Source organism: Lacerta agilis, chromosome 3 (assembly GCF_009819535.1).
Source record: "Lacerta agilis isolate rLacAgi1 chromosome 3, rLacAgi1.pri, whole genome shotgun sequence".
Classification (NCBI taxonomy): domain Eukaryota; kingdom Metazoa; phylum Chordata; class Lepidosauria; order Squamata; family Lacertidae; genus Lacerta; species Lacerta agilis.
Genome location: NC_046314.1, coordinates 9,310,625 through 9,371,572, shown reverse-complemented (window position 1 = coordinate 9,371,572; position 60,948 = coordinate 9,310,625). Strand labels below are relative to the sequence as shown.

Below are 60,948 nucleotides of genomic sequence, written 5' to 3'. Positions count from 1 at the left end.
GAGGAAAGATGCTGCAGAACAATGGAGGGCACAGGTAAGATAAGATCCAAACCACAACTTTTGTACTATCCTGTACTTTGTGGCTTGGGTTTCCCTCATCTACTTGTGCCACCTAGTGGTTTTGTGAAGTTTGCGCTTGCACATCGTTTAGGGCAGGGTGGCTTCCGACTTTGCAAAGTCGTAGAGTCAAAGAATTGGAAGAGACCCTGAGGATCATCTAGTCCAATGCCCTTGCAATGCAGGAATATACAGCTGTGCGGAGACCCAATCCTGCAACTTCGGCATTATCAGCACCATGCTCTAACGAACTGAGCTATCCAGGGACTTGATTCCAACTGGCCTTGGGTCTTCCTCTGCTTCCTCTGCCAGTAAACAGCTATTCATAGCTCAAGGAGGGCTCTTCCATATCAGGAGTAGCTACTTTGTGGCTCGTCGGCATCCCAACACGCACGGCCAATGGCAAGGAACAGTGGGAGTTGGCTAGCAGTATCTGAAGATCAGCCATCCCTGTTCTATATTGAGACTTCTTTGCTGGGTTCTTGACAGAGTTCATTCCATTTTAGGCCAAGACACAGAAGATCCTGAGGGACTTGGGACTACTTATATTAGGGGTCAGCAAACTTTCTCAGCAGGGGGCCAGTTCACTGTCCCTCAGACATTGTGGGGGGCCAGGCTGTATTTTTTTGGGGGGGGGAATGAACAAATTCCAATGCCCCACAAATAACCCAGAGATGCATTGTAAATAAAAGCACACATTCTACTCATGTAAAAACACCAGGCAAGTCCCACAAATAACGCAGAGATGCATTTTAAATAAAGGACACATTCTGCTCATGTAAAAACACGCTGATTCCTGGACTGTCCGTGGACTGGATTTAAAAGGCGATTGGGCTGGATCCAGTCCCCTGGCCTTAGTTTGCCTACCCATGACTTATATGATCACGGTCAGGGTCCCCTAGCAATTACTGCTTGTCAAGTGTGTCTGGTAGGGACCTTACAGCCACAGAAAAATGTCAAGCCGGATTGTGTTTGTGTCTCAAGCTAAATTATGTCTTTTAATTCTCATGCTGCTGGACGAATACTGCGGCAATTCTGTACCAAACTGCTATCAAGCAGGGCATCCGAGAGGAATGTGTCAACATGACCTAGAAAACAGAACAGTACTGAGTAAAAGAGCTAGTGCAAAGCATTGCAGTGACAGCTACAGACAAATGCCAAAAGGAGTTGTTGTGTGCCAGCCAGTTGCTGCATAATCTTGGAAGTTGCTTATGGCACCTTTAAGGCTAACAAATGTATAGCTTTTCTGAGTCAGAGACCATTTTGGCAACAACGTATTCTGGGGCAGTAGTTTGGTTTGGAAGACTAACCAGCCAATATATGTTCAAAATCCAGCTTTTAGTGGTGCAACAATATACTGGTGTGTTAAAACAGTGTTTCGCAAACTTTGGCCTACAGCTGTTTTTCGACTACAACTCCCCATCACCCCTAGCTAGCAGGACCAGTGGTCAGGGATGATGGGAACTGTTGTCCAAAAAACAGCTTGAGACCCAAGTTTGAGAAACACTGTGCTAAAGGCACTACTGACCTATTACCAGATACACTGGTGCAATTGTTTAGTATCAGGCACTAGCCAACTGTTAGAAAATCTCACTGTTTGGTTCATAGTAACTCAATATTGCAATCCTTCCCCGAGTCAAATAAAATCAGGAATCCAGGGTATATTCTTAAATATGGTTTAATACTCTTCTCCATTTCTGTACATCACAACACCAAGATATCACTGCTTGGGAGCTCTCTGAAGAGGCTATGTAGTATGCAAAAGGCTAGGATTCTCACCCTTTTAATGTGTTTGTGTAAGTGTAATACATATCGGTATATATTGATATACACATCAATATATAATGCAATATATATCACCAGATATAACACATTGATTAAAGAGATACAAAAATTTGGCATCATTTCCAAACTTAAATAGTAAAAATAAAACTACAAAAAAGGAGCTGCATACCCTAAATGTGAAACAAGCAGTATATTCAAAATTGTAAATTTACACCCAATTTTTCTGCTCTTGTCATGTCACAGCAGACCCATTTACAATGGCAAAATCAAAGTGTACTGCTTCTGGAAGAGACTTCACCCTACGTGAACACTTCTTGTGGACAATCACACACACTGCCTGCTTGCGGAGTTATAAAAAGATACAAATTTCTATTGCTCACATTGACAGAAAGTCATTTTGGACCTCTTTTTAAGAATACACTGTGAGGAGGTTTGCGTTAAGACAAACCCTCCCTCCAGTTCAAGTGAGACAGGATTATTGGAACGATATGCAAAGTTTGCCAGCAGGGGAGTTTTACCAATACATGAATGACAAGAGGAAAATGTGAACACAGCTAGGCACTAAAATATCAGAGTATCCTTTAGAAAACCAGACAGTCCCAGGGGGATTCAGGAAAGTGAGCTAACTGCCTTGCGTGAGCGATCCCACAGTGTTTAAAGTGAACCTTTGGCGCCAAGCTTCTAAAAAAAAGAGAACTTGCTAATTTCTACAGATGCTTCACAGCCCCCAGTGCCAAGGTTGACATCAGTCACATTTTGCTAGCTACTTGCATTTAAAGCAGTTTGTGAAATTTTGATGTTAACTCACACCAAGGCAGCTTATGCAGTCCCAAAGCAGAACTAAAAAAACACACCTCCCAAACCCTAGTAAAGAATAGAACCAAGCATAAGAAGCGTTAGCTTGCTTGTGGAAACTGTTTATTGACCGACAAGAGGGAAGAGTGAAGGCCACACGAACTCATAATCCCAATCAAGCCTGCTGAGACCCTGGCATTTCGATTGCCACAAATGAAACATACTTCTTGATTGATACAAGCAGTGCTTTTGCAGTCTAAGATTAAAATGGGTGGAGCTCCCAGGTGGAGTCTGAATTTACACATCACACCTTTAAAAGCTGGCATGCCATAAGGGTTCAATTTCTTTTACTTCCACCACTGTAGACCAAGAGCAATGGGTGCACCTCCTAAGGGTCTTCTTCCGCAGTCTAAGCCAAGAACGCCATGTAAATGGGTCGTCTCACTGCAAAACGCAGCGACTTAATTGCCTCCAATCAATTTAAGAAACAAACCAGTATAATCTATTAATTTTTCAAATGAAGGTTTTACAGCAGTTAATGTAGCATGAAGGTTAAAAAAATCATTTTCATAAAATACAAGAGCAACCAATTTCACCATTAAGTAAAAGTAAAAACTGGGATTTTTTTTTAAATTAGTCCAAAATGGCATTATAGAAACTTAGTAGATTGCTGCTGTACTGACACTATGACAAATCAGTAGGGTTTGCTTCTTTCTTCTTCTTTTAAACCCGGTGTTCTGGATAAAGTTCTGGAAAAACTCCAATTCTAAGGCAGGGATCTGTTTTGTATTCCATCGCAAGCTTTCTCCTTGGGTTGGATGCTGGAGGGGTGAGGCACGTTTTGCCAGACCCAGGTCGACTACCTAGTAGTCATCAAGGTCAAAAAATTCGTCGTCTCCTCCTTGGTATTCCATTCCCTGGAAGTCCACTCGGTACCGCAAGATACCTTTGGAAATAAACGTCAGAAGGAAGATGTTACAAACACTTTGTACCCCGGAGTTGGAAGAAGACTGTACACGTTTCCTTCCCACCTCTATTGATTCCATTTCTGAGAAAGACCTGTGTAAAGCTGCAAGGTGGGGAGAGACCTGTGCATAAGCTGGCAGGTGAATTCTTCAAGTGAGGCATTTAACTGACAAGACTAATCTAAAGTCAGAGGGGGTGGTAAAGAATTATTCCAGCCTGAACAAGCAAGCACTCACAGTCTGACCCAACTGAAGTTGAAATTTGGGGTTCAATTCTGAGAAGTAAAAGGCCTGTTATCTGTAGTGAGAGAAGCCAACATTGAACAAGCCTATACTGTATGTGAAAATGAAGCAGCCCCCCTTTTCTTTTTTGTAACCTTTATTAATCTTTTTTCTTTTTTCCCACGTTTAAGTTTTGATTCGTATGTATCTGCAATATAACTAAAAAACAAACAGACTAAAAAAAAAAAAAACGCCTTTAAATTCCTGTCACCTTGACCAGCGGCCAACAAGAGTGCTGGGAAATTATCACATTAAGTTATTCTCCATCACTTATAAAATATTGAGAGAGATGTGTCCGTGTATGCACTATTGGGGTCTCTCTCTCTGTAAGATGAGTTACTTGTAAACCGATTCCCTCTGTGCTCGGTAGAATGTACGGTTCTGCTCTGGATGGAGCATACAGGACATACTGCCCCAAGGAAAACCATACCCCTTTCCTGGTTACAGGGATTTTCACGTAAATGGAAGCAAAAGGTCATGTGTGCACCCCCCCCCCCAATGCTGCAATTCCCCAAGATTATCCTGAAAAGCTTGTTAACAGACTTGGGAATGAAAGATAGGACCATGGGAAGCATCCACAAGAGAAGGTAGACATAAAGATACAGCAGATCTGTATTGAATCTGAATTTGTTTTTATACATATGCAATCTCATTATTCTATTATCATTTTGAGATATCACAAAGCAGCAGCATGAACCACAACTGCCTCAAACATAGATTGATACTCATAGGACCCTCGTACCTACGGGACTGCTTCTCCTGATATGCCCCGCAAAGACCTTAAGGTCCATAAATAACAACACTTTGGAGGTCCCGAGCCTCAAGGAGGTTAGATTGGTCTCAACTAGGGCCAGGGCCTTTTCAGCTCTGGCCCCTGACTTGGTGGAACGCTCTGTCACAAGAGACCAGGGCCCTGCGGGATTTGACATCTTCCCACAGGGCCCGCAAGACAGAGCTGTTCCACCTGGCCTTCGGCTTAGACTCACTCTGACCCCTTATATGGGATTTGGTATATAAATTTTCCCTTGGTTTTTTTTTTGCTGGCCCATGTAGGACCAGCATTGATAGCTGGCTCGGGTGAATATCTGATGTTTCTTCCCTTTGTAGTCTTGATTTATGGGCTACTACTAAAATGAGGCTGCATTTTAAAGCTGTATTTTAATTAACTGTCCCCCCCCCATTACGTTTTATTGTAATTTATATTTGGTGTTAGCTGCCATGAGCCCAGCCCTGGCCGGGGGTATAAAATCATCATCATCATCATCATCATCATTATTATTATTATTAGTTGTTGTAAGAATTCACACCACTCTGCCATCTGCCCTTTCCAATTACCTCCAATTCCTCCAAATCCTTTCACAAACTGGGATCCTTCCTGTGACTTATCTGTCACGATCTCCAACGTGGCTCCAAACTTCTTGTAGTTGTTAGCAAACCACTCAAGCAGAGGCATGCTTTCTATCAGCTCGTGTTCCTGTCCAGTCTAAAGATGAAAATGGAAGAGAATCGCTAAGCAAATCTATTTCCTGTACTTTGATCAATAGCTAATATGCCAACTGTCTGAGGTTGCTTCATAGCTAACGTACAAAAAAGATGCGGCTTTGCATAAATACCTCTTTATCTGTGAAGTGAGATTTATCTTTTTCTTGTTCTGGTGTCAGATAGAGAATCTTGTCCTCTGTAGTGAGCGGGAAAGAGAGAGAGAGAGAAGTTTAAGAGGCATATTCCCAAAGACAATCAGATTGCACAAGCACCTGACAAATGAAAAGCCAAATGTTATTAAGCTCAGGGAACTATAACACTAGAACATCAATTTTTGTGGAGAGGCATTTTTAGCCCAGTCACCATACTCAGAACAATATGGAGAAAAGGTGCAACTAGAATGCAAGCTGGGCCAAAAAATATTGAGGGATGTGTGAGAAAGCTACTGGCTAGAAGTCTGGACCACCTATCTTCTTTAAGGAGAGAATGTATATGTTCGCTGTGTCCATAAATGCTATCAGTGTGAGCACATCTAAGAGCTAAACTGCTTTACAGTGTGATCTACCCATATTAACATACCATTCCTATTCCCTTAGATCCCAATATTTGTGTAGGGGGAGCTACGTACCTTCTGTGCCTTGGCAATGGAGAACATATCTCATTATATCCAGGTTCTCATAAACTATCAGGATCTCTACTGCTCCCATTTCTAAGGCTTTTAGAGTGTCTTCAACACCAAAACAGTATTTTCCTGTGTCCTGACTGATCTCATCAAAGTATCGGCCTACATTTAAAGAAAACAAGAGAGATGGAAATGAACATGTCATACATATTTTTAATCAGTGCAGACTGGAACACAAGAGCAACTAAATTTCACGAAGATCACCGCGCTGCTGTGACATTAGGGAGACAATGTTGATTATGTTCAGAAAGGTGGAAGATAATTACTTTGGCAGTGCATGGACAGTTGACTCACTGACACTTTCATAGTTATCAGGTTATGCACCTTGTGACCTGGTTCAAAGTCACGCTAAACCACAGCTTAGCATGACAAGAAAGGGTCTTGGTAAGCTTCAGTCTCACTTGCTCCCCATCCCTTCCAGCAATGTTACAAGGAGGAATTCAGAAGTGTTCCATTTTAACAACACCTTGTCAGGTCATTCAAACCTGAATGACTGTGGTTTATTTGAAACATGCCAATTTCAAACAGTGGTTTATGAAGCTGGCTTGTTTAGATTAACAATAGTTATATGATGAGGAATTGACACTAGACATCGCTATCTGTCAATATAATTAGGACTATACATCATATAGATAAGGACTTGTCCCTCACTTCATTATTTAATTAGAATTAGGCATCAGATGTGCTTGACACAATATCCTTTTGTTCTTGCACTTGTTCTGGCTTGGTATCTTAAGTGCAACTGGTGAGTGAGTATGAGATAGATAACTGCTAGACGGCTTCTTTTGTGTATTAGGTGCTGTCTTATAGTATTGTAATACTTGCTAATCAATAAATCACTTTCTTTTTTATCAAAACAATCTGCCAGTCTTCCACCCGCTAGGATCCTGAAGAACCTATTGCCTGCCCCTTGCTCTACACACTAGGCAATACACTCTTCCCAAAATCGCGCTTTACAAACACCTTGAGTGTCATCTTATGATAACAGATTATAGCATTTTATTCATACCTATTAGTTTCTTTTCTTGAATGAATTTCACATTAGATAGGACCTCAGTGGATAATTCAATTGCTTGATTGAATCCATTTTCACCACCATATGAGATGTCAACTAGCTTTAGTACTTTGGACTGCAATCGCTATAAATAAAAAGATGTGGTGTTAGAAGACACATTGCATCAGGCATGAGCAACCATTATGTCTGTTGAATGAAGGCAGCATTCGCTTGGGTGTGATATGTTGGGGGCCAGAAGCCAGAAGCTCTTGGGGGTCAAAACCAGTAGCTGTGGTTGTCCCCTTCTCTTTTTACCTCTAGCCCAATGGACTGCTGGGGGAGAGGGAAGAGCACAAATTGAACTAATAAAGTAAGTTAGAAGCCTATAAAGTTTTACACTGTGAAGTTAACAAAACCTCTGGTTACAAATGAGGTTTCCTCATATTTTATCAATACTAAAATCAGGAGAATCTGGGTAACTAATATCAGGCTTTCACCTTGAAGGCAGTGAAATCCCACCCTCAAAAAAGGGTAGCAAATAACTCTGTTATCATTTCAAGAGTAAATCTGCAAACCCCCTTGATTGTGCAAAGAATGCAAATACATGGGTAGCATTTGGTGAACACCCAGATCTAGACAGAACTATTTGAATGATTCCAATGGTCACATGATGGAACATTAGCGCCTGCACATCTCTTTCAAGCTTCTTCTCAGTTAACGGCTCCTCTTTTATTTTACGTATTCACTGAATAAATATCTATACTATTCTTTGTCAATAACCTCAGATCAGTTTTCACATATAATTAGAATTATCATCATTAAAACTGTAAAGCCCAACATCACATTAGAACCAGTACTAAAATCTGTAGCAAGCCAACAGCAGAAAGCAGTCCCTCATTACAAATGGGCAATTCTCATCAGCCAAAATCCCCATTTACCTGATCAAACATGTCTGACTGACTTAGTTCAGTTTTGAAGTCAGCTGACCCAGCTAAAACGAGACCAGCCACGTTCACCTTGTCGCCAGAAATGAACAGCTGTACAGCCGTTTCTGCTACTTTCCTGACATAGTTGTGCCGCTTCTCCATTCTCAAACGAGCAAAACGCAAGGCAGACTGACCTCCTCTTCCTTTGAGAGACAGAGGTAAAAGCACAGCAATAATGAAAGTTGTTTTCATCCCCGAGTTTTCCCCCCACCCCCATTTTTTAAAAGCCAATGTTTTAGAATTCTTTCATGTACTTTGAAGTGCTTGGACCACATGTTTGTCAAAGCATATAACCAAGTTCACACAAAATACATGTCTATATTAATGTTCACAGAAACTTGTTTCAGTGCAGATTATTATAAATTATGACTCAACTGCAATTACCACAACAGCATTATTGTGTGAGGACATCGTGGATAGTGCTCATCACATGAAGCCAAGCCTATTTAGTGATCATGTTTGCTGCAAAAAGCACTACTACTGGCTGTGTCGAATGACTGCTTTATTAGTGCAATGGCAGCTTTCTGCAAAATCACAAAGCCTTTAAGCAATGGGATGCTGGTCTGTATCGATCTGCAGTATTACTACATTCAAGTTACCCAAATAGCATAGAAAACAATAATTTACGTATGCAATATCCCTCCTTCCAAATGACATGACAGAACTACTTACAAATGTTCCCAATCATGTTCTCTTTCCTTGATAAACAATGATTTGTCCTATCTACTATTAATAATTCTTGAGCTATTTTTACACATTACCATGCTTCTTTGGGAGATCGACTGTGAACTTGTGCAGCACCTCTCTGGTGTTTCCTTGAAGAGTTCCGAAGAGTGCACCACTACCATCTATTACAATAAAACCAAACTTGCTGTCGTCTGACAGTAGTGCTGTAAGGGCCTGAAAATCAATGCAGCAGATGGCAGTGTTATACTTACGATATTCAATAGTTATGGAAAGTCTGCATCAATACGATCAATCTAGGAGGAGGAATGTTCTCCTGAAGGAATGCCTTTATCCCTTTTAGACTCTGAGAATCTATCTTGACTCTCTTCAAACTCATGTAAAAAAACAAGTTAATTATGTTCATCTAGGGCCTTTTTGAATTTAGGAATGCCACTGTTCACTGTGCAGCATCCCTTTAAGCTTGCTAGAGAGAACTGTGAGCAAGTTATTTCTGATTATGATGATGTACAAGCTAAGTAAGGGGAAATAATCAGTAGCCAGCTTGAGGAAGTAGTAAATGGGCAACCCATTAAAAACTCTTCTACAAAAAAAAAACATGCATTGTTTTGTGGAAGGGAAAAGAAAAGCAAGCATCAAAAGAGAAAAAGCTCAAACTGGTGCTTGATGGAGAATGTATTAGTTATACAGTACACAATAAAAGTCTGAAGCTTGCATTTTGTGCCAACCCTGCAATTAATTGCTCACCTAAGGCAATCAGCAATTCTTTAAGTGAGCATCAAACAGGAACATCAAAGCTCAAGAACCATGACAGCAACAAACACCGGTGCAATATGACTGGGCTGGAATGGCCAGCCCAAGGTAGCCAACTTAGCATGACTAGAAACAGTGTTAAGGGTGTGCAACAATTTAAGCTATTAAAAGCCTTTCACAACTCAATTGACTGGCACACTATATGAAAGAACTGGACATTACAAATATGTTCAGAGATGCAGGTGGCTGTAACACTGGCAAAAACCTGCCAGAAATGTATATTAAAAAGGAACCATAAGCATACTGTTACTGTTTTATTTTGATCAATACAGAAAAAGCAAGTTCAAGTATTTCAATCTGAACTGGTGTCGCATGAACACCAGACCTTTTCCAATGATATTTGCTGCACACCTTGGAAACATTGAGCAGGGTTCAACTAACGAGTCCCACCAATCGAAGCCGTGAGCAAAGCCTTCTACTTGCTCAACAGGGCTTCTGCCCCATCCCCATCCCCCCTAAAAATGGCTCAGGGGTGTGTGTGTCATGAGCACCTCTGGAACAGAATGCAGGGGAAGGAGGGGGGGATTTTTTGGTCTGGAAAGTCAAAATGCTTGTGCTGAAGGAATGATCAGAAAAATGTTGAATTTCTCCCAATAGGTACAGTGAGAGTGGGAACTGTTTTTACATCTTCCCCATAACAGTTGCTAATGTAGTGTTTCTCCCAGAAAAGTAGGAGCATAACCAGTGTTTGAAACTCCCATTTTGAGACAGGGAATTTCATTAGCAAGAGCAGCCTCCCCACTTCTAGCTATTCTCTGAAGACGGGAGAAGAGACCATCTTAAGAATATTAGGGGGATGGGCCAGGGAAGGACATGTGAAAAATGAACATAATATTTTAGCTGCAGTTCTTTCCTTTTCAGCTTTGTTTTGTTATACAAAAAGTGTGCCTAGACATTCCATTGTTCCACCCATAACCTAGGTTTAAGGTGCCATTTAGCTCCTAGCTTTCATATCTCTGTTTCCAACACTGAGCATAACACATCACTGACATGGCAAGCTCACAGGCTGATCAAGAAATTGTGTCCCCTTGCTATTGCTGCACAACAATTCTGAATAAACAAGATATCCAATAGTTACCTGGAAAAATTAGCCAATGAATCAGAATTGTTTCTGGACTAAGAAATAACACAATAGCTATCACACATTTTATCTATAATTATGTGTAAGGCCTAGTAAATCACAGTGTTCAACTCCAGGAAAAAAATTCCCTGTATCTCATTGGAACAGTCCACTGAAATCACTTACGTGGTCTGGCATTTTATGTTCTGTAAAAGTCTGCAATTTGCTCAGTTCACAATTACATTTACAACCTTCCAGACAAAAATAAACCTTTGGATCCCAACATTTGTGATGGCTATCAGCCTTTGTTTCTGGAAAGGTCTGGATGCTTGGTGTATAAGTAAACAACCTTGCTTAGTATATTTGTATGTGAACAAAAACAGGAAATCATGTTTTGAAGTAAAATGCACAAGTATATGTTGAATTCAGAAATAGGTTATAATTAACATCTAGTAACCAACACATTGTATACAATAAGTATTCATGAGCATACTGCAAACTGAGCAAAGTTATCATGAGCCAAATTTACAATCTGGCCAGAACTGCAAAATGACACTTACCTCTGTATGGAATTTATTATCGCACAAATACAACGATGTATTTATTGGTTTGAAAGGTTCAAAATCAATGTTCACTTTCTTCTCCTTTCCTTCTTCTGTCACAATTGTTCCACAGTATACAACAAGACCATTTGGAGGTACTGTAAAAAGCAGAGGGTGCAACCTTAGATGATGCCAAAGTGAGCAAAAGGTTATTCATAAAGTAAGCAGAATAACTTTTTACCTTTGTTATAAAGTTTTAGCCGTTGCTGTACAGATGTAATGGCGCCGAGGACTGAAAGGCGATTCACTCGAGATTTAATGTTTGATGCTGTACCAAACTCATCCGCTAACATCTTTGCTACTCGTGAAATCTGGTCTTTGGGGGGAATGATCAATGATATCATGCTGGTGCCATTGCTAGGGAAGAAGGAAAAGAAACTATGTTAACACAAGTTGTGTGACTTCAAGCCTGGAAGAAGTTCAAGACTTATTCTCTTTCCATTATTTGCAACAACCTTTTGGAAATAAGGCCTTCCATGCAGGCCTCTTGCTTATACTGACCACAGGACTACTATGAGCCCAGGCACACACCAAATTGGTAATGTTCTATACAGTGAAATAGCAGGCATGCCTTCTGGGTCAAACTCACCTGATCTGCAGTCCCGGAATCAAGCTGTGGACTGAAGCTTGCCACCCCGCAATTAAAACAGGGGAAGTAAAAGGCTACCTCTTAGAACATACTAGTTTAGCGGTTATAAAGGCTCAATGACAAAGTTAGCTCCCACAGCTTTCTTTGTGCTTCTAGCCTTTGTATAAAGGAAGTTCCACCAGTTATTAGGGAGTTCCTAATATTTCTGGTAAGAATATTTAAAAGTTTCATCACAACTTCTGAATGTTTATGTGGAGAAGCACATTTTTATTCTGATTTGTTTTGAGCCAACAATCTATACCTTTTCTCCAAACAGAAATAGTTCCTATACCTTTAAAGTTGCCTTATCTGAAATGAAATGACCAACCCAGAAGGTAAAGGAAACTTTTGAGGCTACTGCATCTTGAGAAATACCAAGCCACTTCACACAAGCCAATTTCTACATCTAACTACTCAAGGATGCAATGAAAAATCACTTCAATGACAGAATAGTTTTTTCACTTCCTTATGTCATTTTAAAAAAGGATACCAATTGCCATCTTGTGGAATACACTGCTGCCATCTGCTGGTTAAATATCTTATCAGAACAAATTGTGATCAAGAGGACTGATAACAGATCTGTGCTGTCTTAATCAAGATTCAGATTAACTTTCAGCATTCCGTAGTTTCAGTGCTCTAGAAACTGATCCCTGAATACTGTCAATTATTCAGACGATTTGGAATCCTCAGTTGGCTTCAGTAATCAAACACTGTGTGTTGATCAACTAGAACTCAGGCTATCTGGGTATTATCATGCTAAGATAACAGAAAATATGTACAATTACAAAACAGGCTAATGGTAAAATATCTTTAGAAACTACCACAAATAATGTTTTGCCTTTCTAGGACCAAAGTTGTTCTCTCTCTCTCTCTCTCGAGTCACAAGTGAAAAACCAGAAGCATACCTCAGTTAAGGAAAAGCCTCTCCAGAGAAATGTGCCCAGCATCATTCTTGTGGTATTTCCCCCCACTTTTTTAAGCCACTCAGCTCTTTTAAACAACATATGCTTAATGATCTGAGCGTCTCCATTTATAATGTGTGTTCTGTTGCATATTTATGTTAATTATTCTTCTACTTTCTCCGCCAGAATTCATTTATGCTTTTTCAATACTGCATTTCTTAAAAAAATTATGAGCCGACAAGAGAACATTTGCTATTGGGCAGTCATACAAATGCAATTAGCACTGCTTATTATTTAATAATTAAATTATGAAACAAATGACAAAATAACAGCTCATGAGGTCATTATATGGATTACCAAAATGCGGCTTCAAAACACTTTATAGTACAAAACCACACTTCTTACTGCTCCACAACTGAGGGGTTCCCCACAACCACCCAAGGAGCTTCACAAATAGCAATTTAAACCTATGTTGCTTATGTCCAAGTTCAACACTTTCACAAGAGCATATGGGTAAAATTTCAATACAGTACACACATTTGGGAGTTCTCTTGTCCATCAGAGCAGTACAGTCACTAGACCAAATGACTGCTCTCACAACTTATGCAAGCTAGGATATGGATTATCATTAGAGAGACAAAGTGAGTGCCAATTTACTAGCCAAACAGGAAGCTTGTATAAACAGCAGATGCAGCAACACTCCAATCCCATTTTGGTTACTAGGCCACTATAGCAGTTGCCTAGCTGCTGAAATCACACACTGGTGTTTTGACTCCACCCTCGGCAAAGCTTGTTGTGGGTGCTAAGGTACAGAGCAATGACAAATGGGCTACTCTGTTCACTGAAAAGTGCTTTGAGGGCAGGTAGCATATTGTGCAACACAAACTGCTCAGGTTCTAGAATAAGGTTAATGTCAGCCAGAATGTGCAACGGCTCCAATGCTTTCTTACCTAACCCCATCCTCCTCCCACTTTGTATACTGTCTACTAGAATCTGAGGCTGTAGGCAGGAACAGTCCTATGTTTGAATATCTGTATGGTGCTTTGAAAAGTTCAGGTACTTTATATTAGATAAAAATAATTATCTAGCAGCAAGGGCTTCACAAAAGTGGTACGCACACACTGATGGACATCATTACTTATAAATATGTTTTCTAATACAGTGGTACCTCAGGTTAAGAACTTAATTTGTTCTGGAGGTCCGTTCTTAACCTGAAACTGTTCTTAACCTGAAGCACCACTTTAGCTAATGGGACCTCCCGCTGCTGCTGAGCCGCCAAGGCATGATTTCTGTTCTTATCCTGAAGAAAAGTTCTTAACCTGAAGCGTTACTTCTGGGTTAGCGGAGTCTGTAACCTGAAGCGTATGTAACCTGAGGTACCACTGTATATGGATGCAGAGTGGTGATGTAGATTAGAATTTACACAGCTTCGGTTGTTTTTTTTTTTAGTAAAGTGGTTCTTAGCTGTAAATACTCCTCAAAACGTATTGGAGATCATGGTGGACAGCATTTATTTCAGGCGATCTTACAGAAGAGGTAGGCCCAAGGCTACACAGGCCAATAAAAAACTGTGATGGACTGGGAGCATTTCTGCAAGGCTCTGCGCCCCTGAACTATTTCATGAAGTAAGTTTCCATTATGCAACTACCAGCCCATGGTTCTGGGCAACTAAACGAAAAGCATCTGAGCATGTTCTAAGACTTAAGTTTTCCTGATATACCGTAAGACAGTGGAGACCTAGCATGCCATAAAAAATCCCAAACAACCCACTGCTTTACATGCAATGTATTTTTATTTAATACACTTTCTACCTCCACCTTAGGGGTATATAATGCGGCAATAACTGATGGATCCTGGGCCCAGAAGACTGCACACTAAAGCTCCCCACCTCAACGCGCACCATGAAGACACAGAAAGGGGCGCAGATTCATGGAATGCTAAGATGGTTTGAAGTGAAATGTGGAATAATGTTATAATGAAAATGTTAAGCAACAGAGTAGGCACACAGTGAAGTCATAGTCTGAGTACAATCTAAGTGCACAACTGAGTTGTCACCAACAAAGCCATCCTGTTAACACAAAGACCTCTGTTAACCTCTGCAGCAGGCCTACTTCTTCCTCTCTAATTCTTTCAGGGCTTCCCCCCAACCCTCCAGGGTAGATTTGGGAGGAAGCACAGGGCGAGCACAGCGACAGAAAGTCCCATTGCATAGACATAAATTATTGTGCTAACAGGACTTTGTTGGATACTCTCGGATATAATATAAACAGGAGGCACTGGCAAAATAATTCTGGGAAACATAGACCAAGGTAGAACATTTTATTTACAAAACTGCTCATGCGCAAATGGAAATCACTATTTAAAGACAAAAACACAGGATCTGTCTCTGATGTAACATTAAGCTCCCCACAAAAACAAGGCCTACTTTCCTAACACCCCAAAATGTGCAAGTTAAGCATACTAATACCAAAATGTAAGTTTTTATGTATTCTAGCCAACCCTATTGCTTGTGTGAAATAAAACATTTTTTTAAAGCACATTGAAGAATGGAGGTGAGTATATACTCACTCAAAGGTAAAGGGACCCCTGACCACTAGGTCCAGTCGCAGACGACTCTGGGGTTGCGGCGCTCATCTCACTTTATTGGCTAAGGGAGCTGGCGTACAGCTTCCGGGTCATGTGGGCAGCATGACTAAGCCGATTCTGGCGAACCAGAGCAGCGCACGGAGACGCCGTTTACCTTCCCGCGGAAGTGGTACCTATTTATCTACATACACTTTGATGTGCTTTCGAACTGCTAGGTTGGCAGGACCGAGCAACAGGAGCTCACCCCGTCACGGGGATTTGAACCGCCGACCTTCTGACTGGCAAGCCTTAGGCTCTGTGGTTTAACCCACAGCACCACCCGCATCCCTATATACTCACTTAGAGATATATAATTACAGGTGATTCCTAAATATTTAAATAAATTTGAAGGAATGGGTAAGCAATTGCTTGAGAAGGGTCATTTTGGAAGTTGCATTCTGAAAGAGTTGCTAACATCATGCTAGATAATTCCTGCCATCAGCACTAAACAGGAAAAAACATTAGGTAATGCAGCTCCGCTATGGAAGAGTAAGGAAGCAAATACATCAGTCAGTGAGACCAGACTCTCTGAAGGCAGACAAAAGAGAAGTCTGTATTCATACTAAAAATAAGTGGCACTTCAAGTGAACAGAACACACATCTTCTCCAAATTAGGCTTCATGTGATAGCACAGCCATGCTGTGGATGATACAAGTTGGGCACTAGGTTGGCCAAGGCTGTCATGGACAAACAGATTTTCAGCGTGCCTCCCCATCTTATGTTTATAGCTTTCTCTTCTAAGTATCAGAATTTCAACTCCCCATCTCCAAGCCTTATAAGAGTCTAAAGCTCTGATCTGCTAGGCTATTAGCATGCACCTTAGTGTGGTTCCTGCTGAGATAAGCACAACCAGAATGGCACAACCATCCTGCAAGCTTCTAATCAAAGCAGTCACATGGCAAAAAAAAGCCTAGTGCTGGGCAACTCAAGGGTACATGCAACGACCGTTTTAGGCGCATCCAATATGTGTGCGACTATGCTCATGCGCTGAACCTGGAAATGACCGAAAAACGTCACAAAAAGCAGCAGCACAGGGTGTTTTCAGGCTTTTGCAATGGTGTTTCAAATAAACACAATTTCACTTAAATGCACAGTGCCTTGGAACATAACCCCCACTTAAATTGTGAGTTGCCTCTACGAAAGAAAAGGCTTGAAAAAAATGTAGGTTGCTTTTCCCCTCACCACTTAAAAGCCACGCTGGGTTGCATCCTGAAGTGAATCTGCAACAAGTGGAGCTTCCTCAGCAAAGTTGTGGGCCCTCCATAAGTAATCTTAGTTAAAAACTCAGTATCCACTTCCGTATTCATTATATCTTCCAAACAGTTTTTGGAATCAATTCCATGTCAAGTGTCAATATGCTAATTTATTTCAACTATTTATATGCCATTTAATTCCAACAATCTCAAATCAGGAAGACTATATTAAACTTCCTAGATCTTGCTTCTCTAGGTGTGAGCATAGTTGACACAGCAATTTAACCTGCAAAAAGGCAGCAAGGCCCAAGATACAACCTGGGCATCCAGAACGAAATTTGGTCCAGAACAGTACCTGGTGCTTCAAATAGAACGCAGCTCCATTCAAAAGAAAAGGCTTAAGAATGTGTGTTTGTCTGGATTCAAGCTTATTTACAGACATGCCACTGTTGCTTCTGGGTCACAGGAGAATAAGTAGAGCTGGGTGTACATCAACGACACCACACTCCAAACCTCCAGACAGTCCTCCTCAGTAGCTTTATATAGATACTGAACATAGGAGCCAATTTGAAACTGTGCAATTCCCCATATGTTAACTCCCAAGTCCACTATCCTCTGAAGTCATCTTGGAAATAAAGAGTGCAACCTGGCAATCAGGCAGTTCCCAACAAGAGACAATAAATTTTACTTTTGCTCTGGATATCTGTGTTCCATTAACTTTAAGACTTTCCCTGTACTTCAGATACATGAATATGTGCGGAAAGAATAAAAAAGGATCACAGGAGTCAGGACTACAGTGCTTTGTACAGCTTCCTATCCTTCTACATCTACCACAATCCAACTCTAAATTCAGCAGGCCAGCTAATAAAATTTCCATGTGATTTCTTAATACTGTACTTACACAAAAATGTATTGAAGGTGGTAGTGGATTGTATTGAACGTGGATGACCAATTTTATACTTGGGCTACTGTTCAGTCATTGTTGGGGCTTCTTCAAACTGTTCAATTAAAATAGTCCAGTATTTGTACTCCTGAGAAAGGCTATTGTTTATTGGACCACTTAATGGAACAGAGGATTGTATAAGATTTGAAACAATTGTAGTGTTAAATCCAAGCAGTAAATATTATTTGTTGTGGTTTTATAGCTCCTTTGGTAATATTCTCAATGATGAATGTAATGAATAAAGTAAGCAGGATGTAATATATCGCCTATCTAGCAGTAGTGTGCAATAACAAAAATTTAGTATAGGATTAATGTTTGATCTTAGTTGTTGGGGCATGGACTTTGCTTGTCTCGCCAGCTTTGCTCCACACCATCCACCACACAGGAGAAACAAGTCAAGCCCCCTGGTTTAGCCTTATGACTGAATCAATTACTGTGGTTTATTTGGAGTGAAATGAACTACAATTTCTGGATTGAATGCAACGCTAAACCAGGGATTACAGATTGTTTCTACCACATGTGTGTGATGGCTGTTTGGCAGTAATAATAAACATTCATTCTACCACAGGCAAGAGGGGAGAAGCAAAGCAGACAAGATCATGGTATACTATCAACAATGGTTTATTATTATTATTTATTTATTACTTATTAAATCTCTATACCACCCTTCATCCGAAGATCACAGGGCAGTTTACAATATAAAAACACAACGCAGATACTAGAACAAGCAAAAATAATGACCTCCATAGTATTCTTTATTAAATTAATAATTAAATCAATAATTCTGTCATGTGAACTGGGCCACTGTTTCTTTAGGAACTGGAAATTGGTGGTCTGAAATAAGAATCTAGCCTATGAAAGTTTGTCAACTGACTTCATAAATAGACTTCCCCCTTCTCCCACTATTTCAAATTAAGGATTAACTGATAGCCTAACTTTCCATCTAATATCACTCCACCTGGGTTTTAAAGTGGTTGGATTCAACAGAAAGGAGCAAGCAAAATTAGGCATGTGATGCTTGGCAGCTTTCTTACTGATTGGGGCCATAAAGCAAAGACTTGAGTAACATACTGATGAGCTTTACCTCAATTTTCTGATGTGTGTTTGAAAGTTTTCCATAAAGGGATTTATTTCATTTCACAAAATGAAACCGAGTAGTTGCAAAGTTGCAATTTGCTTCCGCCGTCCCCACCCCCGGCCGTGGGGAAAGCAGGAAACAGAGCTGTATCCAACTAAGTTGTATACCAGGGGTCCCCAAACTAAGGCCCGGGTGCCGGATGCGGCCCAATCACCTTCTAAATCCGGCCAGCGGACAGTCCGGGAATCAGCGTGTTTTTACATGAGTAGAATGTGTGCTTTTATTTAAAATGCATCTCTGGGTTATTTGTGGGGCATAGGAATTGGTTCATATTTTTTTTCAAAATATAGTCTGCCCACCCCCCCCCAAGGTCTGAGGGACAGTGGACCGGCCCCCTGCTGAAAAAGCTTGCTGACCCGTGTCATACACAGAGCTAACTTAAAACCTGCAATTTCAATATCTCTTCTCTGAAAATGCAAGGGATTCAATCAATAAATATATTAAATATGTTGGTGTCTCACACATTATTTATTTGTAAATAGTGGAGAAAGGGCAGGAGAAGGGTGAGGTAACTGAAACTCAGTACAAACATATTAAGATTCCAATTGAATTAGGATTATCAGAAAGTTTACCAATTTTTTTTTAAAAAGCAGAAAATCTGTTACCACTGTCAATATAGAGAGATACTTTAATTATGCATATAATCACAGTAACTGATATGCTGTAATAAGTGTACCTAAAACTGTCATCCTGTACTGGTATATTAACAGTTAACAAACATGGGTTGCCTCCTAAGGATCACCAGTAGAGTAGTGCTTATAAATTTGGGACTGCTATTTCCTTCCTCTTGCAGACCTGTGTGCTCCGCTTCCAGGTGATCCCAAGGGTTCAGGGACCCTCAGAAATTGAACAGAATATGATGTAGGGGGTTGCAGTTAAAATCAGAGACACCTACCTCCATGCATGAGCAGAACTGCCTTTCCTGATCACACAAGGAGCCGCTCACACAAGTATTTTATCTTCTGCAAAGCAGTACAATAGCCAATCACCTTCAGTTTCTAAACCCATGAATTTTCTCAATCTTTTCTACACTTGCCCCCCCAATACACTTGTATTTTTGTCAGAATACAAAAATTTCAAAGAATACCTGCAACTTTCTTCTACATAGCCAACAGCATGAGCTGATAGAAATAAAAATAATCAGCATGGTATGATAATTAACTGATGCCACACACAAAGCCCAGAGATGCTTTGGGCTGCCTGGGGTGGATGACTTCATAAAGCAGATTATCAAGAATCTCCACTTGCCAAAAAAGTTTTAAGTTTCCTATTTAATCTAAACCACCACATTTTGGAATGCAGTAAACTGAGAGACCATTTTGCTCCTGCAGTAATCTGTACCCTAACATCAGTTGCTAGGCATTAGAAAATTGTAAAGTAAAGAGACACGAGAAAGGCTTTTCCCACAAGACACAGCACATTCAACAATGATCTTAATCCTAACATGCATTTAACAGGGTACAAGTTCAGCAAGTTCACCACAAACAATTAAGTCCAGTTCCTCAAAGCAGGACTCACAGCAGCATGCAAAAGGTTATGCAATTATCCTCAGCTATATATACACGTCTTTTAAAAAGGCAGTTTGAAAAATTAACATTAGGATCTGCCTCGAGTCTTCTTAGGGTCATGGCTTTTTCTTTTTATAAACATACCAAGTGTAATACTTACTGAAAGGTTATGATCAGTGTTCAAAACTCCCATTGTTCTAGGCGCATTTTGCGACAGGGAATTTCATTAGCGCAAACAGTTTCTGAACTCTGGGCACAGTACTGTGCTTAAGATTTCAGATTAAAACTGCAGAGTGGAAGGAAAGGAGGACCTTTTTCTGCCTCCCCACTTCCAGCTACTCTCTGAAGACTGGAGAAAAGACCCTCTCAAGAATATTTGGGGGTGGGCAGGGGAAGGAATATCCCATGTTAAAAATGAACATTTTATTTTAGCTGCAGTTCATTCATTTTCAGCTTTGTATGCTTGTTATAAATAAGCACGCCTAGACATTCCGTTGCTGTTCCCGTAACCTGGGTTTAAGGTGCCATTCAGCTCCTAGCTTTCATATCTCAGTTTCTAGTACTGGTTATAATTCTGATACTATTCTTTTTAAGCTTGCCAAAAATTTGGGCAAGTTCATCTATACTTGAAGGTGAGGGCATAGCTGTAAGGATTGTGAAACCTTAGTATTTGCTACACTGTATTCAAAACTCAGAGCCTCAACCTCAAAAGTTTTCCTCCAGCCTTTTCCCCAAATTAGCAGTGAAATCTAATCAGGCATGTAACTGGAATGTAATGTTTATTAAAATTTTGATACATGGCAACGAGGCCATATGGAGTATGCAATGCCACACACACACAAAAACCGGATGGGATTCAGACAGAATATCCCACATGTGGCGTTTTGGAAGCTACTCCTACTTCAGATACGCACAATCATTTCTAAAGTCCCAGTACTGTGTGGCACATTCCACGCACTGAAAGACACCATCCTGGATCATTCCTTCTTGGCTTTTCAGTTTTCACAGTTAGCTTTTTATTTTGAAAACACACGACACATTCTTACTGCCCTTATTATTTGCTTGTGAGACTATTAACACCATACTCCAGAAATGTCAACCTGAAGTCTCAGCAACCTAAAATTCAGTACAACAAGCATTAGTAATGATAAGCAGACCTTCTCATGTTGCTTTTTGACTGCTATCAAAGTTTACTATCTGGAAAGAGTATCCAATCAACTACCAACACAGAAATTATTATTATCAACAATTAACCAGTAGGTGGGATCCAGGGAGCCCAGTACACATGCACAGAGCACTTCACTTTGGAAAGGCTTTTTAGATGTCTGCCACCAGAAGGAGGGAGTTTCCTTGTGCAAGACACTGTCTGTGGCACTCCGTATCCTGACGTTGGCCACTACAATCTAAGAGAATTTTCACCTCACTTCCCAAGCTGCTACAAACACTTAGAGTTTGTAAACAATTTGCATTCCTTGTCTCCCTGACACATGTTCAATAGTGAACACTTCTTTTCAGTGGCAGCACATTAAGTGCCAGCAGTCTCTCTGGCATGTGTATTCCATGTTTCACATAATCCTCCAACATGGGAAATATAAGGTTGCCTATAAAATTAATGTTTGCACTCTGTGTGAAGAATAATTGCTAATATACTGAAAAGAGCCAGTAATTTCTCATTAGACATAAGCAGTTGCCATTGAATCAGGCTACTAGATCATCTATACCACTGGGATTTAACTATAGACTCCAAACAAGGTACAATAAATCCATAATGAAGAGTAAAGTGTCCAGCTCCTTTAGCAAATATTCTACTTGGATTTGGAGCTCTGAGGCTGGGCATACACAAAATAAGGTAACAAGAAAAATGTTTCTGAGAATGTATCAATGATATACAGGCATAATCTGCACAAGTTTCCACTAGAGTGTATCAGTTCTGAAATTTGATGTCTAGCAACCTGTCCAGTCACACAGCAAACACTAACTTCATTTAATTCTAAAATGAGAACAAGAGTTTAATGAACAGAGCACTCATGTGTGGGTACCATGTGCCTTTTCCTAAAACCAGACTGTCTGTCATATTACTTGCTTTCAGCTCAGTACATAAAAACCTACAAGGGCAAAAACATGTTTTTTTTTGGGGGGGGGTTGATTTAACTTCACCACAAAACACACAGCAAAGTGGCAAATGTAAAGTTCCCATGTGAATTTAGGAGGGTCATTTATCTGGTCTATGCTTTTCTTTGGCAGCTGAAGAACCACAGAATCATACAATTATAGAGTTGAAAGGGATCTGAAGGCTCATCTAGTCCAACCCCCTGTAATGCAGGAATAGGCAGGTGGCATGCATGGAATTTATAGCTAAGTAGTCTCCCTCATGAAGGGCCAACCAATTCTAGCTGGCTTTTATAGTGAGCTACTATTTGTGATCCCACACCACTCCCAAGTCCTTTGGCACACAGATAATTCAGAAGAAAGGCATCACTCTCACTTCATGATAGGCTTGAGAGACAATTCAGTATCACCAAAGCACAGCACCTCCCCTCTCTCAAGTCATCCATGAATGTGGGGAGGAGGAAATAGGCATGGCCTGTTCTTCCCAACCAGTATAAAGTGAGACTCTCCCACTCTCTTCGGTGCATGGAGAACTTCAGAGCTCTGAAATAAAAACAACTGCCACAAAGGCTATTACCACCTGGTGACCCCCTGATAATCTCATTTGCAGGCCTTCATTCCCCATTACGGTTCTTTATTAGGAAAAACTAAGCACACAAAAAATAGTCCTCCAAATATGTACAATACAGTGAGAATGGAAAGGAAAACTGCATAAGGAAACATAGCTTTATAATCAGGAGGCTGCATTTTTGGCCCAAAATTAATCTCTATATAAACAAAGACATTAGTGTGGTATTTTTTAAAGTCACCCCTCCTTCACAGGTGAGTGTGACTACAAAGCAAGCCATAGCATGTAATTCAGTGAAAGAGGAACAATGTAGCCGAAGACAACATAAGGCAGAGAACTGCACCTCACCTATATACATCTCTCTACTAAGAATGGAAAATTTTAAAGAAACCCAAGAGTAGTGGAATGTCTCCACTCCAGATGACGAAATGCAGGGAATGGGGTGGGGTGTGGGGGTAAGATGACTCTTGGTACCAAGAGACAAAGCTAAATACAGCCTTTGAAGCAGGGCCCAAGTCACGCTAACCCACATGCTTCACATTCATTGTTTAGGGATTCAAGGTTGGGAACTGGGCACTCAAAACATTCACCTTTCTCTTCTTAGGTGCCCAAGCGGGACAAGCCCACCCACAACCCTTCCCTTTGCCTTCTATGCACCTGTAGCTCCATATGGGCCTCGGCCTCCCAAAAACAGAGGCAACAGGAAGAAAGGCCTAACTCTTGGGGGGGCCACCCATATGTCTGAACTGAATTGCTTTATACAGCTTTCTGAAAGGGGGGGAGTTGAAGGTTTCCACACAGGTGACACCCACATGACTGAATAGTTCTCCATACAGGAGAGCGAACCAACCCAGTTTTGAAAGGAGGGGGGTGGGGGGAGAAGACTTCAGCCTGGCTTTCTCCGTTAAATTTTAAGCTTTCTATACAGAGGCGATTATTATTTTTTGGGAGGGGGGAGGGGAGGCGAAGCGACTCCTGTTCCATCTCCCCCTCCCCCCCCACCACTTTATAACCCGAAACTGAAGGTTTCTTCCACCCCCACCCCCGGCGAGAGAGCCCAGGCCCTTCCCCGCCCTCACCCGCGTGCCGCCTCGAGGCTCTTGATGAGCTTCTTGATCTTCCAGATTTCCACGTTCCTGTCGGCAGCGCTGGGATCGTCCGCCATCTTCTCCCTCCTCCTCCTCCTCCTCCTCCACCGCCCCTCCTGCGGCTGTTCAAGTCAAGCGCCAAGGCCGCCGCCGCCGAACAGAGAAAGAGAGAGGCGAGGAAAAAAGAGAGAAATGAGAACGGAGCCTCGGCTGAGGTAAAAGTAAAAGCCGTCCCCTCCCAGCTCAGGCTAGGCTAGGCTAGGCCCGCCCCGGTCTCCCGTCACCCCGGGAGTGCGGCCACCACAAGCCCAGCCAAGCGCTCCTCTGAGGCGAAAGAACGGGCGGGTGAGAGCGCGCGCGCGCCTTTTTACCTCAGGCCTCGCCGCCGCCGCCGCCGCCTCCCTTCCCTTCCTTCTCCGGTCGGCAGCGAAGGGCTCCTCGCGACGGCGCCTGTGACGTCGCTGACCGGCTTCTTCCTTCCTTTCCTTTCCGCCTCCCTCGCTCGCTCTCGCCCCCTCCCTCCTCTCCTCTCCTCCTCTCCTCCGCGCTGCATGTGTTGCAATGGCCTCACATGGGGCTCCTGACGTCAGTTCCGGTCCAGCACTCACGCAGTGGAAGAGGGGAGGAGGAGGAGGGGCAAGTATGGAAACGCGCGTGCGCGAGGCGGAGGAGCGAGCTTTCCGCCACTTCTCCTCCTTTCATTGGTTGGCGTTTCCTGCCTAGCTTCCTCTCCGTTGGGTGGCTCCTCGGAGCCGCCCCGCCTACCGGCTCCGTCACGCCTTCCGCAGCGCGCGGCATGCCGGGAGGCGTAGTTTGCTGCCACGGAGGAGGTCGCGCAGGGCGGATGCGGGGCTCTCGCGTTGTCTGCGTCAGCGACGTTTTTCGCGTCAGGGTGCGTTTCCTTTAAAGGAGACGCGCACGCCTTTTTGGTGGGAACGTGTGGAGCCGCGTCCAAGAGTTCCACAGGGCGGGGTGGACCGATTCCATTTGCTACGTCGACGCGTGGGAGAAGCTGGAATAAGACGCTCCCCAAAGTTTCTGTTGCTAAACCAGGGAGCCCAATTAATAGTAATTGCTTTAATCGATTAAGCAGTAGTACACTTAAGACTAGCTCCCATGTAATTCAATGGAGCCAGGGGTAGACATGCATAGGGTGTCCTTTACCTTTGAATTTTTTCCTAGACATGCATAAAATCATAGGATTGGAAGGGACCACGAGGACCATCTAGTCCAGCCCCTGCAACACAGGAATCTTTTGCCCAATGTGGGACTCGAACCCACGACCCTGTGATTTAAGTCTACCAAAGAGCTATCCGCTGTTAGCCAGCTGGTCATGACCACGCTCCCAACTCAAGGTTAATGTGGTTTGGTCATAAAAGAACCACACTTGGTGAGACCCAAAGACCCATTTCAAGATCCTGTTTCCTATGCACAGCCAGCCATTTGCTTCTAGGAAACCTGCATGCAGGACAACACAGTGGTAGTAAACACCGTTGATTGTCTGCAGCACCTGTACTGCCAAGTGTTGCCATAAGATTGACATCAAACCAAGTCCCCATCTAGTACAGCCATGACTTCTAAGAAGCCCATAAACAGGGGAACATGGAGATGGTCATCCCTTGAGTTTATCTGCAACATCTGCTACTCAGATGTACAGTCTCTGTCCATGAAGGGTGTGTTTTTATTTGTTAAAATATTTTCACCCAACAGCCTTATATTTTTTCAGGCATCTTGCATTAGTTTACAAATAATGCAGAATGACATATCAGGGCACATTAAAGCAATTTACGCACACATAAAGACACCCCCAAAACCACCTCGCCCAAGTGTTTCATGTAGATGGAATGGACTGCCCTGTGAACCTTGGATGAAGGGCAGTATACAAATTTAATAAGTAAATAATAAATTAAAGCACGTTGAACAAAGAAAGAGCCTGGCAGTACTCAATGTGTCAATTGTGCCATGGAGAAGAGCAAATGTGGAGCATTTAACTCCCATTTCCACTTTAGAGGGTTATCACAGCTTTTGGTATACAAAGCTGCTAAGTCTGTTATTTTAATTTTATTTGTCTCAAGAGAAGCAACAGTATTGCATTCCTGCTATTTTCTCCCCCTGGTGTAGGTCCTCTACTAGAATCAACAGTTGTGTTTCAGTCCCAAGACCAGGCTAAAAGCCAGACAGAAATGGGTACAGACAATCCGTGTAATCCCAGAATGCTTGGAGTTGAGCCAACATAGAAACTGGATAGACTATCTAGCTCTGAAGGCTAATTCATGTGCCATGAATCTATATAAGCCTTAAAAAAAACAACAACCCATGAACAGTCCTGCTGGGTCAGTCTAAAAAGGTCAAATTAGTCCAGCATTCTGTTTTCAACGCTGGTAAACCGGTATTTCCAAAAAAAAGTTGACGAGTGGGGCATGAAAATAGCCTTCCTTCATTTTTTGGCCCCTGGTTAACCTATTAGAAGGTATACTGCCTCCGTATGTGGAAGTTCCATCTAGTTCTTATAAATAGCGGGTGCAGATAACAGACGCCAACTTGTGTGCCTTGGAGAAAGTGGTATATAAATGCAATGCAATGCAATAAATAAAATACAGACACCATTAAACTGGGGACTAGACAAATTCATGAAAGGCAAGTCTCAATGTCTAGCATTCCTTATGGCTGTGTACTACCTGCAGTATCTGAGGCAATATGCTGCCTCTAAGGCAGGGGTCAGCAAACTTTTTTTAGCAGGGGACCGGTCCATTGTCCCTCAGACCTTGTGGGGGGCCGGACTATATTTTGAAATGAACGAATTCCTATGCCCCACAAATAACCCAAAGATGCATTTTAAATACAGGAGCCAACCTGTATTAAGTGATGCACTCAAGAGGAAAGAAAAAAAGGTACACTTGTGAGCTTTACTCCTGTGAAGGGATCTTTCAAAACACCTGTTTAAAATCTCTAGTACATCTGACACCTTATATCGGTAGTAGCAGGTAGCAATACCAGGCTGGGGGGTGTTTGAAACAGAAGAAAGCTGTGATTTTTAAAAACACACAGGATTGATCAAATAAGAACATTTTTATTAATAGGGAAGCTTCTTTTTCTGCAAGAAGAGACACTGGGCAGAGCAGAAAGCCTAGACAAGCAGTGCATGGAACTTCAGAGTAGCCTTATTTATATAGTAACAGCTACATTAAAAACAATCCATTTCCTTTCAGACAAGACTATGCTAAGGTGCAGTTCTGTGTTTTCTCTGCCAAAGTAGGCAAGCCCTGCCTCTGCTTAACCCAGGCCCTATTGAAATCCCTTCATGCTAAAGCAGAAATCTGTTCCCAAAAGGAGGATCCATAATTAAGGGTGGAATATACACAGTTCAGGCACCCCATGGGCCTCATCGTGCCGCCCTCAAGCTGCAAGACATGGTTTCTAAACCTTCAGAAATTACTGCTGTGCTTACTCCCCCCCCCCAATTCAATAAGAGCTCCATGAATCCTCAGGATGCACTTGAAAATGTCACTGACCCCGGGGAGCTATTCCGAAATAAATTTTTGATCAGGTGATAATTTCACTAGTAGGACGCCATCACTAAATTTATACATTCAGGAAATTATGTATAGTATACTGCAAAAACACAGTAAGACATAAATCTGCCCACAGCTGCTCAGGAAGGTCCACTGGCTCCCAAGCTTCGGAACATTGTCCTCTTCCTGCTCCAGTCCATGCGAGACAAGAGGAATCATTGCTTTTCTTCCTTCTGATCCCCAGAGCTTGCAGAGCTTCCCGAACTCTCAGAACTCTCCCGCTCGGATGCCATCTGAAGAGGGGGGGGGGGGAAAGCAGTGTTAGCTCAACAGAGCACCGACTAACAGGAAGATGCTCCCTCTTACTTATTTCTTGCTGGCAAGCTGAGCCACAAGGAAGTGTTGACTGGACCAAAAATTAAACCAAATCTTTACTTTCACCAAGTACTCAATTAAATTATGGAAATTTGACACCTCTATCTGCTACTCCAATCAACCGAGCTGAGGAGCCTGCAATCTTCTCCCTTAATCACCAGATCTCAAGATGCAAGCATTCAAAACTTGTGCTACATTTTTTTCCTTCCGATCACTTCTCATTCCTAAAGTCAGCAATGATCAGCTAATACTGGCAGTGTCCAGCAATCTCTCTTATAGTTTGAGTGGCTTTGCTTACTTTTCCTTTACCCAGCTGGTCTTTTACTTGCTAAGACCAGGAGCACAAATACAACTAGAATTCCAAACCAGCTGCTCTTGCCCCCCGCCCTAATCTCCGGCACACGGCCCTCCTACCTTTTTATAGGCCATTTCAAAGAGTTTCAGGGATGCTTGCTGTAAGGTGGATGCTGCCTGCCTGATGTTCTCGCCGGTTTCGCTCTCTTTACGAGCCAGCAGTTCTCGCATTTTCGCAATTTCTTCTCTCAGTTTGTTGCACTGTAAAGCAATTTCAGAGAAACACATGTCCATAACCCTTTTGGCATTTATCAAAGCGGATCTTGACCTCAATAAAGCCACATAGTCTACAGTAATTAGAAGGGGCCATCAGCTCCCAGGGTGGAAGTTATTTTACTGATACCTTCAGCAAGGGGGAGGCCATGGAAACCAATCTGCCTGCCTTTACCCCAGTTAGTTAATAAAGATAAAAATAAATCATTTGTCTAATACGTTTTTTGTTCTCCTAGGTCTTGCTGCAGGTGACTGAAGTTTAAAGTCTATTTATTTGATTTCTATCCTACCTTTTCTCCAAGGAGCTCAAGGTGACATACATGGTTCTGTTGTGATATTAGTACAAACCGAGCTCCAAGAAGCGAGGTCACTTGACTTGACTAAGAGTCATATTTCACCCTGTGGGAATCACAGCAGCCCTACCAGCTTTCCCACACATGTGATGTCATTGTAATGTACGAATGTACTTTACTTTCTGTTTCCAGCTCAAGGATGCTGGACGTGTTACAGACAGCTCTGAATTATGAGCTGCTACGCAGATATATATATTCTGCACTTTATCTACAATAAAGTAGGTTTTTAGCCTTACTGGCTGGTGCGTGTTGTTTTTCAAGCTGGGAAACAATCGCATATCATCAGTGCCCCTGGACTCCAGTAGCCAGAGGGCACGGAGGCTTCGTCCGCCTTGGGGGTCAGTCTCTCAACCTGTCCCCGCGGGAAGTTTTCATAACAGGTTCACCCCCACTGATCCTCACAACGACCCTGTGAAGTAGGTTAGGCTAAGAGACACTGACTGGCCCAGGGTCACCCAGTGAGCTTCATGGCCAAGTGGGGATTTGAACCCTGGTCTTCCAGGTCCTAGCCCGAAACACTAACCACTACACGAGCTCTCAGACATGAATAGACTGTGCCATAAGCATCAAGGTCAGTTCTATATCATATTTTAAAATCGGTTGTTTATTCCAGTGAGTTCACGGCTAGTGGGCACAGCGAAAAGCTGAAATTCACGAAAATCATGATAATGTGTAGATGCTGCTGTTGTGACCAGCTCCCCTCTCCACTGGTCTCCCAGAACCAGAAAAAGTATGAAGAGGGCGGAGCAGAGACAGGCACACTGGGTGTAGTCTCAGATTGCTAGTGAAGGACTTGGAAGAGTTCTGGCAGAGCAGCAGAAAAATCAGTAGGTGGGGGAAGCGATAAGGGAATGTAATGTTTGCTTTGCACAAGACCAATCACACAAAATCACCAAATTTTGTTACTCTTAATGGATGGATCATGAATTTAGCAACATCACTAGTTTTTAAGAGAACAGAACAGCATTGGATTCTCAGAATAGTTCCCTTCCCCCAAGTTGACTTGGCCCCTTCATGGCTTTCCCAGCAACCTTTCTCACACAGGGGGTACTACCTCAATATAACAAAGCTTACAAGATTTTCTCTTTTTAATTTCTTGGGAGAACCCTGCATTTATTATCTCTGCCAAAGGCTTTCTGGAATTAAAATTAAAAATCATGAATTGTCTTAAAAGCCTTTTCTCATTATCGTAGGCTGCTTAGTTTCTCCGGTGATAAATTAGCACAACCAGGAAATTGCTGTATGAAGGATTATACAATTTAGAGAGCATTAGTTTTGCACATTCTGACAAAAAGAGGAAGCAAATTCAGTACATGCCCAGGCAGCGTGTCAAATCCATACACAATTAATTTTAGACTGAGACAAAGGAAAACAATTTGTTTACCGCAAGGCAGAACACCTACCTCATCAGCAGGTAGCTGATCTTTGAACTCTTCCATTTTGGATTCTGTATCATGGATTATTCCTTCTGCCATGTTTACAGCTTCAACACGTTCCTGAATAAAACAACAACTTTGGTAAAATATCCTTTTTGTGCCCCTAAAACTCCCATATCAATGAGGATCACGAAGCTGACACAGAATTAGGCATCTAAAGACATTTTACCCAACTGAAACTCTTCGGATGCTCATTCATACATTGCTCTGTAAGCAAAAAATGCTCCAATTCTATCAACTCAAGGATTTTAAAAAGCGAGTGTAGCATCTATTTTAGCTTGAGGACCTAGACATCTGCTCAAAAGTTATCCAAAGACGTAACTGCATTGGGAATCAATATTTCAGTCTAAAGTCATCACTGCAAAGTTACCTTTCTTCGTCTGTCTTCTTCTGCATATTTTTCTGCATTTTTCACCATATTCTCAATATCGTCTTTGCTAAGACCACCAGAAGACTGGATCACAACTACAGAAATATGAAAAGGTATTTTGTTTACAGAATGCTTCCTGCAACCAAAGCAACACATGCCTAGTAGGGATACAAAATTAAACCCGTAGACCACAAAAATTATGTCTGCTTGACCCTCACTGTAACATTATGACGTCTAGCATTTACACCCCACATTTGTATTAAAATTGCCAAAATTAACTTTCTGCAATCCGTATCTTCAATTAGTTTGTTCTCTTGCTTTTTAAAGAGCTATAGGCCTCCTATATTACTTGGCATTTTCTACTATCTGATGTAGTACTGTCGTTTTTAAGAAGAGCGCTTATGTAAAAGATCTCAAAGCCAGGAGAGACAAGCTTCTCAGTTGTGTTGTGCTCAGTTAGAAATCTTCCACACGTGTTTTCAGAATGATGTGTTGGTAATAGCATCACTGCACACACTTGACTGGTTCTGGCCATGAGCAAAGCTCAGAGATCTTATCAAATGCCCCCCCTTTCAAAGAAGCAACTATCTGGCACACTCACTCTGTTGCTCCCGTCCTGTGCCTTTATCTTTCGCAGAAACATGAACAATTCCATTGGCATCAATGTCAAAAGTGACCTCAATCTGGGGGACTCCCCGTGGAGCTGGTGGAATCCCAACCTGAAATCACAAGGTGCATTGTTGATAACCAAGAGGGAACAATTACTAATAAGCTTTGCGCCTCCTTATTAATTATGCAATAAATATTAAGTACAGCATTTGAGACCAACTGCTGATTCTACTTGCTATTCAGTGAAACAAACTAACATTGAAGTAGTACTGTACAATCTAATATTGATCCCTGATCAGATGTCAAACAGATCAACAACTATTTGACTTTTAGAAGGGAAGTTTTTAATGGTTGAGTTTTTAATATTTTGTTGGGAGCCAGCCACCAAGTGACTGGGGCAACCCAGTCGGAGGGGTGGCATATAAATAACATGATAATGATTTCCACAACTCCATGTAGTTGGCACCCATCTGCCTTGGGAGACAATGCAGGAGTGCACCTTTGGTGGTAAAGTCAAAATGCTGGAGCATTACAGCACCTGCTGTGGCTGTGGAGACTAATAAAGGAAAGACATGTTTTATTGCAGGTGGGGCATCTGGTTTTGCTGAAAACCCACTTGCAGGTTAATGCTTATTTGAAGGAGGATTTTCACTCAATGAGCACATGCCCTGCATGCAAAAGGTTCAAGGTACAATCTCTGGCATCTGTACGCAGGGTGGAAAGACGTCTAAGAGAGTTGCAGCCAGTGTAAACAGTACTTAGATGGATGAACAAACACAGGTCCCTGTGTTCTTATGCTACTTTTCTATGCTATGACTACACACTTACACCTATTCATAGAAATGCAGGGAAATACCCAATGTCAATCATCACCATCAACTTTATTGCACTAGCCAAAAGCTATCACATCATTCACAATGGGAACAAAACAAAACAAAAGCAATAAGCATAAAAACATCAGGCACTGCAGATACAATAAACCACGATCACTTCTCCCAAAAATTATTTGTTGCATACGATAGAATAGCAAGGGGTTCTCCAGAGGTAGAATGTGCCAGGTTAAATGTCCGAATCACCTTTGCAATTGACCGCTATTTTATCTAGTTCTTTTCTCCTGATTTTCTTAGCTGCCAACACATATAGTGCTACTTTATAAGATACGAAGTCATCAGTATCACTCAGCAGCCATCTCACCCTTTCCACCCTGTTCGAGTGTGTTCTATTTGTGAACAGGGGTTTTATAAATTGGTCTCTTGGTTCTATATATAGCAGGCATTGCAGTAAATAGAGATACTGGTCCTCTAAACAAGGTTGCCCACACAGACAAGGTCTCTCCTTTGCCGTACCGACCACCCACCAATCAAACTCCAAGTAGACCCACTTATTTCAATGGGTCTACCCTGGCAGATCCTGTACAGAAAATCTGCCCTTGACAATGGCAAAATTAACTCTACAGTTCATTTTTTCCAAGTATTGTTAAAAGGAGGTGCTAATAACTTAGCTAGACTGAAAAAATAATGAACTCTTCTAAAGAGATCCAGTGCCGAGGGCCTTCTTGGTAGTGGTGCCCACCCTGTGGAACACCCTTCCATCAGATGTCAAGGAAATAAGCAGCTATCCTATTTTTAAGAGACATCTGAAGGCAGCCCTGTTTAGGGAAGTTTTGAATATTTAATGCTGTATTGTTTTAACACTTGATTGGGAGCCGCCCAGGGTGGCTGGGGAAACTCAGCCAGATGGGCGGGGTACAAATAATAAATTATTATTACAAAATGTTCTGGGTTTTTTTGCTGCAGGAAAGGTGGCATATTCTGTGCAGCAATGTCTTTCAACCCTAGTGGGCAGAATGAAACTACTTCCTATAATTTTCATACCATTACGGTAGATGAAAACAAACTTACCAAAGTAAATTGGCCAAGCAGCTTATTGTCACCAGCCATTTCTCTCTCACCCTGGTGCACTTTGATCTCCACCTGAGTCTGTCCATCAGCAGCTGTAGAGAACACCTGTCAGAATGAAACACATTTCATATCAGCAGGGTTACAGAGCAGTGTTGTGCAATTAAAAATAGCAGCCGAGGGGAAAGCCAAAAGAATAGAAGGTAGCCAAAACAGTAAGAGACAATGTAATTTCTTCCAAGTAGTATTACAACTATCACAGCCTCTAACTCAGAGGTCGCCAAACTAAGATACGGCCCACCGGGCTCGTTAATCCAGCCCGCGAACCTTGCAGACCCTGCTGCCAGCTCAATCAGTCCCCGTGCTAAACAGGCAAGGCACGGAGGCCTCGCCGATCCGCAATGTGGATTGTCTGCAGCCAATCAGAAGTCGCGGATGCCTCTGGGCGCCGCCCATTCCTGCTGAGGTGGCTGAGCGGGAAGGAAGTGGCAGTGGTGTGGAGGCTGCCTCTGCCACCCAGGCCAGCAGCATCTGGTGGCCGTGCTTTCGGGAGGGGGTGGGTCCAGCCCCCCACAAGGTCTGAGGGACTGTGGACCAGCCCCCTCCTGAAAAACTTTGCTGACCCCTGCTCTAACTTATTAGCTAATGGAAAGCATAATATGTACTAGCAAATGACTGAAGTTCTGGGGGAAAGTAACTTATGCCTTAGAGCTGTAAGACAAAGCAGTGCTCCCAATGGATCTCCTACTCCCCCCCCCCCCCACTCTTCTCAGCAACCTGTCTCCATAGCTATTGTTAAGAGTCTCTGGGATAGCTCAGTTGGTAGAGCAGGAGACTCTTAATCTCATGGTTGTGGGTTCGAGCCCCACATTGGGCAAAAGGTTCCTGCATTTCAGGAGGTTGGACTAGATGGTCCCTACCAACTCTACAATTGTATGATTCTTACATAACTGGGCAGCATACAACAGTTACATCCTTAAGAATCATAGCCATTGCCATAATGGAGGAACAGCTTAGTCCTGCACGGCCTGTGAATTATGATAATATTCAGTTTTTTCTATACAGTACTGTCTAAACCTTTGAGCAAAGCAAGAGAATGATGACCTTGCAACAGACCAAGAGGAATAGGAAGGAACATGGCATAAACCATAGAAGGGTACAAAAAAAAACCACAGTACCATTTCACATAAAGCAATACTCAGAACATTGTCTCTCTCACTCACACACACACACACACCCCTACCTGGCTCTTCTTGGTTGGAATAGTCGTGTTCCTGTTGATGAGCTTAGTGAAAACTCCCCCTAGCGTCTCAATACCAAGGGAAAGAGGAGTCACATCCAGGAGCAGCACATCAGTGACATCACCAGCCAGCACGCCTCCCTGGATGGCAGCACCCATAGCAACAGCTTCATCGGGATTAACTGCTTTGCTAGGAGCGCGGCCAAACAAGTCCTGGACAGTCTGCTGTACCTGAATGGACACGTAAAGCATGCATTCCTGTTAGTTTTTTTGGGGGGGGGGCAGAGGGTTAGAAATGGCAAAAAATCCCACTGAATCTGCAGGTTACTCAACAGTAGACACATTCTCAGTTTCCCTCTAATTCTAGTAACAACATGCAGCCCAGTCTGAATAAGGAACAGAAGCTTTGAGATTTATATACATCATTGCACATATCTGCAGAAAACCACCACCATTATCTTACAGGAGACAAATACAGTGGACGCTCAGGTCGCGAACGCGATCCATGCGGGAGGTGCGTTCACAACCTGCAGTGCCACGTCTGCGCACACGTAGGTTGCAATTCAGCGTGGTGCGCAACCCGAAAACGCCCAACCTGAAGCGGCCGTAACCCGAGGTATGGCTGTATAGCCTTCTCATATGCCAAGAGAAATAAAATTATAAAACGCTTGTCTTTTGGACCCACAGCATTCTTTTACATAACGATCAGCCCTGTTCAGTTATCCCCCCCTTATGATGGACTTTCCCCAGCCTCCCGGGCACCTTCCAAAATTGGAGGGCTAATCATCTCTAGTAGGGAACAGAGCAGGCTCCCCACTGCACACAGTCACCCTCCAACATGTGAAGGATGAACTGGGAATATGATAGGAGAGGCAGGCTGAGTGCGTTCATCCACACTCTTATGTGATTAACATGGGACAGAACACAGATAGGGCCAAGTGCTGTGCCTTCACATGACAGATATATGGCCTTCGTCCACAAACAAAAGGCACAGCAGCAAACCAACAGAAGAATCTGAAAACAGGAGGACAGGGCCTTGAAAGGAGGCCCCTCCCATGCAATGACACCACTGTTCTCCTGACCCTCCAGTGCCTCAGTGCTACATGAGGGCTTTTCGGAGCCTTCAATAGTCATGCATAAGCCTCTGGGCACACACTGCCTCATTTATAACTTGAAGACAGATATGCTGGTGAGCTGGAAGGAAGCCCAAAAGCAAAGACCTCAAAAAACAAAACAAAAAACAACTCCCCCTGCAAAACAGACTTTAAATTCAAGCTACCTAGGTTTTAGCCACAGTTAAACTTTAACAGGCCAAGTCACGAGTGGCAAAGGCAGCAGAAAGGTAATGTTAACTTCATGCCAACACCATCTGCTGAGTTGTTACTCACTCCAGTCACTTTTGCTGTCTTAAGAGTTAAGCAAAGGTCCAAAGGGCACAACTGATGATTATAGGGGTCCAAGTATATTAAGTCACAGGAAATCTATTGTACCTTAGGCATCCTGGTCATGCCACCAACTAATATAACTTCACCAATGTCGCTCTTGCTGACTTCAGCATCCTGCATGGCTTTCTGGCAAGGTGCTATTGTCCTTCTGATCAGATCGGCCACAATCCCCTCAAACTGAGAACGAGTCAGCTTCATATTCAAATGCTTTGGCCCTGAAGCATCCATTGTAAGATATGGCAAGTTAATGTCTGTCTGCAATGCAAAGAATGATCAGCCATCAGCGATAAATAAATAAATAAAAAAGCACCCTTTCTGATCTGACTCTTTCCTCAAGTCTGTAAAGGTAACCAAATTGCTGTTCGTATTTATTCCGTCCAGACGAAGAATCAAGGACTTCCTTCAAACCAAATTTTGTAACACACCAACTCAAAATGTATGGTAATTGTTTAGGTTAAAACAAATCCTCCTTTGTTGTTACAAAGAAGATCTCTGGCCAAACAGCAATGCTTGACTGCAAAGCTTGAATAAAAAATGTACTTGTCACACAGTTAAGATCACTAGAACAAGCTACAGCTCACTACATGAGCTACTGTTATAGGATATGGCACTTATCTATTATTCTGGCCAGAAAGAAAAACTATTTATTTTTTCTCAGTAGTAACTAATTCCCTCAGAGCACCAAAAAAGGCAAACCCACCCGTCACCAACATTTGGTGCTTCTCCAATCATTGTATTGTACATGATTAGTAGTTTACGCATCTGGCTAGGCTCTAGGAATTTCCCCCAAAGCAACACTTCCATTAGAGTATTATCACATTTATGCAGGACTGCAATACTTCCACTACCGGAAAATACTCCCCACCTCTTGGTAGTGCTTTCGCTTGGGGTGAAATAATTCATTTATTCACCTGGACTGAAGAAGAGAGTTCACACTTTGCTTTTTCTGCGGCTTCCCTCACCCTCTGTAGAGCCATGTTATCTTTAGTTAGATCAACACCTGTCTGGAAAAGGACAAACAACATGTTCATAGTATTTTATTGTGACATAGCACAGCATTACAAAACCCACATTCTCTTACATGTTCAATATTTAAAGTGGCTCTTCAAAATCACGTGCTTTATAGCACTGGCAGTACTAATTGCACATGTAACCACATAAAACAGCACAGTACAGTCGTACCTTGGAAGTCGAATGGAATACGTTCCAGAAGCCCATTTGACTTCCAAAATGTCTGGAAACCAAAGCACAGCTTCTGACTGGCTGCAGGAAGATCCTGCAGACAATCGGAAGCCCCGTCGGACGTTTGGGTTCCTAAGAATGTTCGCAAACCAGAAAACTCACTTCTGGGTTTGCAGCGTTTGGGAGCCAAAACGTCTGAGTATCAAGGCGTTCGGGATCCAAGGTATGACTGTACTACCAACAACTTAAAAGGCTTTGCAGTATATGTGATGTAACACATCGGAGATTTACCTGACTTAAGCCAATTTGCTAATTTTCATTGTGTTGATGGATTTTAAACAGCGAGGCTGGGAATTCTCTTTCCTTCATTCTTTTTAATTAACATTAGAACTAATGTGTCTGTTCTTCACTCCAGCTACTAATACTAGACTAGCTACATCTTGGTACACAAGTGCCCCCTCTGTTGCCAAGCGATCATTTCCAGTCCCAGTTATGCTCTGCTTCTCATGTACGCATCAGTCCTGCCTGAGCTACATTTAAGGGAGAAAAGGTAAACCTTCCACTGCCACAAAATGCATGCCAAACGGTATTGGATGCTAACTAAATCTGGCAGTGCTGAATTGCCTGTTAATGTCAACAATTATGTAATCCACTCACTGTAACATCCAGCGAGCGCCCAAGCCTTTCCTACGTAGCACCATCAATTTACTTCAATGAATTTGGATTGGCTATTCACTAAACTTCATCTGACATGACTAACAAAACGAGACTGAGAGTTAACCAAATTTTAGTTGCATCCGTAAAGAAAGGCACTGCACTGAAACGGTGTGCTGTGGAAGAGGCTTTTTCTTCTACATCCACTCCAGCCTCAAACAGCCGTGCAAGGATGGAAAGTATAGCTGCCACCATATGGCATGAAGATCCATAGCTCATGACCATGCAGGCAACATGTGTCAGGGAGCCATAGTCAAACACAGCACTACAGCACACACAGACCTTGTGCCCCCCTCCTTGCAAGTATTCAGATGCCCACCACTGTAAAATGTGTATCGGCCTTCAGAGAGTTAAATTGTACTAAACACACCACATCACGTGCCTTCCCCCTGCTTATGTTCAAGAGGTGAAGACATGTTTAAAAGCAAAATACAAGAGGATTTCAGTAAGGCCAATGGCAATGGAGCAGAGATTGTACAGCTTTATTGTCTTGGAAGCCCGTGTAGCTCTTCTAATAGTTAGTCAGATCCATGCAGGTCTCCCTTTTTTAAGGTTAAATGAACACTTGAAAGAGCTCTCTGGCGGCCGTTTCACCTCCAGACCATGAAATACAAGCGACTTACCTCTCTTTTGAAGTCTTTCACAATATGCTGCAACAAGGCCTGGTCAAAATCTTCGCCGCCCAAGAAAGTGTCACCGTTGGTGGATTTGACCTCAAAGACTCCCTTCTGAATTTCCAAGACAGAAATATCGAATGTGCCACCACCCAAGTCGTAGACTGCAATACTAAAGGGGGCGGGGGACACACATGCATTAGCACCTTCAGTCATGGGGGAACATCAGTTTCCTCTTTTTAATCAAAGACTAACATGTTAAAGGAGTGAGACTGTTGCAAGTCGCTTCATTTAATTACTTGGAATCTTAAGATTTCAGAGGATGTCCAGTTTTTGCAGCACTATTTAATTTCAATCCAACAAGCAACTTGTTGAAACAGAAGCAGCTGCTTATGAAGGCAAGTATCAGGAATTCATGGGTTTATTTCCTTCTTGGCATGAAGGTCACTGTACTCTATGTAGTTGCATAGAAGAGAATGCCACCAATTTCAGAGGTTGCCCTGCATCTCTGCTTACAGGAATATAATATTTTGCTATACTGAGCACAGAGGGCTACATATGAAAGTATGCTCGAAAGTCTTTCAGTTCCATTGTTTGCTTAAAAGCTGGAGGAAGCCGCCCAGAAGCTGGCAATTCATTTATCTGACCTAAGAAACATAAAAGCAATGGAGCTCAAGTTTTCAGAAGACAGGAAGCAGGGTTTTATATACTTACACTTTGTCTTCAGACTTATCCAAGCCATAAGCTAGTGCTGCAGCTGTTGGCTCATTTATCACCCTCAAAACATTCAATCCAGCTATCTGCCCAGCATCTTTAGTAGCCTTGGAAGAAAATAATGGCACGTTAAAAAAATGCTTGATTACAAAAAAGGCCAATGTTTCCTCTGCAAAACAGCTTTTGAGAGAACTCTTGTAAAGCAACTATAATGGGGAAGTGCTATAATTCAGTGGCTGGAGCATCTCCTTTGCATGCAGGTTCCATATCCAGCCCCAAGCTGCACTAAGTAGGACTGAGACTGCTCCTTTTCTGAAATCCTAGAAGCTGCTGCCAGTTAGTGTAGACAATACAGTCATACCTCAGGTTGCGCATTTTCAGGAAACGAACGTGCCGAACCCGGAAGTATCGGAACGGGTTACTTCTGGGTTTTGGCGCTCGTGCAGAAGCACTAAATCACGCTTTGTGCATAAGTGCCAAATTGCGTCACACGCGTGTGCAACCCGAGCATCCACTGTACTTAGCTAGATGACCCAATGGTCTGATTCAGTATAAAGCAGCTTCCTAGGTTCTTAATGGAGTCACATGCATTTTGGACTTCAGGCATTAACATATCCATGGAGAAATATATATATGGAAAAGTACTCCATGTATACTACTGCAGCAGAAGACAAGACACAGATGAAGCAGATTCAGATTTCAGCAACCTTACCTGCCTCTGAGAATCATTGAAATAAGCAGGGACCGTGATGACAGCATTTTTTGCCGGATGCCCCAGGTAATTTTCTAGTAAGTAAAAAGCATCATTTAAAATAGGTTCATATACAGACATGTCAAAGCAGAGATTCCAATCTGGATGGCTTCCAGCTAGTGAAATGATTATTTAGACTCTATGAAAGATAGGGAGTAGGTTTGCTTTTTTAAAATATTTGTATTTTGACCTTCCTCCAATGAGTTCAGGGTGACATACAAGAAACAGTCCCATTTCCTCCTCACAACCACCATCTAGGTAGGTTACACAGAGCTTGGGACTGGGCTGAAGTCACTATCAACGCTCCTAATATCTGGATGAAATTTGAATCCAGGTCCCTTTGGTTACAATCTGACACATTAGCAAATCAGCTACACTAGCTCTGTTAAGTAGAGATAAAACATGGAATATTTTCCTGTGTTACCCCTTTCCCGATCAGGAAGTTTTTGATGCTTGATGTTTTACTATGTTTTATATATGCTGTAAGCCACCCAAAGTGCCTGGGGAAGACTATGCATGACTTCCAAGTACAGGTTTATGAAGTGCATACTATTCCCCCCCCTTGTGCATACTCATTGCCTTTCTCCTCTTTCTTTTATAATCCTTAATAAACTTAATTCATTTGAACCCTGGTCTTGACTGGATTCTCTACCACCAAAGGGAGAGCGCCTTCCATGCTGCTCACAATGCTTAAGTCTAGCAAAATGCTTCAAATCAAGGGTTAAACCACAGAGCCTAGGGCTTGCTGATCAGAAGGTCGGCGGTTCGAATCCCCGTGACGGGGTGAGCTCCTGTTGCTCAGTCCCAGCTCCTGCCAACCTAGCAGTTCAAAAGCACATCAAAGTGCAAGTAGATAAATAGGTACCGCTCCGGCGGGAAGGTAAACGGCGTTTCTGTGCGCTGCTCTGGTTCACCAGAAGGGGCTTTGTCATGCTGGCCACATGACCCGGAAGCTGTACGCCGGCTCCCTTGGCCAGTAATGCGAGATGAGCGCCGCAACCCCAGAGTCGGACACGAGTGGACCTAATGGTCAGGGGTCCCTTTACCTTTTTAAGAGGGCAAGATGAGCTGGTGCCGGACCAGTGTACACTGTGGAAATTTACCTGGGAAACCCCCTACAATTTGGTAAATAATCCATGGGTCATGGGCACCTCGTTTGTGTGGGGATGCCGAGTCTCTCTACTTCCCACACTCCCAGCTCAGATGCTCTACTGTACAAACCTGCTGTCTCCTTCATCTTCATCAATATGAAGGCACCAATCTGGCTTGGGGAATACAGCTTTCCATGAGCTTCTATCCAGGCATCACCATTAGAAGCACGGACAATTTTAAAAGGAACGTTTTTGCTGGAATTACAAGTATTTTTTAAAAGGTTAGAGCCTGCGTCAACAAATCAATCATGCATCATCACCATCACTCCACTGGCATTGTTCTTTAATGAAGCAACAAAGCAGGCAAATCGACAATTTTAAAAGAACAAATGCTGCATTTCTGTAAAACCATCTCTAAACTATTATACGACAGAGACCCTCTAGTCCAAAGTCCAACCTTGGTCTGGAAAATTGGCCAGTGAAGGCCACTTTATTTCAATTGTTTTATTCAGATCATCCACAACTACATTTGGAGCTTACAAAGCTCCACAAGTGCAAATATGTTTAGGTTTGCAGCACAGTTCGCATTAATAGAAAATATAACTTCCTTACATATCTTTCTGCACTTCCGAATCATCATATCGCCGCCCAATTAGTCGTTTTGTTGCATAGAATGTATTGGGGGGATTCGTGACGGCTTGTCTTTTAGCTGGCATGCCAACCAATCTCTCACCATCGCTTGTAAAGGCTACAACAGAAGGGGTCGTCCTGGCACCTTCTGCGTTTTCCAGCACCTATGCAAGATAAAAGAATATGCAACAATGTCTGTAGTTGAAACAGCAGAAACTGGGTTTTTCTATTTTATTGTCAGGAAGAGTTGGTTTCTATTTAAGACTATACGCTCCTTTGTGGAGGAGGTTCCTCAAAAAATGGGGTGTACATTTTAAGATAAACAATGAAGCGGATAAGCAACTATTTCCAACTCACTTTCGCTTGCTTCCCTTCCATGACTGCCACACACGAGTTGGTCGTGCCGAGATCAATGCCAATGACAGCACCTTTGATTGCTTCTGATCTGAAAGATAAATTTAAATGTATTCTAAGCAAGAAAACGTCTACCTTCCATCGTGCCATAAAAGCAGCAAGCCTACTGTTCTTCCAACTGTATCATAGTTAGAATAGTGACTGCATTATAAACAGTACAACAAAAAAACAAGATCACACTTTATTTTGTCCCTAATCTATGCAGAGCAAGCACTTCAGCATATTTAACAAACACACAAGAGTAAAGATGTTAACTACACTATAACTGATTCCAGCTTTTCAAAGGCAAAGTTATGGTTTTCGCCATCACTACTCAGAAGAGCTGAGTAGCGCTTTACAATGGGGGCTTCATACTAGATCTTATGACCCTTTCCGCTACTGCTGTTTCACATAGCAGTATGCTGAGAGATAACTGGAAAGGCAATTGTCCTCCCTCATCACTAGCCAGAGAAAATTCTGGATTGACCTAGGTTGCTTACAGCAGTACCTTGCATCCTAAGAGCACAAGGCTAGCACCTACTGTGAATTATAGATCTACTCCCACATCTTGGGAGGGAAGATACACTCTTCAAAGATGTAGATAGAAATTCTGACTTAAACCTCTCTGGGACAATACTGCCTGAAGAGCTTTTAGAACCAAGGTAGACATGAACCATAGAGGTTGGATCTATCAATTGCCGTTAACTTGACAGCTAAATGGAGCCTCAATGTTCAAATGATGCATGATGAAACCTCTTTCTTTGTATAAATCCCTTCTTAAAGCCAACCTTTGTACTGAAGCTTTTGACATAATCTCCTACTTTCCTTGCCCTGGAATAATGACACTGTTAAGTTTCCCGTTCATTTCCCCCTTGAAATCCCTTGGCGCTGGGATCCATCCTCCTGTGTTTTGTAGATGGTGATATACCATATATAAGAAAGAATTATGGAAGACACTAGGATTTAAGTTTTTTCTCTAACCGGAATCCATGCCCAAGCATACCATAAAATTATCATGTCAGTATTAACAGATTTCAGAAAACGGATGATCTACACAAATTGAAATTCTCAGATTTTTATTTTTTCTTGGGAGCAAGACTGAATTTCCCAACAATTACTCTTTTTTTTACCAAAAAGAAAACAGTACAAAGGTTAATACTTGTCTGGCATACGTGCCCCCAACGTATGAGCCAGTCTCACCAGAAATTTCCAGTTCTGTCATCCGCCATTTCTTTTTAGTTACAGGTAGGTAGCCGTGTTGGTCTGCCATAGTCAAAACAAAATAAAATAAAAAATTCCTTCCAGTAGCACCTTAGAGACCAACTAAGTTTGTTCTTGGTATGAGCTGAAGAAGTGTGCATGCACACGAAAGCTCATACCAAGAACAAACTAAGTTGGTCTCTAAGGTGCTACTGGAAGGAATTTTTTATTTTATTTCATTTCTTTTTAGTTATTGTCTTTCTTTCCTCTACTTTTGGAGAAAGAACTCTTAAGGAATGTTTGGTCTTCACACCACCCAAGGGTTCTTGATATGGCTATAGGTTTTCCAAAATCAAAAGCTTTGAATGCCTACAATTTGAGGAACGAATTGCCATCTTTGCGATGCTCCTTTTAATAGTGAAGTAAAAATTTGCTTTGGCACTTTCAGTTCACATTGCCGTTTCAACAAGACAAATAATGCTAGCTTGTTCAGCTATGTTACTTACGCATATTGCCTGCTCGTTACAGATCTGAGGATATCTTGACTTAAGCCGTTCCAGGAAACCTATAAAACAAATGAAGCTAATGAGACATATTCAAAAATAGCTACTATATGTCAATGAAAATGAACCACCTTCTGCCACCACTCTTAATGCTCTTAAAACTCAAAAACATGTCTTCATACAAGAAGAGTGTACCAGTTAAAAGCTTGATGATGGCTTCAGCTTCGCAAAACTCCTGACTTCTGTAGTTTTTATTGCCCTACCTGCAAGTTAGTTTACATTCTGATCCTATACATGTTAACTAAGAAGTCCCACTGAGCTAGATGGAATTTACTCCTAAGTAAGCCCAGACAGAAATTCAGCCTCATGAGCTATATCAAACACCCCTGAGCAAGCTTGCTTTCCAGGGGCAATTCTTTACTAAGATGTAATCTCAAGCATACTGCTTTTCAGTTCCAAAGCATCTCCCACCTTACCAATTACTACTTCAACAGAAGCCAGTTTGGTCATGATATATGCAGGTCCCAATAATTCTAATCCACCAAGGCTAATTTTGCTGCTCCCCATGTTTTGAAAAAACTTGATTTTTAACATACCCTTTCAGATTCTTATCTACCGTGCTAAATAATTGTTGTACCTATTAACTAAAGCATGGGTAGGCAAACTAAGGCCCGGGGGCTGGATTTGGCCCAATCGCCTTCTAAATCTGGCCCGTGGACAGTCCAGGAATCAGCATGTTTTTACATGAGTAGAATGTATCCTTTTATTTAAAATGCATCTCTGAGTTACCGGTATTTGTGGGGCCTGCCTGGTGTTTTTACATGAGTAAATGTGTCCTTTTATTTAAAATGCATCTCTGAGTTATTTGTGGGGCATATGAATTCGTTCATTCCCCCCACCAAAAAAATATAGTCTGGCCCCCCACAAGGTCTGAGGGACAGTGGACTGGCCTCCTGCTGAAAAAGTTTGTTGACCCCTGAACTAAAGGGCAGACGTAGCTCAGAAAGTAAGGGGCCAGCTGTGCTATTCTAAAATCCAGCCTTGCAGCAATACTTTTTATTAGGCCAACCAAAATAATGAGGAAACGGTGCAGAACCGTTACATAAATTATTCGGCGCGTTACATAAATTATTTAATGGAGATTCTCCCCGCCCCCACCCCACCCGCATTAACACACGTGCTCTCCTCAACAGATGCTTGAATCCTCAGGCCCTCGAGCCAGGCCAGGATCTGACACCCAGCGGCAAAAGAAAACTCATTTTCTTTACTCCCCCCCCCCGACTCTCCCTCTACACGCATAAAAACCTGATTTTAAAAAAAATCAGCAAACGCCGGTCAGATTTAACGAAGCACGTTCACGCACGTGTCTGCACCGACACACGTGTCCTGTGCGACACACGTGAACCGCGGAAAGGTCGTGTGGGAACTAGTCGGTTTTGAGGCACCGCGCTTCCGAGCTCCGACCCCCCCCCCCCCCGTCGCCGCCTGAAGGGCACGGAACGGGGTCCTTCTTTTCCGACGGGGGCTCCCCACGCCCTTGGCCTTCCCCTTTTCGCTCGTCCGTCCGTCCGTCGTGCCTTCCCCTTCTCCGCCCAGGGCGCCTCACCTGAGCAGTCCCTGCGGCGGCCCCTCCGCGGCGCAGAACCAGCAAGCGGGCGGCAGTCAACATGGTGGCGGCGGCGGCGGCACTGTCGGAGGCCTCAGGAGGAGCGGAGAAAGCTGCGCACGGCCGCTGCGGGTGCTTTCTGGAAGCCTCTGGCCCACGTGAGGGAGGCGAGGGGGCGTGGTCCAAACGCGCGCGCGCGTCGTGCGGGGGGCCTCCGCCTTCCCGCGGTCGTTCTAGCAAAGCGCCGGGGGAGAAACGCCCGTGTCAGTAAAAAACACCCACACACACGTACCCCAGTACCGCTTTGAAACGCACCAGTTTCTTTTTCCAATGAGTTTTTTTCGTTTTCTGTTTCTAATTATCCCTCAAGAAACGCATCAAGTAAAGTGCCGCATCAGGCACTTTCTTTGGACAACTTTGAATGGGCCTTGTGGGGCGGCAGCCGCGCACGCCTCAAGGTCAAAGATTGATTGATTGAGGCACGACGACGGGGGGAAGGCGGGACCGGAAGCCGGCTTTTTCGCAGGCGCAGGGGAAAGAGGGCGAGCTGTTGTTGCGAGCGGCGGCGGGATGGGGAGTTAGCTGGGGAATTTCTAGCCGCGCGTGCGCAGTTCGCAAGCGCCTGACGAAACGGGCTGCAATGCTACGCGCGCGGCTGGACGCAATTGGGATGTGTACTAAATGTGCAGAGTTAGGACTGGGTTGCAAGAGTTCGCCTCTGTGAGGTCGAGAGCAGAGGAAGTGATGAAATTCTCCATAGGGTGGCCATGGCTTTTTAAAATTTGTATCTCCCAAAAGTCCCCTTTAAACGTATATTTGACCAACCAGTGCCGGATTTACGTATAAGCTAAACAAGCTATAGCCTAGGGCCCCAACTCTTTTGGTCCACCCCCCATATACTTGTTGTTGTTGTTCAGTCGTTCAGTTGTGTCCGACTCTTCATGACCCCATGGACCAGAGCACGCCAGGCACGCCTATCCTTCACTGCCTCTCGCAGTTTGGCCAAACTCATGCTAGTAGCTTCGAGAACACTGTCCAACCATCTCATCCTCTGCCGTCCCCTTCTCCTTGTGCCCTCCATCTTTCCCAACATCAGGGTCTTTTCTAGGGAGTCTTCTCTTCTCATGAGGTGGCCAAAGTACTGGAGCTCGACTTCAGGATCTGTCCTTCTAGTGAGCACTCAGGGCTGATTTCTTTAAGAATGGATGGTTTGATCTTCTTGCAGTCCATGGGACTCTCAAGAGTCTCCTCCAGCACCATAATTCAAAAGCATCAATTCTTCGGCGGTCAGCCTTCTTGATGGTCCAGCTCTCACTTCCGTTCATTACTACTGGGAAAACCATAGCTTTAACTATACGGACCTTTGCCGGCAAGGTGATGTCTTTGCTTTTTAAGATGCTGTCTAGGTTTGTCATTGCTTTTCTCCCAAGAAGCAGGCGTCTTCTAATTTCGTGACTGCTGTCACCATCTGCAGTGATCATGGAACCCAAGATACTTACTTGTATCTCACTATATATACTTGTATCTCACTATTAATATACTTCTTAATTTTATTTCAGTTCAACAATTACTTGGATAAAACACATATTACGTTATGTGCAAATGGCTTTAGATACCTATTGTTTAGTCGTGTCCGACTTTTCGTGACCTCATGGACCAGAGTATGCCAAGCACTCCTGTCTTCAGATACCTATTAGGTCCATAAATTATCATATAGCATATTTTCAACACAATTACCCAGCGACAATTAGTTGTTGACAAAGGACAGCTGGACATATAAAGGGCCCCATTACTTTCAGTAGCTTAGGGCCTCATCAGACCTAAATCCAGCCCTGGACAAAACCCAACAGTATGGTATGATCGATGCAGGATAGCTGGCAAAACCTGAAATGGCAAAAACGTTACAACCAGTGTTGGAACCTGAGATATGAAAGCTAAGAGCTGAATGGCACCATAAACCTAGGTTATGGGTGCAACAATGGAACGTGTTAGGTGCGCTTTTTATATATAACAAGAATACAAAGCTGAAAGTGAATGAACTGCAGCTAAAATAGACCATTTTTCACATGGTCTAGAGTCCTTCCCCTGCCCAGCCCCCCAAATATTCTTGAGAGGGTCTCTTCTCCAGTCATCAGAGAGTAGCTGGATGTGGGGAGACAGAAAAAGGTCCTCCTTTCCTTCTACCATGCCATTTTAAGTGAAATGCTCCTTCCAGGTAGTTGGATCTCAAGCCGCTCAGGGCTTCTTACATCAGGATTAGCACCTTAAATTGGACCCCGCTGCAGAAGCTTTAAGGCTGGTGTTTCATATGCATGGGGCACAATCATGCCATCACCTGTGCAGCCACATTTTATACTTGTTCAGTCGTTCAGTCGTGTCCGACTCTTCGTGAGCCCATGGACCAGAGCACGCCAGGCACGCCTATCTTTCACTGCCTCCTGCAGTTTGGCCAAACTCATGCTAGTCGCTTCGAGAACACTGCTGACATTATTATGTGGTTCCGTTGAGGAATTAATTTCTGTTTGTTTTAACTACAGTAATCCTGTCTTTTAGTTTACTGTTTTTTTATTGCAGGAGATTTTTCTCTATAGCATTTTGTAAGTGGTATTAATTTTTAGAAGAAAAATCAGCGTATAAATAATGCATACGTATATTTTTTCTCAAGTTATCTCATTCCCGCCCCCCGTACTTGGTGAATAATGAGCCTATGATAGACAGATGTTGCTTCCCTATATTGCATCAGTGATCTACTCTGATTAGCAGCTGGTCTCCAAGACCTTAAGTAGAAGGACCTTCCTAGCCTGTTTTAACTAGAAACGCCAAGGACTAAACTTGTGACCTTCTGCACACAAAGCATATTCTCTGCCAATGCGCAAAACAAATAAATCAGCTGACTTGTCACGTCACACATCCACTCAGTTGAAATGAACTGTGCAAGGAGGAATTCATATACACTTTGTAGGACTGTCCTGGGGGAGTGGTACCCCCCCACACACTAAATGCCTTGTGCTCCATGAGTTCTGTGGTGGGGTACACTCTGACATGACACCAACTGAGGCCCAGACAGGTAATGCGCAGCAAACCCAAATTCATTGAAGCTTTGACCCTTGGTCCAGGCCCAAGTCTCCAATTGCGCACTCCTTCCCCTCAAAGCTGTTAGAGCAATAGCAACTCCTCAGCATGTTCTGGCTTGTCTCTCTCATTGCCCGGGTCCTCTCCAAGAGCATCTGCCATAGACACCAGAAGTTCAGTTCGGCACCACCTAGCTTGGCCAGCTTGTGGAGCCCATGGCACCCCAATAGCCTCTTCACAGAGACGGCTGGTGAGGAAGGAGGCCAATGGAAGGTGCAGTTGAAGCAAACCAATCCCATTTTTGTCTTTGTCTCCCTGCCTGCTGTGTTTACAAGGACCAAACTGAGATTAAGAAGGAGGGAGCTGGGCTGGTTTTGCATAAGAAAGCAAGCGGATGGAGGCTGGTTGAGGGAGACTGGGGTTGGTGGGGCAGTGCCCCATTTGCCCATATGGACTAGCCTCCACTGCCCGTTTCCGAGAGCTATGGGACTGGGGGTGAGGTATAGGTCTAGCAATCCTCTTGCTGTTTCCTCTTTAGGATAGCCTAGGACCCCACCCAGTGGCTGAGTTCCCAAACCCTCCAAGGCCCCTATTTTCCAAGAACAGCCCTGGATTTACAGAAGGCATCCCGGTTTCTGATTTGATCCAGAATGTCCCACTTTCCCTTAGAATGTCCCTATTTTCACCAGAGAAATGTTGGAGGGTATGGTAGGACGTCCCAGTTTTCATTGGAGGGTATGGACTTATGCAATCCCTGAGCCAAGGAGATAAGTAACTGAAAACTGCCCTGTATAGGGAAGTTTTTAAAAAATGTTTAATGTTTTATTATGTTTTAATACATGTTGGAAGCCGCACCGAGCGGCTGGGACAACCCAGTCAGATGGGTGGGGCACAACAACAACAATGCCATCCCAAGTTTCATCGGGAAAAAATGTTGGAAAGTATTAGTTCCTCAGTATCCAGTGAGACCCCTTTTGAGTGCCCCCATACTTTTGTCCCACAGCGGAGCCAGGAGAGGATAGTCCTCCTGGCCCAAGGATGGGGAACCTTTTGCCCATGAGATGTTGCTGAACCACAGCTTCCATCAACCCTAGCAAGCATGGCCAATGGCCAGGTATGTTGGGAGTTGTAATTCAGCAAAATCTGGAGGGCCAAAGGTTCCCCACACTTGTTCTAGCCTCTATTCTCCACTTTCTCCCTCCAGTATTTAAGCTTATGAACCCCAAGACTCCTTCATTATGTCCTGGTGGTGGGACCTGCCCCGTCCTTGACCTCCTCTTGGCTGGCCTGACTGGGTTGCAACAGCACTGGCTTGCACCCTTTTAAAAGATGGCGGCAGTTAGCGGTAGACTCGTAATCTGGTGAACCGGGTTCGCGTCTCCGCTCCTCCACATGCAGCTGCTGGGTGACCTTGGGCTAGTCCCACTTCTTTGAAGTCTCTCAGTCCCACTCACCTCACAGAGTGTTTGTTGTGGGGGAGGAAGGGAAAAGGGAGATTGTTAGCCGCTTTGAGACTCCTTCAGGTAGTGATAAAGCGGGATATCAAATCCAAACTCTTCTTTCAGGACCCAATGTTTGCATGAATACAATTAATCTGGGCATGGGGAACCAGGGGTGGTGGGGATTTGAATTCCCAAAACACCTGAATGACTACAGGGATATCCCCCCCCAAAAAAAACCCAATCACTCAAAAGCAATTTGTGGTGCAGGATTCTGTCCTCCTGAGATGGACGCTGCTCACACATCCTGACTTGAAACCGAAACGCTCTTTTACCAGAGGGGGGCAGCAACGAGCTGTCCCACTTTTAGTTCCTTTCTTCCCTTCAGACTGCTCTTGTGAATAATGAGCAGGGCAAGAAAGACAGCTCAATTCAAATCGCTGACAAATGGCATGCATATATTTGGCAGACTGTAATTAAAGCAAAAGCATGCTCAAGGGGGAAGCGATCCCAAAGCTTTGTTTATAACAACTTCCCTTTGTTGTCACTCCACTTACGGAGTCAATGCTAGAAAAGAATGGATGTCAAATCTTTCAGAGAACGAGGCTTTAATTTTTGGCTCAGTCACACTAACAGCAAAGATTGCTATCAACAGAGCAGCAGGGGGAAATCCATTTCCATGCTCCTAAGAGGGGCTGTTAAGACAAGAAGAAGAAGAAGAAGAAGAAGAAGAAGAAGAAGAAGAAGAAGAAGAAGAAGAGGAAGACATGGTTTATCCTCCCCTTCTGCAAATAGCTGGACTCAGCCAAGGCTGAATTCCGAATACCAAGCTGTCCTCCTGATCACATTGCTTAATATCTTGTATCCTAGAATACAATCTCGAAGAGTAGCCATGATAACCTTTGCTGCAAAAACTCTGGGTGCCCCCAGACCATTTTTGGGTACAGATACAAGAGCACACCGGGAAATTTAGGTTTGTGCATTTATTACGGATTAAAGCCCTCTGCCCAGCCTAGCGCAACAAACCCACTTTAAACTAGAAGCAGACTTCTACAGTTAGGAAGCAATGCTGAAATGCACTGAAAGGGCGGGATGAATGCATGTTTCTCACAAAGCCGTATGAACACCTTGCAAACAAATCAGGGCGAACGCAGGATAAATGCTCACTGTAGTATATAACCTTCCCGCAACCAAATATGGATAAATGTTCAATAAAGACTGGGTATAGTCTGACCTCTGTGTGAGCTTTGCGCGGGCAAGTCAGGATGAATGCTCTATAAACAGGTTGCCCGGAGGAGCCCAATGTTGTCTTTTTGAGGGCGCAGTGAACAGACCCTCCAAGTGCCCCTATTTTCCAGGGACAGTCCCAGATTTACAGAAGCCAGCCTGCTTTCTGATTTGATCCTGGAATGTCCCACTTTCCCTTAGGATGTCCCTATTTTTATTGGAGAAATGTTAGAGAGCATGGTTGGATGTTTCAGTTTTCATCGGAGGGCATGAGTGAATTAACTGAGCACTGGCCCCCAAAGTACACCCCAGTCTAGAGCAAGCACTTAATTTGTGTTCTCACCTTCTCTTTGTCCTGCACTATGAATACCAACTGCATTGGACAGAACCAACAGCTCTCCCCTTCACATTTACCTGAGGTGACCCATTAAAGTGTATGGGCATTTCTATGATCTAAACAAGAGGTGAGGAACAGCACCGTGAATGGCAGATGGAAACCTTCCCCATAAGGAGAAATGGAAGACTCCAGGGAAAGGCTCGTTGGGAGTAAAAGTCTCCTTGTGAGTAAGGCCTTCCTTGTGAGGAAACCACTTTCTGACAACAGCTGGTGGAATTTGGCAGAGCCCAAATGTGCTTCCTGCAGCTCCAGCTCAAAAGCCTCAGTAAGAGATCAGAGCAGATGCTGGGATGATGTATTAAGTCTGAGCCTTCTTGCCTGCATAGAATCAGGCCTTGGATGGAAGTTCCCCTGTGACTTAACTAGGTCAGGACAATATAATGGTTCCATATCTTGGTTTGGGAACATCAAAAGCAGGGCTTGCCCAAGCCGGAGGCTCAGGACAAAACGGCACTCCCCATTCAATGCGCAGATGCAACAAACTGGCTGTTGAATGAAGAAGAAGAAGAAGAAGAAGAGTTTGGATTTGATATCCCGCTTTATCACTACCCGAAGGAGTCTCAAAGCGGCTAACATTCTCCTTTCCCTTCTTCCCTGACAACAAACACTCTGTGAGGTGAATGGGGCTGAGAGGCTTCAAAGAAGTGTGACCAGCCCAAGGTCACCCAGCAGCTGCATGTGGAGGAGTGGAGACGCGAACCCGGTTCACCAGATTACGAGTCCACCGCTCTTAACCACTACCCCACTCTGGCTCTCATGAGCATGGGATAGAGTCCTCTAGTACCCTGGAGGGTTGGAGGTTGATTTAGAGGGTACATGACGAGTCTGTGGTGCACACAACTCTGGTTTCTAACAGAGGAGAATGCCCAGGGGGCCAAGGTGAGACAGCTGGGGCACTGTTGCTGCTTCCCTCCATCAGCTGCCACCTGCGGCGGCAGTTACCTCATTCTGCCTAATGGTAGGGCTGGCCTTGACCAGGCAAGTTATTCATGCTCTAAACTTCAGCACTTCATTGAGGAGATTGTTTAAACGTCCTCTGTAGGCCAGCCACATGTTCTATGACCTCTGATGCCAATAGAGGGGAACCGAACCTAAGTGGGTAATGAGAAATTTAGACTGACACGGTTCTTATTGTTTTTCAGAAGTCACTTAGAATGCTGTCAGTTCAGAGAGCTTGGAAACAGGGACTGACTCTAGCGTCCTTCTATTTGTTGTGTTAACCTTGGCGGGTTCATTTGCTGCGTTAACCTTGGCAGTCTTTTCCCATTTGCCTGTTCTGTGCTTTTAGTTTTTCCGGTGTTTCATCCTGCCTTGCAGAAGGCAGAGTTTACAGGTGGCCAGAGATCCAGGAGGTTTGTTGCTTGAATCAGAATTAAGGAGGCAGGAAATTCATTATTATTATTATTATATTTCCCACATTCTTCCAAGGATCCCAAGGCAGCATGTGTAGTTCCCCCCCTCTCTTATTCTCACAACAACCCTTTGAGGTAGCCTGAAAGACTGCGACCGGCCCAAGGTAACCCAGTGAGCTTCATTGCTGAATGGGGATTCGAACCCTGGTTCTCCCAGGCCCAACACTCTAACTACTATACCATACTTTCTTCCACATCTGGAGTGCAAGAAATAGGTCATTTATTACAAAAAAGTTTGTTGTATTTATCAGGGATAGCCAACACAGTGACCACCAGATTCTGTTAATAATAATAATAATAATAATAATAATAATAATAATAATAATAATAATAAAAAAAAAAATTTATTTATACCCCGCCCTTCCCAGCCAAAAAACCGGGCTCAAGGCGGCTAACACCAATTAAAATCACAGCAAAAAACAAACACAATCAATTTACAATAACAGATTAAAATACAAATTTAAAAATTCAATATTAAAACTGGTCTCATATTCAAATAACCCACCAATAAAAGAATGAAGCCTACATATTAAACAGAAACCAACCCAAAGGCCAGGTGGAACAGCTCTGTCTTGCAGGCCCTGCGGAAAGATGCCAAATCCCGCAGGGCCCTGGTCTATTGTGATAGACTGTTCCACCAAGTCGGGGCCAATACTGAGAAGGCCCTGGCCCTAGTTGAGGCCAACCTAGCATCTTTGTTGCTTGGGACCTCCAAAAGATTACTTTTTCAGGACCTTAAGGTCCTACACGGGACATACCAGGAGAGGCAGTCCCTTAGGTACGAGGGTCCTAAGCCGCATAGGGCTTTAAAGGTCAAAACCAGCACCTTAAACCTGACCCTGTACTCCACCGGGAGCCAGTGCAGCTGGTAAAGCACTGGATGAATGTGGTCCCGCGGCAAAGACCCGGTAAGGAGCCTCGCCGCGGCATTCTGCACCCGCTGGAGTTTCTGAGTCAGCTTTAGGGGCAGCCCCGCGTAGAGCGAGTTACAATAATCAAGTCTGGAGGTGACCGTCGCATGGATCACTGTGGCCAGATCAGGGCGAGAGAGGTAGGACAGTGTATCCCAAATCCGTTTTTGTACTGCAATTCCCACCATCCCTGACTACTGGCCTTTCTAGCTAGGAATGATAGGAGTTGTAGTCCAAAAGCAACTAGAGATCCAGGTTTGGGGAAAACTGTTAGACCACAACTCCCATCAACGATTATGGTGTGTGTGTGTGTGTGTTTCTACACCCCCCCCCCCCAATAAATCTCCACTTAATATGCAGGTGGTGTTGAATGCTACCTTCTGGAGAGAGAAAACCTGATGTAGTTGCCAGTTTCATGAGCGCCATAAATCATTCATGCTAAAGTAGACTACAAGCGCTTGGATCTCTAAGGCAGATCAATTTCAAGGTGCTTCCCTAACACACAAACACGATCCTTGATGATTGCTTATACAAATATGCATTTTCATTAAGAGTTCCCACATCTCTCTCTCCTCTCCTGAGCAACTCCTCTGACCCGGAGAAGCACCTGCAACTAATGAATTCACTGCTCCCCACTTTCTAAGGCTCCATCGGAAAAATACATTACCAAACACATATAAAGTCTGTAAATTTGTGATAAAACGAACCTTGTAATTCTCTGCTAATGTGATTTGGGTATCTCAATAAATCTTGAGGCAGGTGATGTGAAGGACTTTTTTTTTTTTTTTACATACTTTATATATCACTGACATTAATTAAAGGTTTCATGGCTCCAAGAGGATTTTGCTGCCTGCTTAAACGGTCATTGTTCTAAGACAAGGGCAGCCAATGTGCTGCCCTTCAGGTGCACTTGGACTCCAGCTCCCATCTGCACAAGCCTGGATGGTCAGTAGTGAAGGATGATGGGAGCTGTAGTCCAACATTATCATATATATATATATATATATATATATATATATATATATATATATATATATATATAATTTTTATTGTTTTTATACTAAACTACTGGGTTAAACCACAGAGTCTAGGGCTTGCTGATCAGAAGGTCGGCGGTTCGAATCCCTGTCACGGGGTGAGCTCCCGTTGCTCGGTCCCAGCTCCTGCCCACCTAGCAGTTCGAAAGCACATCAAAGTGCAAGTAGATAAATAGGGACCGCTCCAGCGGGAAGGTAAACGGCGTTTCCGTGCGCTGCTCTGGTTCGCCAGAAGCGGCTTTGTCATGCTGGCCACATGACCCGGAAGCTGTCTGCGGACAAACGCCGGCTCCCTTGGCCTATAGAGCGAGATGAGCGCCGCAACCCCAGAGTCGGACACGACTGGACCTGATGGTCAGGGGTCCCTTTACCTTTACCTTTTACTACAATAATATTTAAACAAACATTTTCATACATTTTCCATTTGGCTGTCAAGCCATGACTTCCGTCAATCCCTTCAAATGGCTTTCTAATTTTTTACTTAGCATTATACTTCTTTAATCAACCATTGCTTACATTATCAAAAAAAGAAAAAAAGAAATTTCCCTTACTTTACTATCCTACTTACAATAATAGTTCTACACATTCACTACAAAACTTCTTGAAATCCTATTAACGTATTCAGATGTAAATTGTCTTTCAAATAATTCGTAAATTTTAACCAGTCTTTGATGAATTTCTGGTCCCGCTGCTCTCGGATTCTTCCCGTTAGTTTGTCCATTTCTGCATATTCAGTCAATTTCGCTGTCCATTCCTCTTTCGTCGGTAATTCTTCTTGTTTCCATTTTTGTGCTAGAAGGATTCTAGCTGCAGCCGTTGCGTATTGGAAAAGTCTAATGTCCTTTTTTTCAATGTCTGTACCTACAATACCTAACAAAAAGGCTTCAGGTTTCTTGACAAAATTATATCTCAACATTTTTCTGTAGTCCAACATTATCAGGAGGGTACCATGTTGTCTACCCTGTTGGTTGTGACAGCACCCTGGTAGGTTGAACCGTGCACTATGTGTGGAGGGTGCTGCAAATGTGGATTCAGTTGGAGGTCTCTGAAGTTATTTGGTTGGGTGGGGAAGGAAATCCACCCCCCCCCCTTTGTGCCTCCAGGGTCTGCTCTACAGCAAAGTATGGCCATGGACCGTAGCTGATACTAGCAGAAGACTTTCCTGTTGTTCACTCACTAATAATAATAATAATAATAATAATAATAATAATAATAATAGATAATTTATACCCCACCCACTCTCGGCGGCTCCCAACAGAATATTAAAAACACAATAAAACATCAAACACTAAAAACTTTCCTAAACAGATGTCTTCTAAAAGTTTATTCCTTTGACCTCTGATGGGAGGGCGTTCCACAGGGCGGGTGCCACTACCGAGAAGGCCGTCTGCCTGGTTCCCTGTAACCTCACTTCTCGCAGTGAGGGAACCGCCAGAAGGCCCTCGGAGCTGGACCTCAGTGTCCGGGCTGAACGATGGGGATGGAGATGCTTCTTTAGGTCTATAGCCGTACCTTGGATCCCGAATGCCTTGCAAGTCGAACGTTTTGGCTCCCAAACGCCGCAAACCCGGAAGTGAATGTTCCGGTTTGCAAACGTTCTTTGGAACCCGAACGTCTGACGGGGCTTTTGTGGCTTCCAGTTGGCTGCAGGAGCCACGCTTTGGTTTCCTAACGTTTTAGAAGTTGAACGGACTTCCGGAACAGATTCTGTTTGACTTCCAAGGTATGACTGTACTGGGTCGAGGCCGTTTAGGGCTTTAAAGGTCAGCACCAACACTTTGAATTGTGCTTGGAAACGTACTGGGAGCCAATGTAGGTCTTTCAGGACCGGTGTTATGTGGTCTCGGTGGCCACTCCCAGTCACCAGTCTAGCTGCTGCATTCTGGATTAGTTGTAGTTTCCGGGTCACCTTCAAAGGAAGCCCCACATAGTGTGCATTGCAGTAGTCCAAGCGGAAGATAACTTGATACCCAAGTGTCCCATGCAGAACTCCTCATCCACACAAGCCTGATCTGTGTGATCCCCCGCCCCCAGTTATTCGTGTTTATTCAGCCTTCATCCTGATTTGCTTGAAAAAACCTTACCCAGTGGTCAGACTATGCCTGGTCTTTACTGAACATGTGTTCTGGTTTGTTTATGGGGCAGTTATACAGGAGTGATTTGCTTGTGGGGTGTTTGCATGTCTTCCTGTTAATCAGTTGTTCATCACCACACAACTATCAGTGCATTTCCTCATCACTTTCCTACCCTCAAACAGCCAATTTCTTATTTAAAGTGGATTTGTCGTGCTAGGACTCCAATCCACTTTAACTGTTCAAACCGTAATTTATAGCATACACAAAACCCCTCCTGCTAATTGTGACGGTTTGGAGGCACCTTATTATTATTATTTTTGCTGGGATGTGTGAAACTAATTTTCTAGTTTAAATTCAGTCTGGCTTCAGGGCCGGTTTTGGGAAAGAGACTCCTTTGTTCAACTTATAGAATGACCTTTACACACACACACACACACACACACACACACACACACACACACACAAACACAAGTGTGAACCTGCTTAATGGTTTTCAATAGGATTGTGCCAGCAAATATCCAGATCCCAAACTGAATCGGGCCAATTTGGGGAAAACAGGGGCAAACTCAGTTTAAGACTGGAGAAATGAGAAACTTGAAAGATTTGTCCATCCCTACTAATGACTGGGGAGGGGCCTATAGCCGAGACCCTATCTAGGGCAGGAAGATCAAACTCAGTTCTTGGCGAACACCAGAGGCAGGGCTGGCATCAGAAATGAGTAGCACCTTGGACAGCAGCCGAGTCTGCAGAGACCTAGCAAGGCCCACTGTTTGCCTGACCTGGGTTCCTCATGCCAGGTGGCTATCCGTCACAATTTATATTTCCCACAATGCCAGAGCACCTGATGTTGTGCTGCTCTTGGGCACTGTGAGGAATTTAAAAAGCTGGTCACCCAAGGAGCACCACAGAGGGGTAAGACCCCTGGGGAGGGGCAGTGGGGCAGAAATAAGTTTTCCATCCAGGCTTCCTCAATCCTAAAGCTGGGCCTGACCATAGGTGCTAACCTGTAAGGTTAAGGTAAAGGACCCCTGTATGGTTAAATCCAGTCAAAGGCGACTATGGGGTTGTGGCGCTCATCTTGCTTTCAGGCCGAGGGAGCCGGCGTTTGTCCACAGACAGCTTTCCGGGTCATGACTAAATTGCTTCTGGTGCAACAGAACACCGTGATGGAAATCAGAGCACATAGAAACGCTGTTTACCTTCCTGCCGCAGTGGTACCTATTTATCTACTTGCACTGGTATGCTTTTGAACTGCTAGGTTGGCAGGAGCTGGGACAGAGCAATGGGAGCTCACCTCGCCACGGGGATTCGAATCAAAGACCTTCTGATCTGCAAGCCCAAGAGGCTCAGTAGTTTAGACCACAGCACCATCCGTGTCCCTAGATGCATGCCGCAACCCCATAGTCGCCTTTGACTGAACTTAACCATACAGGGGTCCTTTACCTTTACCTTAATCTGTAAGATTTGAGCCATTGGTCTGATGATGATGATGATGATGATTCTATTATTTATTGAGTTTATATACCACCCTATACCCACAGGTCTCAGGGCTGTTCACAGGATAAAATCAGAAAATGAAACCACAAAATAACAACAACAACCCAATACTCCAGCCACCCACATTTTAAAAGGGCATAGGATGTCAATCAAATCTACCAAAGGCCTGGCTAAAGAGGAACATTTTTGCCTGGCGCCTAAAGGCATATAATGAAGGCAAATCTCCCTGGAGAGAGCATTCCACAAACGGGGAGCCACTGCAGAAAAGGCCATTCTTGTGTTGCCGTTCTCCTGACCTTTTGTTAAAATGCACAGAAAACATATTTCTCCTCTCAATGCCTTCACCTCTGCAGCGCCAGGGCAATGAAACTACCCCGCAGGAATAATGAAAATGAATGAGACGCACAGTCTAATGGAAGTTAAACACTTTTGATCATGTACTGAACGCTCCTGTTGGTCTCACTCAGCATAATGCAAGCTTCCTACATTCCTGTGCATCTCTGTCTACCTTCTGGTGCAAACAATTAGTCATGCATAAATACCTTTTAAAAGCATGTTTAGGGTGACCGGCATTACTGATGACGAAGAAGCTGTGTTTAGTGTTATTACTATTATTTTAATTGGGGGAAGGGGAGGAACTGAACCGCCAAGGAATATGTTCCAAGAGCAGATTGCGAAAATATGTACAGGCAATGGCCTCTGAATGCATAGCTGAGTATATTAGTGCCAGTAGCATCATTCAGAAAACAGAAATAGCAATCAAAACAGCTGGGAATGTCCAATATTGAATAGCAAACACTTGCAAGAAGCTGCTAGAAAACGATTCTGACTCACGATGTTTTTGAATGGGAAAATACGAGGAAAACACACATTGTAAATGGAAAATATGAAAGTAATTGAACAAATTATTCGGCCTGAAGCTGCAAATGCCTGGATCATATTTAACAAATTCCTAACGTTTCTCGTCCTAAACGTGGGGGGAAGCCCCAGATTTGCCCTTCCAGCTGATAAACTCTAAAGCAGCGCCACGAGGGAAAAAATTCAGGCATTTCAGAAAAATAGGTTTACAGTTGTTGACCCTTTGGGGTGGAATACAAAGTTTTCATGGCATTTGTTTTAAGCTGCTTAATAGACGCGAGCTCATGTTTCAGTTCAGAAGGAATGGCATCAGTTCAAAGGTAAGCAGCGATAAAAGGAATAAATAAATCATTGTTTGCATTTCAATGTTTCACTCAGCCAAAATAAAAATGGTTTCCCAGAAAACACATTTATTTTCGCACGAAGGGGAGGAAACACTGTGGTTTAGAAGAAGATAAGAAACCAAGATAATGAGTAGTGGACCAGTCATTTTAGAACTTGGACATAATTGCCTTATGGGCCACACACACCCCTTAAGAAAATAATGTGTTACATCACATAGGCCATGGGTAGGCAAACTAAGAGCCAGTGTGGTGCAGTGGTTAAGAGCGGTAGACTCGTAATCTGGGGAACCAGGTTCGCTTCCCTGCTCCTCCACATGCAGGGTGACCTTGGGCTAGTCACACTTCTCTGAAGTCTCTCAGCCCCACTCACCTCAAAGAGTGTTTGTTGTGGGGGAGGAAGGGAAAGGAGAATGTTAGCCGCTTTGAGACTCCTTCGGGTAGTGATAAAGCGGGATATCAAATCCAAACTCTTCTTCTAAGGCCCAGGGGGCGGATCTAGCCTAATCGCCTTCTAAATCTGGCCAGCGGATGGTCCGGGAATCATCGAGTTTTTACATGAGTAGAATGTGTGCTTTTATTTAAAATGCATCTCTGGGTTATTTGAGAGGCATAGGAATTTGTTCATATTTCTTTCGAAATATAGTCCAGCCCCCCCCCACAAGGTCTGAGGGACAGTGGACCGTCCCCCTGCTGAAAAAGTTTGCTTGACCCCTGACGTAGACTGTCAGCTTTTTACCAGAGAGACTGAAGTGCTTACTGGAACTTCAAGTTTCTGCATTTAAAGAGGAGTATAGTGGGTGGCGCTGTGGGTTAAACCACTGAGCCTAGGGCTTGCTGATCAGAAGGTCGGCGGTTCGAATCCCCGCAACGGGTTGAGCTCCTGCTGCTCGGTCCCTGCTCCTGCCCACCTAGCAGTTCGAAAGCACGTCAAAGTGCAAGTAGATAAATAGGTACCGCTCCAGCGGGAAGGTAAACGGCGTTTCCGTGCGCTGCTCTGGTTCACCAGAAGCGGCTTAGTTATGCTGGCCACATGACCCGGAAGCTGTATGCCGGTTCCCTCAGCCAATAACGCGAGATGAGCACCACAACCCCAGAGTCGGACATGACTGGACCTAATGGTCAGGGGTCCCTTTACCTTTTTATAGTGCTCTGAGCTCTGGCATAACAAAACCACATTTTAATTGGTTCTTTTTGGAGTTTGGAAAGTAACGGGGAAATGCATAGAAATGGGAGGGGTGAGCATGTCCTGCAAACCAATAAGATCTATGCTGACTGGTTTAAAATCAGCCTGTAAACAAACTAGAAAGAATGCTTCATAAAAAACAACCCAGGTCCAGTCTAACTCCTGTGAGTAAGCAAATAAGAACAAATGCTGAATAACTGGGTCATCTGGAGGAGCTCTTATTTTAAAATAAGCCAGTTCTGTTAGGTTTTCGGGCCCCTCTTCATTCTGCTGAGTGGAGCCTTGAGTATAACATACCTACAGGTGAAACTCGAAAAATTAGAATTTCGTGGAAAAGTCCATTTATGTAAGCAATTGTTTTCATTAGCTACTGGAGTTTAATATATGACATGCAAAGCGAGATA

General features: G+C 43.4%; 2 protein-coding genes and 1 non-coding gene across 3 annotated transcripts; all 3 read right to left on the bottom strand.

Annotated features, from left to right (window-relative positions):
- Positions 1–1,719: 1,719 nt before the first annotated feature.
- ETF1 (eukaryotic translation termination factor 1) lies at positions 1,720–24,011 on the bottom strand. The gene is made up of 10 exons (XM_033142811.1): positions 23,881–24,011; positions 11,369–11,544; positions 11,146–11,285; positions 8,790–8,928; positions 7,981–8,171; positions 7,058–7,187; positions 5,995–6,150; positions 5,498–5,562; positions 5,220–5,367; positions 1,720–3,583 (listed from the first exon to the last, which is right to left on the bottom strand). The coding sequence occupies exons 1-10, from the start codon at positions 23,964–23,966 to the stop codon at positions 3,501–3,503; spliced, it is 1,314 nt and encodes a 437-aa protein (XP_032998702.1). The 5' UTR covers positions 23,967–24,011; the 3' UTR covers positions 1,720–3,500.
- A 2,928-nt stretch (positions 24,012–26,939) lies between these two features.
- On the bottom strand, positions 26,940–45,198 carry HSPA9 (heat shock protein family A (Hsp70) member 9). Its single transcript, XM_033142809.1, has 17 exons — positions 45,093–45,198; positions 43,490–43,548; positions 41,748–41,835; positions 41,373–41,554; positions 40,891–41,015; positions 39,631–39,704; positions 38,919–39,025; positions 38,214–38,376; positions 36,606–36,698; positions 35,740–35,949; positions 34,253–34,480; positions 33,013–33,117; positions 31,104–31,221; positions 30,503–30,597; positions 30,100–30,192; positions 28,191–28,331; positions 26,940–27,694 (listed from the first exon to the last, which is right to left on the bottom strand). The coding sequence occupies exons 1-17, from the start codon at positions 45,153–45,155 to the stop codon at positions 27,617–27,619; spliced, it is 2,022 nt and encodes a 673-aa protein (XP_032998700.1). The 5' UTR covers positions 45,156–45,198; the 3' UTR covers positions 26,940–27,616.
- LOC117044838 lies at positions 30,950–31,015 on the bottom strand. Its single transcript, XR_004426365.1, has one exon. It is a non-coding gene; the product is annotated as a small nucleolar RNA SNORD63 (small nucleolar RNA).
- Positions 45,199–60,948: the final 15,750 nt, after the last annotated feature.

Excerpts from the sequence above, each read along its gene's own strand:
- ETF1 (XM_033142811.1), bottom strand. The coding sequence starts at position 23,966 with ATGGCGGACGATCCCAGCGCTGCCGACAGGAACGTGGAAATCTGGAAG. Across the intron at positions 11,545-23,880 it reads AGCCTCGAGGCGGCACGCGG|CAATGGCACCAGCATGATAT; the intron begins GTGAGGGCGGGG and ends CTTCTTCCCTAG. Across the intron at positions 6,151-7,057 it reads TCAAGAAAAGAAACTAATAG|GCCGATACTTTGATGAGATC; the intron begins GTATGAATAAAA and ends CTTTAAATGTAG.
- HSPA9 (XM_033142809.1), bottom strand. The coding sequence starts at position 45,155 with ATGTTGACTGCCGCCCGCTTGCTGGTTCTGCGCCGCGGAGGGGCCGCC. Across the intron at positions 39,026-39,630 it reads TCAATGATTCTCAGAGGCAG|GCTACTAAAGATGCTGGGCA; the intron begins GTAAGGTTGCTG and ends TTTTCTTCCAAG. Across the intron at positions 38,377-38,918 it reads GATAAGTCTGAAGACAAAGT|TATTGCAGTCTACGACTTGG; the intron begins GTAAGTATATAA and ends CGCCCCCTTTAG.